The sequence below is a fragment of the Sminthopsis crassicaudata genome, chromosome 4 (assembly GCF_048593235.1).
Source record: "Sminthopsis crassicaudata isolate SCR6 chromosome 4, ASM4859323v1, whole genome shotgun sequence".
Lineage (NCBI taxonomy): Eukaryota > Metazoa > Chordata > Mammalia > Dasyuromorphia > Dasyuridae > Sminthopsis > Sminthopsis crassicaudata.
The window spans coordinates 302,889,975-302,962,063 of record NC_133620.1 but is presented as its reverse complement, the minus strand read 5'-3'; the positions used below and the strand labels follow the sequence as shown (position 1 = coordinate 302,962,063).

General features: G+C 34.5%; 1 protein-coding gene across 1 annotated transcript; it reads right to left on the bottom strand.

The window, feature by feature from the left end:
- Window positions 1-49,211: 49,211 nt before the first annotated feature.
- On the bottom strand, window positions 49,212-50,222 carry LOC141566876 (olfactory receptor 2W3-like). The gene has a single exon (XM_074312000.1). The coding sequence runs from the start codon at window positions 50,182-50,184 to the stop codon at window positions 49,234-49,236; it is 951 nt and encodes a 316-aa protein (XP_074168101.1). The 5' UTR covers window positions 50,185-50,222; the 3' UTR covers window positions 49,212-49,233.
- Window positions 50,223-72,089: the final 21,867 nt, after the last annotated feature.

The window sequence follows — 72,089 nt, the reverse complement described above, 5'->3', positions numbered from 1 at the left end:
ATAATGTTCCTTGGAGTTTTTATTTTGGAATTTCTTTCCTGAGATCATCAATGGAATTTTTCAATGCCTGTTTTGCCCTCTATTGCCAGAATATGGGGGCAGTTTTCTTTGGTAATGTCTTGAAGATGCTGTTCAGATCCTCATTTTAATTATTAATTTCAAGTAGTCCATTGATTCTGAGATTATCTCTCCTGGATCTATTTTCCAGTTTAATTGTTTTTCCCATGAGGCATTTTCTTTCATTCTTTTGAATTTGTTTTTTGATTCTTGATATTTCATTGATATGTGAGCTTCCACTTATACATATAGAGAATATATATGCATACTCATATATACTCTCTATATATATATGCATATTCATGTATATATATGTACATATATATATATATATGTAAAGAGAGAGAGAGAGAGACAGACAGACAGACAGACAGACAGACAATGAAATAGACAGACAGAGACAGAGAGATACACAAGGACAGTGGGAAAGACCCCAAACTCTGTAGATGAAGTAAAATTAATTTTTTGAACCTTATTACAATCTAGAAAATCAACTTTATAAAAATTATAAAATTCTAGACAACAAAAAGATATAGTCGAAGAAACAGGTATAAATTGGGCAGCCAATAATATTAATTAGGAAATTGTAGTTTGGGGCAGCTAGGTGGTGCAGTGGATAGAGCACCAGCCTTGAGTTCAGGAGGACCCGAGTTCAAATTTGGTCTCAGACACTTAACACTTCCTAGCTGTGTGACCCTGGGCAAGCCACTTAACCCCAGCCTAAAAAAAGAAAAAAAAAAAAAAAAGAAAAAGAAATTGCAGTTTTTTGACTTAATGGAAATATGAAAACATTGAGTTGAGCAATAATTGTGCTTTGCACTGATTTCAAAAATATTACACAGGCTAATAGACTAGCATATTAAAGTTTTTATTTCATTTCATAATTTCATATGAATTATCTTGGTTTTTATGTACACCTAGAATTTTCAATTAGGCTCAGCCACATTACTAAGGTGAATTAATTAATTCTTTTAGTTCAGTTTATTAATTCTTTCATATAATGGTTTATCATTCCAAACCATTTGTGTACTTTAGAATAATTTAGAAACATATAATATTCACAATGCAAGCAAACCTTGTTCAATTCTTCTGAGATTTTCTCATATCAACTTCATAAGAGTTTGTCCTACAAAGTATCAAACTAATGGTGGAATATTATTCATAAGATAAAGCATGTTTTCTCATAAATAAAGCAAGTCATTTTAGTCAGATATCTCAGAGGGACACAAAAGAATTGGAGTTTGAATATATTTCTTGGAATGTGTTTAACTTGGTATTTCAACAGTGTCAAAAGTTTCCAGGATCTTAGAGAGGACAGATTTTATTTAATTCATTCAGAAATGAAAAAGAAAATATTTCTGAAGGAGGCAAACTTAACTATATCCCAGAAAGTACTTAGTGTATTCATCTCTTTTTTTTTTTTTTCTTTCTTTTTCTTTTTTTTCCCCCTGAGGCTGGGGTTAAGTGACTTGCCCAGGGTCACACAGCTAGGAAGTGTTAAGTGTCCAAGACCAGATTTGAACTCTCGTCCCCCTGAATTCAGGGCTGGTGCTCTATCCACTGCTCCAACTAGCTGCCCCTGCATTCATCTCTTAAAGAAAAAGAAAAATACAAATATTTTCTCCTTAGAAAGCATGGCTAAAGAAATCTCACTGAAGGTAATTCGGTTGATGTTTTGACTTTACCTTTAGTAATTTGAATTTTTTTTTTAACTTTGTGACCCCCCAGCTTCCATAGGATATTTATCTGAAGTTTTTGTTTGTTTGTTTGTTTTATTTTTAACAAGATTCACTTGAGATGCTTCTGATTCACATATTAGATGTCCATTTTTTTTTGTCCTCAGTTTGTTTTGTTTTAAGTTTGACTCTTTACCTTCCTTTAATCAGTTTACTACTCTAGGGATTCCAGAAAAGATTGAAGGCCCAGAAAAGAATAAAGAAAAAGATTCCAGATATATTGTTTAATATATCAGAATTAATTAGTGAGTTTTTAGGAAATAGCATCATTCATCCTGTTTAAGTTCTTAGAACTGTTTTTCTCTGAAGATGGATATATATATGTATATATATATATATATATATATATATATATATATATATATATACAGTAATAACCATCACATTCTTTTCTATTCTTTGAGAATCAGAATCTCCTGAGAATCCTGAGAAATCAGATCTTATAACAATCATAAAATCCTTGAATACTAAAAGGGAATACCATTGAACCCAGAAACAATTTTCAGAATCCTTACTTTTGTGTCTTTGCTACCACATTTTATCAATGGGAATGTATTCAAGATTAGATTATATATAAGGCTTCTTAAGCTTTCCCATTCATGACCCTGGGTATATAGATATATAAAATAGATATATAAATCAAACATATACTAATTATAAATCATAATTTAATGACCCTCATATTCAGTTATGGGTCACCATATAAGATTGTGAACTACAGTTTAAAGTTAAAGTCCCAATTTAAAGAACTGGGAATTAGAAGAACCTCTAGGGTCCTTAGCTGAAATTCTGAAATATCCAATACCTTTTCCAATGTAAAAATAAAATAGCCTTTAAATTGGGACCATGGAATCCTTGTCTCTCCCTTTCTTGGCTACATGACAAATAAATTCCTGCAGATCTGGACAAATTCTTTTCCCTCTCTCTTCTCAAAATAGTTTATAGCTTAGAACACAAGAGCCCCATGACATGTACACCACCACCTGGATTGGGATAAGGGAATTTGTGGGGAAGAAAAGGAAGCAGAAGCTTTAGGAAAATTCTTTGTCATTTTGGCTCTACCCTCTTTAGAAGAATTCTCATGATATTGAGTCAACTGAAAAGTTCATGGGAGAGATCCCCATTCCTAGGAGTCTAGAGGAGATAGTAGGCCTCTTGAGATCCACCGACATCATACCCATTTCCCTTTTTTCACCCTTCCCTCCTTTCCTTTATTCCCATCCCCTCTTTTAACAAATCTTGAGGATCCAGGTAGGTGTGTGAAGGAGGAAAAAAGTCACCCCAACTGATGATGCATTCAGAAAAGATGAGCAATGTGCTTCTTACCTCCAAGAAGGAGTGAAAAAAAAATGTTGGCACAACTATATAGTGCTCAGAAAACAAGATATTTTCAGTTGGAGACAAAAGCTCTGAGAACATTCTGGTTCTCACAGCCTTTGTCTCTGAAAAAATATACCTCATTTCAGAATACTTCATTGACAAGAGACATGTGGCAACTGACAGTCTCTCTGAGAGCATTCCCATAACTTTGCTATATGTAAAAATGCTTCTAGTCTCAAGATGCTAAGAAGAAAAAATACTTGTACATAATATTTGATAACACTTCAATTTCTTCAAGCTTGGTCTCTGTAAAAGCTGATCTTATTTCTTGTCTTGGTTATGTTCCATGAGAAATAAAGGTAAACTGAGGCAGTCTAGGAAGAAGACAAGAAACAGTGGGGAAGAATTGATTTCATCCTTTTTTTTTTCCTCCTCTCTCCAAGTTTCTTAGGAAGGGCAGGGTAGGATTAGGGTTAGTTCTCTTTACTGCCCCAATCTTTTCCTCATAATATTTTAGCAACTATGAAAGTTTTTGTTTGCTGGTTGGCTATACCTGGGTTGGGTCAGTTACCCTCAATATGTGACTTACAATCTTAGTGTCTTTTTTCAAAAGTCATTGTAGATAAGTTCTAAAGGGTTATCAGAATTTATATTCTTCAAATATTCAACATGAGTTGGTTATGTTTTTCTTGGCAGACACTAGACATGTGCCTGACACTTTTTGTTGATACCTTATGACCATTGTGGACCAGTCACATTTATTTAGTGTCAGTCCTGAGACCCCAAATGAAACTGAGGGATAGGCATTATCCAACTTCTGTGTACAAAGGGGACAACTCTTCAGCAGGAGTCTCTAAGAGGAAATTTTTTTTTTATTATCCGTCTATTGTGGCTTCTACAAATGAAGAAATTCTGGCAGATGAGTCAAGGAATATTGACTTTGTTGGAATGAGAAGAGCTTTGGTACTAACAGATCTTCGAACATTTAAGAGACTTATGACTTCTTTACTTCAGGTGATTCTGAAGCACAGTGAAGAATTACAGTTACAAACAGGTTATCAGACATTGAATCTTGCCATCTCTCACAAATGCAACACTTTCAGATTTATGAACTCTGAAGTTCCTTAAGCTAATATTTCTCTAGCTTGAAATTCCAAAACTTACTGTTTATAAGCGCTGTGAACTTCATTACTTCCAATGCATAGTTCTTTACTATGCCAAAACTATATTGACTGTGTTCTATTTCTCGTCTCTTTCTTATACTGTCCTCTGGTGAACCAGTTCAACTCTGAACATTTTTTTTTTCATGACTCTGTTAAAGATCTTTGCCTGGCAAGACTCAATCTTGCTATTGGCTGCCATTAATCCCACTCACTTATTGGTGGACAAACTAGAGAAAATAATGGAATTATGCTGATTAGGTCTACTACAAATTTATATTTCATAATCTCACCTGGGTTCTTTCTTACTGACACAAAACAATTATTTTTTTTTTTTTGCCACATCTGCAATTGGTTCACTATTCCACTTGCCAAGCAGGCTTTCTAAACGTTTTCATCCTCCTCAAACTTTAATGATTTTCTCTCATTCACACCATTTCCACTGGGAAACTTTGCTTTAGATTTAACTGACAAAATTGAACTCATTTGTAAACAGTTGTCTCTTTTCTCCTCTACCTCATCTTACATCACTCAGATGCCTCCTGTCACTGTCTTCAACTTATCTCAGACTCACCTGAAGAGATGGTCTTTGTCCTTGGCAAGACAGGTTCCTCTCCTTGAAAAAAGAATCTAACTCCATCCCATCATGTCCAAAACTTTGTCTCTTCTATAATCTCTACTCTCTAATTAATCTCCTCTCCCCAAAAAACCCCATATTTCCACATTAGTCATGTTGCAAAAGAAAATAAAAACAAAATGAAACAATAAAAATAAACAAAAGTATACTGCATTCAGAATTCATCAGTTCTCCTGGAAATGAATAGCATTTTAAAAAACATGAGTCCTTTAGAATTATCCTGGATCACTGATTTGATCAGAGTAGCTAAATCTTTCACAGATGATCATACTTACAATATTGTTGCTACCATGTACAATGTTCTTGTGATTCTGTTCACTTCATTTTGCATGATAGTTTTCCTAATATTGAACCAGCCTGCATTATTGCTTTATAAATTCCACCTGGTCATACCGTATGATCTTTGTGATATAGTTGTGTAATCTCCTTGCTAGTATTTTATTTGAAATTTTTCTCACTGATCCTTAATCTCTCATATTTATCAGATACTCTAAAATATATATACTCTGCAAATCTTTCCATGTCTTCCTGCTGGAACTCTATCTTCCAGAAATCAGCAAGAGTCAGGATCATAAACGTCTTTATTCTAGATCTTTACTCGCCTCCAACGCCCGGTCACGAGTGCAAGTGAGCTTGAGTTCCACCACCCAAGTTTCTCTTGCTCCTCCCACACACGTCACTTCCCCCTCTTTGTCCCACCAATCAAGTCAGCACAGAACAGCTGGGGAGGGTCAACCTTAAACAAGTTAATAGGGAACCGTCCAATTGGCAATTAGTCTCACGTGCTTCACCATCCAAGTGCATTGCTCAGTTCTAGCCCTTTACATCTTCCCCTTCTTCAAAAAAGCTTACTTGATTCATCCATCCCTTCTAAGTTATTGTTCTTTAACTCTTTTCCTTTATGTGGTTAAATTCTTTGCAAATGCTGTCTATAACTTATATCTCTGCTTTCTTTTCTTTCCTTCACTTCTTAATTCTAAGTAATCTGACTTCTGATCTCATCATTCAACTGAAACTATTCTCTCCAGATTTCCCAGCAATCTCATAATCACTCAATAATGGTCTTTCTCATTACTCATCCTTATTGACCTTTCTATAGCTTTTAACATTATTGTTTACCCTTTTTTCCTATATACTTCTTTATATGTTTTTGGGACACTGCTTTCCTGGTTTTCTTCCTACTTTCCTCCTTCTCCTTAGTCTCCATTGTTAGATCTTCATCTAGGTTCTGCCTGTTAAATAGGAGTGTTCCATAAATTTCTGTCTTCTCCCTCTATGTTATTTCATTTGGTATTCTCATTAGTTCCAATGGATTCAACAATCATCTTTATTTAAATGATTCTTAATAACTAATTGTCCGGCTCTAATTTCTCTCGTGACTTCATCTTGCACTCCAACTGTCTACTAGACACCTTGATCTAGATGTCTCATAGTTTTCTCAAACTCAGCATGTCCAAAATTGAACTCATTAACTTTCCTCAAAATCCTCCTATCTTGGTTCACAACATACATGTCAACCCTTCACCATTTCTTACAATGCCATATCCAAATAGTTACCACATCCTTTGTAATGTCTCACATATACAGCCCCTTATTTCTTCTAATGTCTCCATCAACCTATTTCAAGCCCTCATCATCTTATACCTATATTGTTGCAATGCCATGCTGCTTGGTCTGCCTGCCATATACCCACTACTTAGTGATATATGGGGTGTTCAGGGAGAATTAACCCTTCTAGTGTGAGGGTTTACTGAGCCCTTTTTATAGTTAGTTGCTCATGCACTTTTGACATCCACTTGTCACCCAACTTTCAAATGTGGCTTTAAGAAGCTGTATCATGAGCAGCAACCACATGCCAATAAAACCATCTTAACAGACTAACTAAACCAGGTGAAGAGTAATTGACCATTTTCAAACCCATCAGTGAATTAGGAGGATGTCTAATACAAACATATGAAGATTTCCTCCGACAGACTGGGCAAATGACAAAAATTTATTTAAACAGACATTAAGGCAATGAAATGGGAGATTACAATATTTAAAGCTTAGTCTGATGTTTTAGATGCCCAGGTCTCCCACTGCATGCTAAATCATCACCATTTATCTCCTTTTTTGTCTTACCACTGCACTTGGATGATTGTAGAAGAGAAAATGAGGTTGATAATGTTATGTACTTCTGCTTCACTTAAATCCAATTCATAATTGAAGTCAATACATGTCATATCTTTGGTGATGTCATTTATTCTCTTCAAAAATGAAGGATAAACAACAATAATAGTTCAGCTTTAAAATGATCTTCCCAAAGCACAAATATGTCCATATTACTCCATCCACCTCCATTCATTAACTCTAGTAGTTTCTTAATCACATTTAGTATCAAGTATAGAATCCTTTGTCATTCAGTGTGTTCTCCCAGTTCTTTCTATTCTTCTTACATATTATATTCCCCAGCACATACTTTAAATAAATTCCTGGAGGAAGCAGAAAGAAATAGATACAAAAGCGAAGGAGATTACTAATCACTGCATTGATTAATAAACAAAACTCTTCTGTAAAAATGGGAAAGGAGAAAAAAGAATGATGCTGCTGATGTTTAAGCAATAAGCAACAGCAAATGGGAAATGTTTCAGATACTATCAGAGGATCTCAGTCTTCTTAGTAATACTAGGAGGCAAGTGTAAATTAAAGGAAGAAAAGATTTTTAAAAATTTAGAACCATTATTGAAGAAATGAGATAAAATTTTTATAATCATATGGTAAATGAATTATTAACCAACAACTTTAGACTAGGAAGAAACTTTAGAAACTATAATAGGAAACCTTTCATTATGTGAATGAAAAAACTGAGCCATAGAAATGTGAGATGATTTTTTCCAAGGCAACGAAGTAACAAGAATTAGAGCCAGGATCCAAAACTGTACTTCCAGATTCCAAATCTAGTTTTCCTTCCATTATCCTAGCACAGGGGTCAAATCAACCTCCCAGAATTTAAGTTTAAAATTACATATCAGCAACTTTTTCTCCATCACATAAGTTTAGAAAAGCAACAAAACAATAAATCAAGCTTTGATTGTAGTATTTGCTAATTTTCTGGGTTTACAGGCTTACATGTATTGACAATTTCATATTTGGCTCTTGTGAGATAATTTACAGAATGTATGTGTAGTATATGAAATCAACTTGATTTTATAAAATCCTCTAGGAATGGAGAAAGCTCAAGAAATATAATGAAGAAATTAGTATATCTAGACCTGAAAGGGACTTTAGAAATGAAAATTTTAATTTAGACTCATTTCACAGATGAAGAAGCTGAGATTCTGGGAGGTTAAATTATTCAATTAAGATTATAAAGATGCTAAATATAACTTACTAACATTATGGAGAGGAAAACAATTCATAAACAGAGGGAGAGAGAGCAAAGTGAGATATAAAATGGATAACTGAAATTACATTAAATTAAAAAGATTTTGCACAAATTAAATTATAGGTAAGATCAAAAGGAAAGTAGAAAATTGAGGGAAATTTTATATAGACTGTTTCTCAGATAAAGGTCTCATATATCAAATATATGAAGAACTTTATCAAATCTATAAGAATACAAGTCATTGCCCATTTGATAAATGGTCAAAGTATATGAACAGGAAGTTTTCCATTGAAAAAAATCAAAATAATTTAAAGTCATATGGAAAAATGCCCTAAATCATTATTGACTAGAAAAATGCAAATTAAAATGACCTTGAAATCTCATTTTCTATCTATCAGAATGGCTAAAATTTATCAAAGGAAAAAGCAACATATGTTGGAGATGATGTAGCAAAGTTGGGACACTAATTCATTATTGGTGCAATTGTGAACTGATCTAACCGTTTTGGAGAATAATTTGGAATTATATACAAAGAATTACTTAAATGCTCATACTCTTTGACCCAGCAATAACACTAAAGTCTATTTCCAAAAATGATTAGGAATAAAAAAAACTGTGTTTAAAAATACATATAATAATTCTCTTTGTGGTAGCAAAAAACTCGAAATTGTGTCAATTGGGAAATGATTGAATGAGTTATGATAAATGATTGTGATAGAAAACTACTATGCTATAAAAAAATGGACTCTATGATCTTAGAAAATATGTAAAGACTTTCATGCTAAAATAAAGAATGAATTAATCAGAACCAAGAGAACATATATATTCAGTAACAGCAATATTATTTTAAGAACAACTTTTATTGACTAAGCCATTTTGACTATTATAAATACTCAAATTAACTTCAAAGAGAATATAAAAAGACCATTTGCATCCACAGAAAGAATTAATAAATAGAAGTAAATATAGAGAAATTTTATGTATAGATAGATTTGTGTGAGTATATATGTGTGTTTGTGTGTGTATGCACACACATACATATTTATATCTAATGGAAACCATCTCTAGGATGGGGAGGGGGGCAAAGGGAAGAAAAAGAAAAAAAGATGTACTTGATAACTTTATTATATATTTAAGAGGAATAGCAAGTTGTACATAGTAGAGTTGCATTTTCGTGTGTAATTATCTTTTTTATCATGCAGTGTTTAGGAAATAAATGTTTTATTCTATAAATTAAAAATCAAATAAATTGAAAAAATAAAGATGCTAAGTGGTAGACTCAGGATTTTTTCCCAGATCCTCTAAATACAAATCCAGCGCTCTTTTAACAATAGTATACTACTTTTCATTTCATTTTGAGACAAGTAATTAATAATGGATTCACTAATTAGGCTAGCTAATAATCAACAAATTAATGGTCTGTAGTTTCTCTCAGTAACCAAAGACACATAATGGAGGCCCTGAATGACTCAATTTTTTTTTTTGAAAGAGAATGCCCCTTACAGTAATCCTTTTTGCTAAGTAATTAATGAGGAGCTAGGCATTTAAATGAGGAGATGGGCTAAAAATTTTTTGTTGAGAATGAAACTTGATCATGATACTCAGCCAAATCCAGCAATTTGGACAAATAAACCCATCTCAACCTAGACTACTCCAGTTTTTTTTTCCTTCATAAGTTGGGTCAATTTAAATTGTAATGGAAGAGTATAAGGGCATAGACAATGTTTTGGGAACTCTACTATGTACAACTTGATATTCCTTTTAAATATATAATAAAGTTATCAAGTACATCTTTGTTTTCTATTTCGTCCCTTTGCTCCCCCCACCCTAGAGATAGTTTCCATTAGATATAAATATGTATGTGTATGTATACACACACAAACACACATATATACTCACACAAATCTATCTATACATAAAATTGCTCTATACATACTTCTATTTATTATTATTATAGAATTCACCTAGATTAGATTGTCTCAATTTGTACCAAGATGTAAATGGTTCAAAGCTATTTAATCTTTAGAAAGGCAATAATAACTTAAGTGAATCCACATTTGATAACATTTGGTGTGGGCTAAAGGAACATATATAATAGGATGTGAGGGCATCTTGCTGCTTTGATGATCTACTTTGCTTAGATGTAAGGATAGTCTAGTTATAGCATCTTTCTAATTCTCAACAATTTGACTTCAGACCTCATCATTCAACTTGAAATTACTCTCTGCAAAGTTGCCAATGATTTCATAATTACCCAATCCAATGGCCTTTTCTCAACCCTCTTCCTTTTTTGACAATGTTGATCCTTCTCTTCTCCTTGATGTTCTCTTCTCTGTAGGTTTTCAGGACAGTACTCTCTTGATTCTCCTCTTACCTCTCTTATTTCTCTTTCTCAGCCTCCCTTAGTGGATCTTCAACAATGTCATACCCGCTAACTATAGGTGTTATAGATTAATTTTCATGGTTCATTTTGGCATTTTATAGACAATAATGAACACAACAGACAAAGATAAACTAATATGATATTGTTCCATCTCCTAGATAGGTTGAAAGAGAGTAGTATGGTAGCAAAACTGTTAGACTTGGAGTCAGATGAGATGTAGTGTGCACTGGTTTTGTCATATCCTAAGTATGAGATTGGGACAGTCATTTAATATCTCAATCTCAGTTTCTCAATTAGAAAATATGAAATAATGCTATTTTCACTACCTAGGTTACAGATTAACTGTTTATCATGTAAATTGAATACCAAATGTCATCACAGCTCAGACATAATCTGGGGAGAATAAGAATTAATCTATATGGATGCTGTGTTATTTACTTATTCACTCCAATATTTTCAGCTCCAAGAAGTTATGTCTTGTTAGAGTGGCATCTATCCTAAAAAGGCAGCAAAAAGATAGCATAGAAAAGTGGATAGAAACTTTCCTTTGGCTCCATGATCCTAGGCAGTTTACAACAATAGCAACAGCTAGCATTTTATTCATCACTTTGAAGCAAGTAAAGCATTTTACAAGTACTGTCTTCTTTGAGGTAGGTGCTGTTATTATCCCTATTTTTTTATAAAGGAGGAAATTGGGGTGGCAGAGGCTAAATGACTTGCTAAGAACTCAGGTCTTTTTTTTTTTTTTTTTTGACAAATCTCTGCTAGTCTATAAAAACAATCAGTATGATTATCAATACACAGAGGGAAATTTTCATTTTTTTTCCTGCCTCGAGATACTTGACACAAAGACAGTTAGGATAAATTGATATACTAATGTTGAAGAGCTCAGTAAATAAAATATCTCTATTGGTGTGAGTCAGCATTAGCCCGATACAACCAAGCATAATTAGCCTTGTATGTCTTTTTAAGTAGTAATAAGATAGATGCCTTGAAACATGAAGAACTTCATTTGCTATAATCCCATAAATTTGCAGATTCAGGAAGTTAGGACAAGAGAGGTGAAATGACTTGCTCAAAGTTACACAGATAGTCAATGATCATTATATGTGATGAATATGTAAATCACTTTAAGACAGATTCAAAGAAATGAATAGAAAATCCATGATGAATTATTTAAGGCATATTTGAAATATGTGAGCTTCAGTAATAAATTTGCATTCAAGGGGCAGCGAGATGGCACAGTGGATAGAGCACCAGCCCTGAAGTCAGGAGGACATGCATTCAAATCTGCTCTCAGACATTTAACATTTCCTAGCTGTGTGATTCTGAGCAAATCACTTAACCCCAACTGGCTCAGCAAAAAGAAAGAAAGAAAGAAAGAAAGAAAGAAAGAAAGAAAGAAAGAAAGAAAGAAAGAAAGAAAGAAAGAAAGAAAGAAAGAAAGAAAGAAAGAAAGAAAGAAAGAAAGAAAGAAAGAAAGAAAGAAAGAAAGAAAGAAAGAAAGAAAGAGAAAGAAAGAAAATTGCATTCAAATATTATCTTAAATTTCTCAAAATATTTTAATGACAACAATATGATAAAATGCAAACAACATTGGCTCTGGAATACAAACCCTAGGTTCACAACAACAACAACACTACTTTCACCAACATATTCAAATGCTGACTTTGATAATTAATATTTGTGTTACTACAAGGAAGTCATATAGCTTTCCCAAGCTTCATTTTCCTTTTCTTTAAAATGGGAGACTGAATATCGTGATCTTTGAAGTATAAATCAATTATCCTATAAGTCCTTGGTTTTTAGAATACTATTTGGACAACTTTCTTTTAAAATGTCTTTTAATGCAACACTTTGACATTGAATACTGAGTTGGTCTGACCCAAGATAATATTTATATTTCTTGTATTCATATTTTTCACCTGTATGGGACTGTGGAATATTAAGAAAGGTTATGAGAGCCTCATGGGTAAAGATTGCTAATAAGATTACATTTCATATTTCCACCAGGATTTAGTTTTTTTTTTTTTTTTTCCTGGATACCCAGATCTACTCGTCCAATCCCTTTAAGTTCTTTGATTTAAGTTCTGTAATAGCAATGAGTATGGCTAACAATACATACAAGTAAACTTTTTATTTTTTTTTTTTATTTCCAAGTATTTGACACAAAGATAATTGGGATAAACAAGTCATTAAGGGATAATTAAGTGATGTGTCTCTGATGATATGAGCAAACTTTTAACGAGCCTTTGGAGAGTTAAGAATCTGAATAGTTTTTACTAATTTGTATATTAATTAGAAAAGTATAAAACTTTAGTACATCCCTCTGTGTATAGAGAAGGTAATTATTTCCTGACTTCAGTAAATGAATGGTGAGAGAGTCTAAAAATCTATATGGATATTTCTAAGTTCTGCCTTGGTGATCTACCCAAGGGAGTTGAGATCTCAAAGCAATGAACTTACTAAATCATCTAGGTTAACCTAAGTGCCAAGACAAATCTCTTCAAAGCAACATACAATTTCCAATTGCTATGGTACATGAGTATTTTTTATTTTTACCAAAATAAAACTTTATTTTTATAATATATGAAAAATATGTATATATATATATGTGTGTGTGTGTGTTCATACTTATAGCTTATGTATCCATGAAATTACAAGGCAATCAAGGTTAAGTGAATTGCCAAGGTTCACAAAGCTAATAAATGTTAAATGTTTGAGGCTGGATTTCAATTCAGGTCCTTCTGATTCCAGGATCAGTACTCTATTTATTGTGTCACCTAGCTGACCCAATTCTCATATTTTAGTGAAAACAAATTCTGCTAATTTATATAAAAAATTTTCATGGTTCATTTTGGCATTTTATAGACAATATTGAACACAACAGACAAAGATAACTAATATGATATTGTTCCATCTCCTAGATGGGTTGAAAGCAAAACTAGGTATAAAAAAACTAGGTATAAAACATAGGTATGGTAGCAAAACTGTTAGACTTGGAGTCAGATGAGATGTAGTGTGCACTGGTTTTGTCATATCCTAAGTATGAGATTGGGACAGTCATTTAATATCTCAATCTCAGTTTCTCAATTAGAAAATATGAAATAATGCTATTTTCACTACCTAGGTTACAGATTAACTGTTTATCATGTAAATTGAATACCAAATGTCATCACAACTAAGACATAACCTGGGGAGAATAAGAACTAATCTATATGGATGCTGTGTTATTTACTTATTCACTCCAATATTTTCAGCTCCAAGAAGTTATGAAAAAGGCAGCAAAAAGATAGCATAGAAAAGTGGATAGAAACTTTCCTTTGGCTCCATGATCCTAGGCAGTTTACGATAGCAACAGCTAGCATTTTATTCATCACTTTGCAGCAAGTAAAGCACTTTACAAGAATTGTCTTCTTTGATGTTTACAATATCTTTGTGAAGTAGGTGCTAGTATTATCCCTATTTTACAAAGGAGGAAACTGGGGTGGCAGAGGCTAAATGACTTGCTAAGAACTCAGATCTTTTTTTTTTTTTGGATATATATGTTGTTTTCTAGTGTTTGTTTCAATAAAATTTCTTAACTTAATCTCTTAGTATCCCAAACAACTCTTGATGACTAAAAATTGCAGGAAGATGTGTACTAAAGGAAATTTTTTAGTTTTCAGTTTAGGAATTTTCTATTCTCATGTATAGTCCAATTCTGTCTACACTAGACTTTGAAAGGAATAATGGTATGATGAATAACCTCCATTATCTCATTTGGAGAAATTAGATAATAAATATACAAATTGCTATAATACAAGAAAGAACTTCATTGGTATTTTTAATGATCTAATCAAAGTGAAATTAGAATTTAGAAAAAGAAGAGAACACTTTCATGTGATAAACTTGTGAAAAATTCATTCTAGTACCATTTAAGGTCATCTTGGAGGGCTTATTAAAATTAAAAATGCATAAATGGTGGGAAAGCATTCCACATAAAGTGACTATTGTGAGCAAAAGTATAAAGATGGGGAAGTGCGTAGTATGCATAGAGACTAGTGAGTAATCAAGTTTTACTGGGTATATAATAAACATGAAGCAGAGTAGCAGTAGATAAAGGTACGAAGGAAAGTTAGAGAATATTGTTTTGTATGTCACAAATTTGTTCTGGACTGGTCTGGGCACACTTACTCTAGGCTGCCAGGGTTTTACATATCAGTCTTCGGGATACTCTTGGATAAACTCTGGAAACAAGCCAATTGGGAGGTGCAAACAGTCTGTGTTTATTCAGTCATTCTCTCAGTGGGGGTAGAAGGAAGCAAGAGAGCAAATTCTGCTCAGAACTATCTATTTATGCTTCCTCTCTGCTGGGATTATCCTGTGCCCAGCCTACTCAGTACTGCCTAGCTGGAGTCATAGAAGGGAGACTTCTGGATTTAGTGCTACATCTCAGGAGGAGATCCAGCAAGAGGACATACCCTTCACCACCTCAAGGATTGTATTGGCAGTCCCTTTAACTTCTGCAAGACACAACCTCTTGCCTCAGAGGCCAACACCCTTTTTATCTCCTGGGCCTGCCCTGCCAGCTGACATGGCATATAGGCTGCATGGCATATCTCAGAGAAAGCAATGCCTTATTGCCCCTAACACAAATACTGAGTTAAGAAGCTTGGAATCTATTTTATGGGGAACCACTAAATATTGTTGATAAAGGAAATGTTATAATGATATAAATGACATAAAGATTATATATATATAATTAAATTATATAATTTATTATATAAGATATAATTAAAACTGCATTAAAATGGTTTATCTATTTTTATTGTATGAATTACATGAGTGAGTGGGTAGACTTGTAGTGTTCTCTTCTCTAAAGTATAATGGTTCTCTGGGAACAGATCTCTTGGGGAGCTTCAGTTCAGTTTCAATAATCATCTCAAATGCAGCCAGGAGTTAAAGTCCAAAACCTTTATTTTCTCTTTCCAGTCTTGAATCTTTAGCTGGGCCTGGTTAACTTTAATAGAAGCCTGTCTCTCTCCTTGGTTCCCGAGAGCTCTTGTCCAGCACAAAGGTGGAAGTTGGAATGACTCTTGACTCCTCCTCCCAGAGAGTGGGCTTGTGGGTTTTTGCCTTGTGAATCTCCTGGAAGTCAATCCTAGTGGTAAATCTCCCAAAGTTCTTTTTTTTTTTTTTTAAATTTTTTATTTTATTTTATAATTATAACATTTTTTGACAGTACATATGCATGGGTAATTTTTTACAACATTATCCCTTGCACTTACTTCTATTCAGATTTTTTCCCTTCCTCCCCCAACCCCCTCCCCCAGATGGCAAGCAGTCCTATATATGTTAAATATATTACAGTATAATTTAGATACAATATATGTGTGTAGAACCGAATTTTTTTGTTGCACAGGAAGAATTGGATTCAGAAGGTAAAAATAACAGTTTACATTCATTTCCCAGTGTTCCTTTTCTGGATGTAGCTGGTTCTGTCCATCATTAATCAATTGGAATTGGATTAGCTCTTCTCTATGTTGAAGAAATCCACTTCCATCAGCATACATCCTCGTACAGTATCATTGTTGAAGTGTATAATGATCTTCTGGTTCTGCTCGTTTCACTCAGCATCAGTTGATGTAAGTCTCTCCAAGCCTCTCTGTATTTCTCCTGTTGGTCATTTCTTATAGAACAATAATATTCCATAACATTCATATACTATAGTTTACCCAACCATTCTCCAATTGATGGACATCCATTCATCTTCCAGCTTCTAGCCACTATGAAAAGGGCTGCCACAAACATTTTGGCACATAGAGGACCCTTTCCCTTCTCTAGTAGTTCCTTGGGGTATAAGCCCAGTAGTAGTATGGCTGGGTCAAAGGATATGCACATTTTGATAACTTTTTGGGCATAATTCCAGATTGCTCTCCAGAATGGTTGGATTCTTTCACAACTCCACCAACAATGCATCAGTGTCCCAGTTTTCCCACAGCCCCTCCAACATTCATCGTTATTTGTTCCTGTCATCTTAGCCAATCTGACAGGTGTGTAATGATACCTCAGAGTTGTCTTAATTTGCATTTCTCTGATCAATAGTGATTTGGAACACTCTTTCATATGAGTGGAAATAGTTTTAATTTCATCATCTGAAAATTGTCTGTTCATATCCTTTGACCATTTATCAATTGGAGAATTGCTTGATTTCTTATAAATTAAAGTCAATTCTCTGTATATTTTGGAGATGAGGCCTTTATCAGAACCTTTAACTGTAAAATTTTTTTCCCAATTTGTTACTTCCCTTCTAATCTTGTTTGCATTAGTTTTGTTTGTGCAGAAACTTTTTAATTTGGTGTAATCAAAATGTTCTATTTTGTGATCAATAATGGTCTCTAGTTCTCCCTTGGACACAAACTCCTTCCTCCTCCACAAGTCTGAGAGGTAAACCATCCCATGTTCCTCCAATTTATTTATGATTTCGTTCTTTATGCCTAAATCTTGGACCCATTTTGATCTAATCTTAGTATGTGGTGTTAAATGTGGGTCCATGCCTAGTTTCTGCCATACTAATTTCCAGTTTTCCCAGCAGTTTTTGTCAAATAATGAATTCTTATCCCCAAATTTGGGATCTTTGGGTTTGTCAAAGATTAGATTGCTATTTTTATTCACTATCTTGTCCTGTGAACCTAACCTATGCCACTGATCAACTAGTCTATTTCTTAGCCAATACCAAATGGTTTTGGTGACTGTTGCTTTATAATATAGCTTTAAATCAGGTACACTTAGACCACCTTCCTCTGACTTTTTTTTCATTAGTTCCCTTGCAATTCTCGACCTTTTATTCTTCCATATGAATTTTGTTGTTATTTTTTCTAGGTCATTAAAATAGTTTCTTGGGAGTCTGATTGGTATAGCACTAAATAAATAGATTAGTTTGGGGAGTATTGTCATCTTTATTATATTCGCTCGGCCTATCCAAGAACATTGAATGTCTTTCCAATTATTTAAATCTGACTTTATTTTTGTGGCAAGTGTTTTGTAATTTTGCTCATATAATTCCTGACTCTCCTTTGGTAGATATATTCCCAAATATTTGATACTATCGACTGTTATTTTGAATGGAATTTCTCTTTGTATCTCTTGCTGTTGGATTGTGTTGGTAATGTATAAAAATCCTGAGGATTTATGTGGATTTATTTTGTATCCTTTGCTAAAATTCTGAATTATTTCTAATCTCCCAAAGTTCTTAAGCAGGCTTTTCCTTTCCTCCCTATATATGCTCTCTAGTGTGAACTAAGTGCATTTTCTTGTCTCAAGTTCTGGTCCATAACATCTCCTTGTAGGATCAGATCAATCATACTGAACCATGCTAAATTAGATAATTATTGTTTCTATTCATTCCAGTGACTTAGCATCTTGTAAGAATCCTAACATCGCCCCCTTTCTTTTGATTTAGAACATAGGGTGGTCATGACCTCCCTGACTTCTCAAGGAGATGAGAACTTCAAAAAATAAGGTGATCACGCTTCCCCTACTGCTCAAAAAAGAAGTGAAAACATCATAAAAAGGAGGTGGTCACACCCTCCCTGACTTCTCAGGGAGATGAAAACATCAAAGGAAATGGGAAATAAAATCAGATTAGTGGGTTTCTGAAGGGGCTCACTGGAAACAGGTATACACAAATCCATGAATATAGGAGGTATTACACATAATTACATAAATTACATAAGAACATAGTAACAAACCACATGAGGAATTATACAAATCCATAAGTCCTAGAAAGAGTCCAAAAGGAATCCATTGTCCATTAGTTCATGTGACAGGAATCCAAAAATTCCCACAAATTTTGAAGTCCTGCAATAGTCTCATCAACAATTTTTCATCTCAAGGAATCCAATGATCACTGCTGATTTTCATGTCCTGCAACAGTCTCATCTTGTGTTAGGGAATCCAATGATTCCTGATGTTTTTCAAGTCCTGCAACAGTCTTTAGCATCAGCCATGCTCTTTCAGTGTCAGATGTTTCTTAGATCTTCTCCTTTGTTTTGAGGTTTTTCTCCTTTTCTGTCTCTCTCCAGGTGCTCATTGCCACCCAACTGTTTCCTTCTCCATCTGTTTCCTTCTCTGTCTGTAAAAATACAAGCAAACCCTCTCTCCAAGACAGTTAACCTATCTAACTCCCTTCTATTTACCACTTTCTAAATCTCTTCTCATCATCTGGCAAATACATTGGAGCTGTTTGCACTGGACACTGCCCTGTTGGTTAAAAACAAACAAACAAACAAACAAAAAAACTTGTATTCTCCCCAATTGCAATCCATTTCTGCTATCTGGTTGCTTTTTGGCTGACTGATCAGGTAATCCCTTTCTGCCACGTGATTGCTTTTCTGTTGGTTGATCACATCAGAGTCCTGACCTTCTAAAAACTCTCTGGGTATAAACTCAGCTGCCATCATGCCACACCTATCTTTTGATTGAGGTGTTGGAGTTGGGCCCCACCTCTCATTTCCCTGGGTCAATCTACATTCTGAGGCCCAGTGGAAGCCCTTGTGGCATTTTGGACATGGGGTTTTAGGTCTTCTCTCAGCCTGTCTTCTCACTCTATCTCCATATCTACCCAATGGCTCTTAGATGTCCAACTTTTCCATATTGAAAACATCGATGAGTTTCTCTAGAAGTCCCTTGCCAAGAGGAACCCTGTCTTTATATGTCCATCATAGTCTGAGTATAATAAGCATTTGTGCCCACTGTAACATAGCATCTAATGATCTTCTCTAAAGAAGCATCTTTGTGTAGTCCCCATATAATTCTTCTACAAACCTCATTGGCATTTTCCTTAGCCAAATGTCTGGTCATTATTTCTGTAGCTGCATTTTCTCCAATGGTTCTTAGGATAGTAGTTTGCAAACAGCAAACAAAATCTGCAATCTTACTCTATTTTTGTGAAGGCTTCACCTCCATCTTTCTGTCTGGGGAGGGAACCCCAAGTTTTTATTGCAGCCTTAGAAATTTGCTCATACACTGTTATGGGATAATTGATCTGTTCTGAATTCTCTCCATACTGACCTTCATCTGCTAGTGAATTGTCTGTTAACTCCTTTTTGCCTATTGTGCCTGACTTGAATCCTACATAATTCATGATACTCTGAAAATCACAACAAGTTTTGTCCAGGTTCTAAACATGTCCTTGCTATGGATTTCCAGTCAGTAGGGGTTAGGATTTTCATAGGACAAACTATGTAGTAACATATTAACAGAAGATGATGTAGCCCTATAAAGACTGCAAACTTTTTTCAAATCCTTAATTCTATCCAAATCAAAAGGAGTATATCTTCTCCTTTTTTGACCTGAAGATTCAAACTCTTCAATCACAGGGTATGCATCTGTAACATCAGATATATCCTCTTCTTCATTTTTTGTCTTAACCAATGCTTTTTCTAATCTTGCTGCTTAATAGGTGATTCTCTTTGTGTTTCTGCCTCTTCCCCTCCTCCTTCTCCATTCACCCATGAAGGGTTAATTGAGGGAGGAGGAGATGGGAAATGCTCCTGTTGTGAAGTGCCATACTCAGAATTATACTTAACTCCATTGTTATCTGATTCATCCTTTATATCTAGTTTAGTTGGATCCTCCCCCTCCTGCTCTTTCTTCTTTTTCCTTAGTCTAACACTTAAATAATTTCTTAAAGCCACTTGTATTAAATTGTATGTATGAAATGTATCTTTGGAAATTGAGTTTGGATTTAAATTGTAGTATTCACCTAGTTGCTCTCCTATAATTTCCATTCATCTGGATTAAATTATTTTTCCTTAGAGAACCAAGGAGATGTATACTCTAAAGTTTTTAAAAGTTCAGTGATCGCCTCCAAAATCATAATCAATCCTTGGCTTTTCATAACCTTGACAATGCTCTCTAAACATTTTCCTTGAAGAGAAATAGAAGGCTGTTTTCTAAAAATTTGCCCCATTTCGCTGAAATTCTACTTTAGCTCTTTAACAAAGTTTTCTTATTGTACTCACCCTAATTTCTGGGTAAGAGAGACTTTTCCACTGGATCAGGATCCTGTCTTTCTCATGTTCAGGTGCCAAAATGTAGTGTCCTCTTCTTTAAAGTATAAGGTTCTCTGGAAGCAGATCTCTTGGGGAGCTTCTTGAGGCAGCCTTGGCTTCAGTTCAGTTTCAATAATCACCTCAAATGCAGCCAAAAGTTAAAGTCCAAATCCTTTATTTTCTCTTTCCAGTTTTGAATCTTTTCCTGGGCCCAGTTAGCTTTAATAAAGGCCTATCTCTCTCCTTGGTTCCTGAGGCTCTTGTCTGAATGTCTCCAACGAGCACAAAAATGGAAGTTGTAATGACTCTTGACTCCTCCTTCCAGAGAGTGGGCTTGTGGATTTCTGCCTTGTGAATCTCCTGGAAGCCAATTCTAGTTGTGAACCTCCCAACATCCTTCAGCAGGACTTTCCTTTCCTCCTTATATATGCTCTCTAAAGGTGTGAAGTTTAATGTGTAAACCAATGGGTGAAATCCTTTAAAGTTTGAACTCCTTTAAAGGTGTGAACTAAGTACATTACCTTGTCTCAAGTTCTGATCCATAATATCTCCTTGTAGGATCAGAGCAATCATACTGAACCATGCTAAATTAGATAATTATTGTCTCTATTCATTCCAGTGACTTAGCACCTTGTAAGAATCCTAACATAGACTAAAGATAGGGACACCAGTTAGGAAGTTTTTGCAAGAATTCAGATGAGAATTAATGAGTAGCTGAAATAAATTCATTCAACAAATATAGGAAGGTGATGAGTTTGGTTTTGCATATAATGAGTTTGAGGGTGCAATCAGACAAAGATTCAAATAGAGAATTAGAAGCAAGAATCTAGAATTCAGATTAAGTTTAGATATAACAAATTTGAAAGTTACTACTATTGTGAAATAATTTAACAGTTTAACAAATATAACAAATAAATGTATAATGTAACAAATATAATTCACATATTCAGATATGTAATATAATTCACATATCACATACTAATTGAACCAATGATAATGGGTAATATCACAAAAGATTGTAGATAAATATCAGAAAAAATCAAAGAATACAATACTTTGCAAAGAATTATTTAAGAAAAACAAATGAAAGAAAAAGTAAAGGAATAGCCAAAATATTTAGGAGATTCACAAAATTCAAGTGTGCTGTTATGATGCTATGAGAGAAAGTCTTATAAAGGTGAGAATGGTAAATGTTGCCAAATCCTACAGACAGATAAAGAAGGAAAGGGTCTGATATAAGGCTATTGATTTATTACTAAGGAGGTCATTAATTAAATCAGAGCAAATATTATCAGTAAAGTGATGGAGAAGAAAGTCAGATTTCAAAGTTTTGAGATGTGAGTAGGAAGTGGAGAAAGGGAGACAGAGGTGTAGATTCCTTTTTGTTCTGGTAAAAATGCAAATAATGGGAATGATGGAAATAACTAGCTTCCCTTTGAGAATACAGAGACAATAATAACTTGTGCTACATAGTATTTTCAGTTTTACAAAGGATGTCATTTGATCCTCCAAATCTAATGGACTTGCTACTACTCTGAGCTCTTTCATTTAAATTACAATCAGTCCATGCAACACTTATGACAGAACTGATTTTTCTTCACCTAAATATGAAAAGTAAAACACAGGAAACAATAGTGATAAAAAAGTGTGTATTGCTTAAAAAAAATTCATGCTGGTAATTAGGCTAGATGTAAGTACATTGAATTGAGACTTCCTCTCCCTTGTATAAGGCATCGAAGACAAAACTTGGAAATATTCATAGGTTCCCAAAATTCCAATATCTCTGTGAGTTAAGTGTTATACTATTCATTTTTCAGAAAAGAGAACTGAATATGAAAGTCGTTACTTGTTTAGAGTCATATGATAGGTGTCTAATGGAAATTCAAGCTCAGATCTTGGCACAACAAGATAGAAGACTACTCATTTTCTCAAAATTTATGATGATAAATTCTTAAAGTTTCCAGAATAAGAAATATGCATGAGGTAAATTATTGCAACTGTCCCCACAGGTTAAAACACTCAGAATCATAACAAGGTAATAACCTGATGAATTCACAGCAGAAATGGCAAATCCCTAATCTCTAACATATTCAGTTAGCATGTCAAGAACCTCCATACTCTGGCAGTGCAGCACACTTTATACTTGGGATTGTGGTCTGATCACAAAGCAATTCCCTTAATGCTACTTAAGTCTGCCCTTATTTTTCCTCCCTTTCCTACACCCCTCTCCTTACTCTGTTTTCTGCTTCAATAAGCAAAAAACTCAATCTATCCCCTGTCCACATCCTACATCAACGAAGCACAAGTATAAGAAAGCTGAAGTTTGTTCTATTGTTCAACCAGAGAACTAAGAAAAGGCAAAAACTAGAGTAGGACTCAAGCATATGTGGGAACTCCAATTGGCAGAGAAAGGTCCACAAGTAGACCAGTCTTATCTCCACTCAAGTAACCAGCAATGCAGACCGAAGTCAATGAAAAGTAAATTCCCCAAGATGGAGAAGAGTCTGCAACAACTCTGAGGTACAGCTACTCTGCTATCAAAAGAAAAGAAGATATACAGTGAATAGTAGGGGAATATTATGGGAAAAAAAAAAAACAGAAATTACCAAAAATTTCATAAGAAAGGAAATTCAGGTAAAAATGTTGAGCACCGGCAGATAAAGCAACATGAGATATGCTAATATAAAAAAGAAATAGCATCCAAGATATCTGATAATCAGTACTAAATAAGATATTGGATTCTGGGGATCAGATTATTTAGTTTCCATTTAATTCTTGGTCTTTTTTCCCCAAGCCTTTTATTGAATGTAATTTTTATTGCATCATGATCTGAAAAAAATGCCTTTACTATTTCTGCCTTTCTGCATTTGATTTTTAGGTTTTTATGCCCTAATACATGGTCAGATTTGACCTCCAACTATACAACTCAAGAGAAGCATAAAAAAGGTAAAAAAGAGCTCTTGAGAACTATATCTCTTTTATGGGTATACTTAGAGAGTGGGGGTATAATTTGATTTTATTGTGATAATATGAAAAAGAAATTAGAGAAGAATTGTACTGGGGGAAAAAGAGAAAAATGAAGTTAAAATGAGGGAAATTGCATCTCATGAAGAGGTAAAGAGCTAATGTAATTGAGGGAAAGAGGAGAGGGGGATGAATACTGTGTGAATCCTACTCTCATCAGCTTTGCCTGAAAAAGAAAATATCAGACATATTTGGTTTCATAGGGAAATTTCTCTCACTTTATAGAGAAGTGGGAGAGGAAAGAGAAAAGGAAAGGGAGAAAGCAGAAGGCAGAAGGGAAAGCAGAATTAATAGAGAAAAGGTATAAGAAAGGGGGAGGGACTGTAAAGGCAAGGACTATTGAGGGAGATGGTGGTCAGAAGCAAAATACTAGAGAGGAGAGAAAGGGGGAAGGGAAAGAGAAAAGCATAACCTGGAGTAACTAAAATGGCAGACAAATACAGAATTAGTCATTTTAACTATGAATGTGAATGGGATGAATTCTCACATAAAACATAAGTGGATTGTAGATTGGATTAAAAACCGGAATCCCACACTATGTTGCTTACAAGAAACATTTTTAAAGCAGAGTGATACATTTAGAGTAAAGATAAAAAGCTGGAGTAGAATTTATTATGCATCAGGTGAAGTAAAAAAAGCAGGGGTAGCAATCCTGATCTCAGATCAAGCAAAAGCAAAAATAGATCAATTAAAAGAGATAAGGAAGGAAACTATATCTTGCTAAAGGATACCCTAGATAATGAAACAATATCAATACTAAACATATACACACCAAGTGGTATAGCATCCAAATTCCTAGTGGAGAAGTTAAGAGAGCTGCAAGAAATAAACAGAAAAACTATACTGGTGGGAACTCTCAACCTTGCTCTCTCAGAACTAGATAAGTTGAACCACAAAATAAATAAGAAAGAAGCTAAGGAGGTAAATAGAATTTTAGAAAAGTTAGGTGTGATTGATCTTTGGAGAACATTAAATGGAGACAGAAAGCAGTATACTTTTTTTCTTAGTGGTTCATAGAAGTCATATAAAAATTGACCATTTATTAGGGCATAAAAACCTCAAAATCAAATGCAGAAAGGCAGAAATAATAAATGCATTTTTTCAGATCATAATGCAATAAAAATTACATGTAATAAAAGGCCAAGGGCTTTTTAATTCCAAAAATTAATTGGAAACTAAATAATCTAATCCTAAAGGATGAATGGGTGAAACAACAAATCAAACATAATCAATAATTTTATCCAAGAGAATGACAATAATGAGACAACATACCAAAATTTGTGGGATGCAGCTGAAGTGGTTACTAGGGGAAATGTTATATTTCTAGATGTTTACTTGCATAAAATAGAGAAAGAAAAGATCAATGAATTGGGCTTAAAACAAAAAAAGCTAGGAAAGGAACAAATTAAAAACCTCCAATTAAATACCAAATTTGAAGTTCTGAAAATAAAAGGGGAGATTAATAAAACTGAAAGTAAAAATCAAGGAAATGAAGTACAAGAAAAACTGGGAAAAGAAATGAGAGTTATGGAAAAAAATCATAAAAAAAAGTCCAACAGCTTAGAAAAAAAGTACAAAAATCGACTGAAGAAAACAAGTTCTTAAAAAATAGAATTTACCAAATTGGGGGGGAGGGGAAGTCCACTGAAGAAAACAACTCCTTTAAAAGTAGAATTGGTCAAATGAAAAAGGAGGTACAAAAGCTAACTGAAGAAAATGATTCCTCAAAAATTAGAATTGGGCTAATGACTTTAAAAGACACAAAAATCAGTTCAACAAACTAAAAAATAAAAAAAAAAATTGAAGAAAAGTAAAATATCTCATTAGAAAAACAAGTGACCTCGAAAATAGATCCAGGACAGAGAATTTAAGAATTATTGGACTAGCTGTAAGTCATGATTTAAAAAAAAAAAAAAAAAAAAAAAAAGATTGGGCAGCATCTTTCAAAAAACCATTAAGAAAAAACTGGGTAAAATAGTTGAAAGAATCCATTGATCACCTCTTGAAAGATTCCCCCAAATGAAAATTCCAAGCAATATTATAGGCAAATTCCAGGATCATAAAGTCAAGGAGAGCCAGAAAACAAAAGCAGGCAGCCAGAAAACAAAATTCAAATGTGAAGGAACCACACTCTGGATTACACAGGATTCAGCAGCTTCTATATTAAAAGATCAGAGGTCTAAGAATGTTATATTCTGAAAGGCAAAGGAGCTTGGATTACAACAAAAAATTAGCTGCAACAAACTAAGCATAATCTTTCAGGGGAAAAGATGAATATTCAATAAAATATGAGACTTTCAAATTTTTATGATGAGAAGACCAGAGTTGAACAGAAAATTTGGTCTTCAAAAACAAGACTTGAGAGAAGCATAAAAAGGTAAAGAGAAAAAGGAAATTAAAAAAACAACAATAACATGATATTCAATGAGGTTAAAATGTTTACATACCTACATGGGAAGATAATACATGTAATTATTAAGAAATATATCTTTATTGGGGTAATAAGGAGTATAGAAGAAGGTGTGGGTATAAGCTGACTTTGATATGGTAATAAAAATAGTTAATTGATTGATTAAATGATTGTACTAGTAAAAAGAAAGACAAAATGGGGAAATTATATTACATAAAGAGGCATAAAATATCTATTACAATAGTGGGAAAGAAGGAAAAAGGTAAGCATTGTTCAATTCTTATTCTCATTGGATTTGGGTCCAAAAGGGAATAACATACACACTTAGTTGGGTAGATAAATCTATCTTATTTTATAGAAAAGAAAGAAAAGGAAGTGGGGCTGATAGAATGGAGGGTATATTAAAGGAGGCTGTGGTTAAAAATAAAATATTGGTGAGGAGGGACAGGTGATAGGAGAGAAAAAATATAAAAAAGGGAAAATAGGATGAAGGGAAAAACCAGTTAGTAATCATCACTGTGAATGCGAATGAAATGAACTCTCCCATAAAACGAAAGCAAATAGCAGAGTGGATTAATAAGCAGAATTCTACAGTATGTTGCTTACAAGAAACATATTTGGAGAAGAGAGCCACATGCAGAGAATGTCAAAAGGCTGAATCAAAATCTATTGTGCTTGCTGAAGTAAAAAGAAAAAAAAAAAGTCAGGGTTAGCAATTCTGATCTCAGAAAAAGCAAAAACAAAAGTAGATCTAATTAAAAGATAGAAGGAAGGAAACTATATCTTGCTAACAGGTACCATAGATAATGGTACTAAACAATCTGTACCAAGTGGTATATCACCCAAATTCTTTTTTAAAAAGGTAATATATTTAACACAAATACAAAATAAGAAAAAAATGAAATAGAAAAAACAACAAAAATAATTATTATGTGTCCAATAGAACATCAGAGAGGATTCAAAATATATAACAATAAATTTCCATTTCAAGAAAGTATATATAAAAAATAAGATATTATATTCATGCCTGACTGTTCATCTTTTCTTTGCTTCCTTGTAGGTTTTCTTTTGTTCCCTGTTATCTACTTTTTACTTTATTTTTTCCCCATTTAATCTCTGCTTCAGGCTAACCTCTATTCAAAAAACAAAGTGATTTTTATAAAGTACAACTCTACTCATGTTATCTATTTATCCAATAAAATCTAGTGATTCTCTATCACTCCCAGGATCATTGACAAAATCCTCTAGTGTTCAAAGATCTTTGTAACCTCCTACCTTTTTAGTCTTACACCTTACTTCCCAATATGTACCATTTAAGCTAATGACATTGGCATCTAGGATGATCCAAGATACTCCAATTTCTGCCTCTGGGAATTTTCTCTGGTTTTCCCCATGCCTGGAATACTCTCCTTTCTCAATAAATCAATAAATACTTATTAAGTTACTATTATGTACCAGACTTTGTGTTAAATGCTGAGGATAAAAAAAAAAAAGGCAAAAGACAGTTTCTGCTTTCAGAAAAGTCACAACCTAATAGAGGAGACAATAAGCAAATACATATATACAATCAAGCCATATTCAGAATAAATAGTTCTGAATAAATATAAACAATACAAGAGAGGTAATAAAATTAAAAGGAACTGGAAAACACTTCCATTAAAAAATAGCATTTTATGCTCCAAATCACTATTGATCAGAGACATGCAAATTAAGACAACTCTACACACTCTAAGACTGGCTAAGATGACAGGAAAAGATAATGATAAATTTTGGAAGGGCTGTGAGAAAACTGGGGCACAAATACATTGCTGGTGGAGTTGTGAATTGATTTAACAATTCTGGAGAGCAATATGGAACTATGGAACAAAGGACTATCAAATTGTGCATTCCCTTTGATCCATCAATGTCTTTACTGGGACTGTATCCCAAAGAGAGCATAAAAAAGGGAAAAGGACCTACATGTGCAAAAATTTTTGTAGTGGTCAGGAACTGAAAACTGAGGGGATGCCCATCAGTTGAGTAATAGCTAAATAAATTATGATATATAAATGTATTGGAATTATTATTGTTCTATAAGAAATAATCAGCAGGATGATTTCAGAAAGGCCTGGAGAGGCTTACAAGAACTGATGTTAAGTGAAGGGAGTAGAATCAAGAGAACAATGTACACAGCAATATAAAGTTATGCGACAAGCCCAATGGACTTGCCTCTTTTCAGCAATGTGGTGATTCAGGCCAATTCCAATAGGCTTATGATGAAGAGAGCTATCTGTATCCAGAAGAAGGGACTGAGTATAAACCCAATTTAAATTTAAAAGCTACTCAAAGGATCACAACATAGTATTTTCACTTTTTTGCTGTTATTTGCTTGCATTTTGTTTTATTTCTCATTTTTCCTTTTTGATTTGATTTTTCTTATGCAGCATGATAATTGTGGAAATATGTATAGGAGAATTGTATATGTTTACCATATATTAGATTAATTGTCATCTAAGGGAGGGGATGGGGAGAAGGGAAGGAAAACATTTGGAACACAAGGTTTTATAAGGATGAATGTTGAAAACTATCTTTGAATATATTTTGAAAATAAAAAGCTATCATTTAAAAAATAAAAAGTAACATTTTAAAAGTAGTACTCTACCTTAAGTCTTCTTTTCTTCTCCCTCTATATTATTTCAATTATTTCATCATTTCCCACAAATTAGATTATTGTTTCTATGCTGATGAGTCTTAAATCTAGTTTCCAGTCCTAAATTCTATGCTGCACTGAACTTCTGGACAGCAATCTACTCCGCTGCCTACAAACCTTTGTCTCTGTCTTCCTAAATTTCCCTGGGCTGGAAAAATAACTCAATGACTTTTTTCTTGGTTTTCCTGATTGGGATTTGATATAGTTCATTTTCTAGATTTTATGGAGGAGGTGTTTTTGGGTAAGATGAGAGAAATGCTGACTCTCACTCTACTATCTTGGCTTTACCAATCCTGGATGATTATTAAAGATAAGTTCATTTTATGGTTGCAATTAATAGTTTTAAGAGTAGGGAGTCACATAGAGAACCTTTGAAATCTGTAAGAATAGTTACACCTTGGTAAGCCAATATGAAATCCTTAAATGTGAGTTAGAGAGAGCATACTATATCTCTATTGTTAGGATTCTTACAAGGTGCTAAGTCACTGGAATGGATAAGAGACAATAATTATCTAATTTAGCATGGTTGATCTGATCCTACAAGGAGATGTTATGGGCCAGAACTTGAGACAAGGAGTTCAAACCTAAGGAGTAGTTAGCTCATTGGTCCACACATTAGACTTCACACCTTTAGAGAGCATATAAAAGCCTACACTCTGGGAGGAGGAGTCAAGACTTCATTCCCACTTCGACTTTCTTGCTGGCTGGTGACATTCTGACAAGAGCTCTCGAGAGCCAAGAAGAGAGAGATAGGCCTCTACTAAAGCTAAGCAGGCCCCAGGAAAAGATTCAGGATTTTGAAGGACACAATAAAGGATCTGGACTTTAACTCCCGGCTGCATTTTGGGATTATTGAACTGAACTGAAACGAAGGCTGCCTCCAGAAACTCTCCAAGAGATCTGCCCCTAAGAGAACGACTACAATCTAGAGAAACAGAACATCACACTCTATAATTAGCATATAAGTACATTCTATGGCCATGACCTTTTTAGGTCACAAACACACACACACACACACACACACACGCACACACACACACATACACATCCATTCCCTCTGTGAGGATAAAAGAAACAGAAAATTTTATACTTATTAGAAACCTTCTACTCTTGGTACACATAGAAAGAAAGCAATATCAGTTTTGTTTTCTATTTTTATGATAGTCCACACAAATTGGAAGTTGGACTGCCACCTAATTTGAATGACTATAAAAATCCTTTAATAGTCACAGATGATGGTTGTTTATATTATTTGGACCAGAATCCACTTGTGGCAGCTACTACTCACATCCATTCTGAATCATTGGGCAGGAGATATTACTTAGACCTTTCACAATTTCAAAGAAAATATTCCATCTGTGGCAATAACCTCCCCTACTCTGTGTGACTAGTGACATTTATTTGCCACTCTATAAGGGTCCCTGGAAAATCAATCCATTATTTGAACTAATTACCTCCCACAACTTCTAAGAGATGAGAAAAAGCATGCAAGTCTTCAAACACAGATATATTCGCTCATGTTAAACATATAGGTATTTGTTTTTAAGGAGAACTATGAAGTCATTAAAAAAAGGTCACAACATCCAAAACGAAATCTAGTCCTCTTTCTTCTTACCATTCAACTCTTGACCCTACTTCAATATAGAAATTCACTAGATGTTCAATATATATTACCATATGTACATATGTATATGTGTAAATTTATACACACACACATACTGATGCACTAGCTCTAGTCACTTACATGTCATAGTTAATGACAATAAATGTCCTTCATATGCTTTTCTTGCTTTTGTTAACAAGGCTAGACTTCCTTTAATTTTTATAAATACTCCAGGGCTTGATACAATCAACAACACTATCACTCACATATAAGAGTATGTAAAAGATATAATCATCTGTAAGGAATACTTCCACTTTGACTCTGTGCTATATATTATTTATGATAGCAAGAATCTTTAAACAAAACATTGTCTTGCTTTCTCCCTCATTTAATTTTAACATTCACTTATTACATTGTTGATGAAATTGTGAACTGATCCAACCATTCTAAAGAATTATTTGGAACTATGTCCAAAGGATTATCAAACTGTTCATTTCCTTTGATCCATAAATGTCTCTACTGAGTCTGTATCCCAAAGAGATCATAAAAAAAAAAAAAAATCCACATGTGCAAAAATATTTGTTGCAGTTCCTTTTGTAGTAGCAAAGAATTAGTTGAGGAATGACTGAATAATAAGTTGTGGTGTATGAATGCAATGGGATATTATTGTTCTGTAAGAAATGGTAGCAGAATGTTTTCAGAAAGGCTTGGAGAAATTTACATGAACTGATGCTAAATGAAGTGAGTAGAACCAAGAGAACATTGTACACAATAACAATAAGATTATGTGGTGATCAATTGTAATGGACTTGGTTCTTTTCAACAATGTATTGCTTCAGGCCAATTCCAACAGTCCTGTGATAGAGAAAGAGATAATCTGCATTCAGAGAGAAGACTATAGAGGTTGAATGTGAATCACAATATAGTATTTTCACTTATTTTATTCTTATTTGCTTGCTTATTTTCTTTTTTTCTCATTTTTTCCCTTTTGATAACTATGGAAATATGTTTAGAAGAATTGTACATGTTTAACCTGTATTGGATTACATGTTGTTTAGGGGAGGGGACAGAAGAGGAAAAAGGGAGAAAAATTTGGAACACAGGGTTTTGCAAGGGTGAATGTTGAAAATTATCTTTGCATATATTGAAAAGTAAAAAGTTATTATTATAAAAAAAATAAAATTTTGAGTTCCAAATTCTATCCTTCCTTCCCCCCCCCCCCACTTCCCACTGAGGGTAAACAGAGATAGTATTCAATCATTTGTAGCTTTTACAAATGGGATTGTGTAAGACATTTTCATATTAGTCATTTTGTTCAAGAAGATTTGATTAAAATTTTTTAAATGAAAGCAAGTGAAAATAGTTTGTATTTGAGCAATATATTGAGTCAAATAATATGCTTCATCTCTGATCATTGCTGAGAAGAGCTAAGTCATTCACAGTGTTGAACAATATTGCTATTACTGTGTACAACATTCTCCCTTCATTATGCTTCACTTCACTATGCTTCCATTCATATAAATGTTTCCACATTTTTCTGAAATCCACCTGCTTTTCATTTATTATAGCATAATAATATTCCATTATTAACACATACCACAGCTTGTTTAATCATTTCCCAATTGATGAGCATCCCTTTGATTTCCAATTTTTCACCACCACAAAAAGGAAGTATTATAAATGCTTTTGTACCCACAGGTCCTTTCCCATTCTAACTTTCTTGGATGTCTTTGGAATATAGACCTAGTAGTGCTATTTGTTGGATCAAACAATATGCACAGTTTTATAGCCCTTGGGCATAGTTCAAAATTGTTCTCCAGAAAGTTGCATCAATTCACAACTCCACTAAGAGTGCATTAGTGTCCTAGTTCTCCATCCTTTCCAATCTTTATTATTTTCCATTTTTTGTCATTTTAGCTAGTCTGAGAGATGTAAAATGATACTTTTGAGGTGTTTTAATTTACATATCTCTAATTAATAGTGATTTAAAGCATTTTTTCATGTGATTTGATTTCCTTGTCAGAAAGCTGCCTGTTTATATCCTTTGACTATTTATCTATTGAGATATGACTTGTATTTTTATAAATTTGAATCTGAATTTGTTTTCTATATATTTGAGAAATGGGACCTCTAGAGAAATGTTTTCTCTGGGTTTCTGCTTTCCTTATTATTTTGGTTGCACTGATTGTGCAAAAACTTTTGAATTTTATATAATAAAAATTACAAAACATAAAATAGATTTTGTAATGCTTTCTATGTCTTACTGGGTCCAAAATTCTTTTCTTATCCATAATTATGACAAACTATTTCATGTTCCCTCAATTTGTTTATGGTATCACCCTTTATATATAATTCAAGTACCTATTTTGACAGTATTTTGGTATATGCTGCTTTATAATATAGTTTGGAATCTGATATGGCAGATTAAAGAATTATGTGCTGAATTTATTATATTTTTTTCTTTTTTTATTAATTTTATACTTATAACTTTTTTGACAGTACATATGCATAGGTAATTTGTTTACAACATTATCTCTTGTAGTCCCTTCTGTTCCAAATTTTTCCCCTTCTTCCCTCCACTCCCTCCCCTAGATGGCAGGCATTCCCATACATATTAAATATGTTATAGTATATCCTAGGTACAATATATGTATGCAGAACCGAATTTTGTTGTTGTTGTTGTTGCAAAGGAAGAATTGGATTCAGAAAGTAAAAATAACAAAACAAAAAAGTGCTAACAGTTTACACTCATTTCCCAGTGTTCCTTCTCTGGGTGTAGATGATTCTGTCCATCATTGATCAATTGGAATTGGATTAGCTCTTCTCTATGTTGAAGATATCCACTTCCATCAGAATACATCCTCAGTATCCATCCAGAATACATAGTATTGTTGTTGAAGTGTATAATGATCTCCTAGTTCTGCTCATTTCACTCAGCATCAGTTGATGTAAGTCTCTCCAAGCCTCTCTGTATTCATCCTATTGGTCATTTCTTACAAAACAATAATATTCCATAATATTCATATACCATAATTTACCCAACCATTCTCCAATTGATGGGCATCTATTCATTTTCCAGTTTCTAGCCACTAAAAAAAGGGCTGCCACAAACATTTTGGTACATACAGGTCCCTTTCCCTTCTTTAGTATTTCCTTGGGATATAAGCCCAGTAGTAGCACTGCTGGATCAAAGGGTATGCACAGTTTGATAACTTTTTGGGCATAATTCCAGATTGCTCTCCAGAATAGCTGGATACTTTCACAATTCCACCAACAATGCATCAGTGTCCCAGTTTTCCCACATCCCCTCCAACATTCATCATTATTTATTCCTGTAATCTTAGCCAATCTGACAGGTGTGTAGTGGTATCTCAGAGTTGTCTTAATTTGCATTTCTCTGATCAGTAGTGATTTGGAACACTCTTTCATATGAGTGGATATAGTTTCAATATCATCATCTGAAAATTGTCTGTTCATATCCTTTGACCATTTATCAATTGGAGAATGGCTTGATTTCTTACAAATTAGAGTCAATTCTCTGTATATTTTGGAGATGAGGCCTTTATCAGAACCTTTAACTGTAAAAATGTTTTCCTAATTTGTTACTTCCTTTCTAATCTTGTTTGAATCAGTTTTCTTTGAACAAAAGCTTTTTAATTTGATGTAATTAAAATTTTCTATTTTGTGATCAATAATAATCTCTAGTTTTCCTTTGGTCACAAATTCCTTCCTCCTCCACCAGTCTGAGAGGTAAACTATCCTTTGTTCCTCTAATTTATTTATGATCTTGTTCTTTATGCCTAAATCATGGACCCATTTTGATCTCATCTTGGTATATGTGGTGGTAAGTGTGAGTCCATGACTAGTTTCTGCCATGCTAATTGCCAGTTTTCCCAGCAGTTTTTGTCAAATAAAGAATTCTTATCCCAAAAGTTGGGATCTTTGGGTTTGTCAAAAACTAGATTGCTATTTTTATTCACTATCTTGCCCTGTGAACCTAACCTATTCCACTGATCAACTAGTCTATTTCTTAGCCAATACCAAATGGTTTTGGTGACTGCTACTGTACAATATAGTTCTAGATCAGGTACAGCTGGGCCACCTTCATTTGATTTTTTTTTCATTACTTCCTTTGAAATTCTCGATCTTTTGTTCTTCCATATGAATTTTGTTATTATTTTTTCTAGGCCATTAAAATAGTTTTTTGGGAATCTGATTGGTATAGCACTAAAGAAATAGATTAGTTTAGGGTGTATTGTAATCTTGATTATAATTGCTCGGGCCTATCCAAGAGTACTTAATGTCTTTCCAATTATTTAAATCTGACTTTATTTTTGTGGCAAGTCTTTTGTAATTTTGTTCATATAATTCCTGACTTTCCTTTGGTAGATATATTCCCAAATATTTTATACTATCAACAGTTATTTTGAATGGAATTTATTTTTGTATCTCTTGCTATTGGATTGTGTTGGTAATGCATAAAAATGCTGAGGATTTATGTAGATTTATTTTGTATCCTGCAACTTTGCTAAAGTTCTGAATTATTTCTAATAGCTTTTTAGCAGAGTCTTTGGGGTTCTCTAAGTATACCATCATGTCATCTGCGAAAGAGTGACAATTTGATTTCCTCATTATCTACTCTATATCCTTGAATCTCTTTCTTGGCTCTTATTGCCGAGGCTAGCTTTTCTAGTACAATATTGAATAGTAAAAGTGATAGTAGACAACCTTGTTAACTCCTGATATTACTGGGAAAGGTTCTAGTTTATCGCCATTACATATGATGTTTACTTGTGGTTTTAAATATATGCTCCTTATTATTTTAAGGAATAGTCCATTTATTCCTATATTCTCAAGTGTTTTTAGTAGGAATGGATGTTGGATTTTATCAAATGCTTTTTCTGCATCTATTGAGATGATCATATGGTTTCTGTTAATTTGGTTATTGATATGGTCGATTATGCTAATAGTTTTCCTAATATTGAATCAGCCCTGCATTCCTGGTATAAATCCCACTTGATCACAGTGTATTATCCTGGGGATGATTTTCTGTAGTCTTTTTGCTAATATTTTATTTAAGATTTTAGCATCAATATTCATTAGGGAAATTGGTCTATAATTTTCTTTCTCTGTTTTCAGCCTACCTGATTTAGGTATCTATACCATGTCTGCATCATAAAAGGAATTTGGTAGGACTCCTTCAATCCCTATTTTTTCAAATAGTTTATATAGCATTGGAGTTAGTTGTTCTTTAAATGTTTGGTAGAATTCACATGTAAATCCATCTGGTCCTGGGGATTTTTTCTTAGGGAGTTGGTTAATAGCTTGTTCTATTTCTTTTTCTGAAATGGGACTATTTAGACTATTTACTACTTCCTCTGTTAATCTGACCAAGCTATATTTGTGAAGGTATTCTTCCATTTCATTTAAGTTATTGAATTTATGCATAAAGTTGGGCAAAGTAGCTCCTAACTATTGTTCTAATTTCCTCTTCATTAGTGGTGAGTTCTACCTTTTCATTTTTAAGACTATCAATTTGTTTTTCCTCTTTCCTTTTTTTAATCAGATTTAGTAAGGGTTTATCTATTTTGTTGTTTTTTTCATAGAATCAACTCTTAGTTTTATTAATTAATTCAATAGTTTTTTTACTTTCAATTTTATTAATCTCACCTTTTATTTTTAGAATTTCAAGTTTCATGTTTGTCTGGGGTTTTTAATTTGTTCCTTTTCTAAGTTGTAACCTCAATTCATTGACCTTCTTTTTCTCTATGTTATGCAAGTAGGCCTCTAGAGATATAAAACTTCCCCTTATTACTGTTTTGGCTGTATCCCACACATTTTGGTATGATGTCTCATTATTGTCATTTTCTTGGGTGAAGTTATTAATTATGTCTATGATTTGCTGTTTCACCCAATCATTCTTTAGTATGAGATTATTTAGTTTTTTAGTTTCCAATTATTTTTTGGTCTATCTTCCCCTGCCTTTTTATTGAATGTAATTTTCATTGCATTGTGGTCTGAAAAGGATGCATTTGCTATTTCTGCCTTACTGCATTTGATTTTGAGTCTTTTATGTCCTAGTATATGATCAATTTTTGTATAGGTTCCATAAACTGTTGAGAAGAAAGTGTACTCCTTTCTGTCTCCAATTAGCTTTCACCAAAGATCTATCACATCAAACTTTTCTCGTATTCTGTTTACTTCTTTGACTTCTTTCCTATTTATTTTATGGTTTGATTTATCTAATTCTGAGAGTGCAAGGTTGAGATCTCCCAATATTATAGTTTTGCTGTCTACTTCTTCTTGCAGTTCCCTTAAGAATTTAGATGCTGCACCACTTGGTGCATATATATTTAATATTGATACTGCTTCATTATCTATGCTACCCTTTAGCAAGATATAATGCCATTCCTTATCTCTTTTAATTAGATCAATTTTTGTTTTTGCTTGATCTGAGATGAGGATGGCTACCCCTGCTTTTTTGGCTTCACCTGAAGCATAGTAGATTCTGCTCCACCCTTTTGCTTTTATTCTGAATGTATCACCCTGTTTCAGGTGTGTTTCCTGTAAACAACATATTGTAGGATTCTGGCTTTTAATCCAGTCTGCTAACTGCTTCCTCTTTATGGGGGAGTTTACCCCATTCACATTTTATAGTTAGAATGACTAATTCTATATTGCTTGCCATCCTGTTAATCCCTGCTTTTACTTTTCTCCTTTCCGTCCTTCTTACCCCCCCTACCCAGTATTCAACTTGTGAGCACCACTTGCTTTTCACAGCCCTCCCTTTTTAGTATCCCTCCCCCACCTTAAACTTCTTCCCCCATTTTACCCCTTTTCCTCACAATTTCTGTATTCCTTCCCCTTAGCTTACTCTTTCCCTCCCACTTTTCAATGAAATGGAAGTTTTGCCATAAATCGAATATGTCAATTGATACACACTATGTTCATCCCCCTCCTTTCTTTCTCTCAGATATGATAGCTTACCTTTGCCTCTTCATGAGATGTAGTACCACCACTTTACACTTTTTTATGATACAATTTCCTTTCCACCTCTGGTTTCTACAACAAATTATACATGTGTTCTTTACATATCTTTATGGCAGAAATATAGTTCTCAAGCTTTCTTTTTACCTTTTTAGAAATCTTGAGTTCTGTATTTGAAGATCAAACATTTTGAGTAGATCTGGTTTTTGCATTGAGAATAGATGGAATTCATTTATTTTGTTAAATGTCCATCTTCTTCCCTGGAAAACGATGCTCATTTTTGCTGGGTAAGTTATTCTTGGCTGCATACCAAGTTCCTTAGCCTTTTGGAATATCATATTCCAGGCCCTTCTCTCCTTTAATGTGGAGATCCTGGGTTATCCTTATTGTGGATCCTCCATATCTGAATTGCTTATTTCTAGCAGCTTCCAATATTTTTTCCTTTGTCTGATGGTTCTTGAACTTGGCCACTATATTTCTTGGAATTTTGATTTTAGGGTCCCTTTCAGTAGGTGATGGATGAATTTTTTGAATGTCTATTTTACCCTTTGTTTCTAAAACATCTGGGCAGTTCTCTTTGACAATTTCCTGGAAAATATTGTGCAGGCTCTTTTTTTCCTCACATTTTTCAGGGAGTCCGATTATTCTGAAATTGTCTCTCCTGAATTTGTTTTCCAGGTCTGTTGACTTTCCAATAAGGTACTTGACATTCTTTTCAATTGTTTCATTTTTCTGGTTTTGCTTGACTGCTTCTTGGTTTCTCCTTGAGTCATTCATTTCTACTTGTTCGAGTCTAATTTTCAATGATGTATTTTCTTCACTCACTTTTTTTATATCTTTCTGTAATTGTCCAATTGAATTTTTACGTGAGTTTTTTTTTTTTCCCTGTGGAATTTTTTTTCCATTTCATCCATTTTACTTTTTAGAGAAAAGTTTTCTTTATCCACTCTGTCTTTAAATGCCTGGGATGACTTCTCCAGACTCTCTTGCCAAGTTTCCCTTTCATTTTCCCATTTCTCTTCTAGCTCTCTTGTGACAGCCTTTTTGATTTCCTCTATGAGAGTCTTGTGTATTGAGGAGCAGCTCATAACCCCCTTAGGGGATTCCTCTGGAGACAGTCTGCTTTTAGTCTCCTCAGGGTTTGAAGTCTGCTTTCTATCCATACAGAAGCCGTCAATGGTTAGAGCCCTTTTAAATTTTTTGTTCATTTTGTCAGAGCAGAATTGAAGAAAACAAATTAACAAGAGAAACAGTTGGTTTGTTTCTGGGGGGGATGGGACTGTATGGTGTTACCAGGCTTCCTCTACAGACTGTGGGAGACAGCAGCGAGGTACTAGCAGGACAGTGATGGCTGCACTGCTCTGCCCTCTGAGGCTCTAAGAATGAGCTGAGTCACTCTGGGTGGGGGTGGGGGTGGCCGGTCCAAGAGACACTAGCTTTGGGGGGTGGGGGTTATTCTTTACCTCCTATGTTTACACCTTCTCTGCTGCTCCTGGCTTGTTGCCAAGATGGGAGTATCCACACTGGGGTAAAGGTCATTTCGCAGAAGTGGAAGAGATGGCACACCTCACTCCTCGGATCTGTACAGTGTGAGCTATCTGCCTTGTTCTGGCTCCTGTCCTCAGTCTGTGCCCAGTCTGTTTGTCCTCTCCCCCGAGCAAACACAGACCTTTTCTGGCAAATTTCAAGAATGTCTTCTGTTGGTGATTATTTGTCGATTTCTTTTCTGATCAAACATTAATTCTGAGGCTTGTCATGAAATAAATTCTGAGAGAAAACGCGGAGCTCAAGCAGCTGTTTGCCTCCTCTCCTCCATCTTGACCGGAAGTCCTGGATTTATTATATTTTTAAAGGAAAAGCAAGCTACATAGATTCAGTTGCTGTCCTTCTATTTTTCATAGATTTATGTGGAAAAAATATGCTTTTGTGTTTTATTCCAAACTGTCAGAGATATATTTTCAATTAATTTATAGGCATATAATTTGAATAGTGAGATTTCTGAATTCCTCCTGCTAAATCAAAAAGCTACTTCTTTTAAAATAGTTTACATTTGGGACTTCCGGCCAAGATGGCGGTGTGGAGGCAGACAGCTGCTTGAGCTCCTCGTTTTCTCTCAGAACTTACTTCATGACAAGCCTCTGACTTAATGCTTGACCCAGAAAGAAATCGACAAATTATCACCAAGAGAAGACATCCTTGAAAGTCGCCAGAAAAGGTCTGTGTTTGCTCGGGGGAGGGTCAATCAGACTGGGCGCAGACTGAGGGCAGGCAGCCAGAGCAAGACAGGCAGCTCACACAGCTCAGACCAAAGGGGGAGGGCTTTTCTGCCGTTTCTGTGAAAGGGCTTTTGCCCCAGTGTGGATGCTCCGTCTTGGCAGCAAGCCAGGAGCGGTGGAGAGGGTGTAAACACCGGAGGTGAAGATTAAAACCCCAGAAAGCCAGCGTCTCTCAGAGCCCGGACACCCCCAACCCCCACCTGGACTGACTCGGTGCATTCTCGGAACCTCAGAGCGCAGACTCAGTACAGTCATTGCTGTTCTGTTAGTGGCTCTCTGCTGCCCTACCCCCAGTCTGTAGAGGAAGCCCATTAATACCATCCAGCCGCATCCCCCGCAAAACAGACCAATTGTTTCTCTTGTCAGTTTGTTTTCTTTGATTCCTACTCTGACAAAATGAACAAAAAATTCAAAAGGGCTCTAACCATTGACAGCTTCTGTGTGGAGAGGGAGCAGACTTCAAATGCTGAGGAGACTAGGAACAGACTGTCCCCAGATGTATCCCCTGGGAGGGATATAAGCTGCTCCTCAATACAAAAGAACCTCATAGAGGAAATCAAAAAGGCTCTCACAAGAGAGCTGGAAGAGAAATGGGAAAAGGAAAGGGAAGCTTGGCAAGAGAGCCTGGAGAAGTCATCCCATGCATTCAAAGACAGAGTGGATAAAGAAATCAAATCATTGAGAAACAAGATTAGTGAGCTGGAAAAGGTAAACAACTCCAAGGAAAACAGGATTAGTGAGCTGGAAAAGGTAAACAACTCCAAGGAAAACAGGATTAGTGAGCTGGAAAAAGAAATCAGCTCTCTAAAAAATAAAATGGATAAAATGGAAAAAAATTCCATAAAAGATAAAAACTCAATTGGACAATTACAAAGAGATATAAAAAAAGTGAGTGAAGAAAATACATCATTGAAAATTAGACTGGAACAAGTAGAAATGAATGACTCAAGGAGAAACCAAGAGGGAGTCAAGCAAAACCAGAGAAATGAAACAATTGAAAAGACTGTCAAGTACCTTACCAGAAAGATAACAGACCTGGAAAACAGATCCAGGAGAGACAATTTGAGAATAATCGGACTCCCTGAAAAATGGGAGGAAAAAAAGAGCTTGGACACCATTTTCGAGGAAATTATCAAAGAGAACTGCCCAGACGTTTTGGAAACAGAGGGTAAAATAGACACTGAAAAAATTCATCGATCACCTACTGAAAGGGACCCTAAAATCAAAACGCCAAGAAATATAGTGGCCAAGTTCAAGAACCATCAGACAAAGGAAAAGATATTGGAAGCTGCTAGAAAAAAACAATTCAGATATGGAGGATCCACAATAAGGATAACCCAGGATCTAGCAGTGTCCACTTTAAAAGAACGCAGGGCCTGGAACATGATATTCCGAAAGGCTAAGGAACTTGGTATGCAGCCAAGAATAACTTACCAGCAAGAATGAGCATCGTTTTCCAGGGAAGAAGATGGACATTTAATGAAATAAATGAATTCCATCTATTTTTGATGAAAAAACCAGACCTACATAAAAGGTTTGATCTTCAAATACAGAACTCAAGAGATTTCTAAAAAGGTAAAAAGAAATCTTGAGAACTATACTTCTGTCCAAAAAATATGTAAAGAACATATGTACAATTTGTCTTAGAAACTAGAGGCGGAAAGGAGATTATATCATAAAAAAGTATAAAGTGGTGGTACTACATCTCATGAAGAGGCAAAGGCAACCTATTATATCTGAGAGAAAGAAAGGAGGGAGATGAACATAGCGTGTATCAATAGACATATTTGATTTATGGTGAAACTTCTTCCACTTCATTGAAAAGTGAAAGGGAAGGAGTAAGCTAAGGGGTAGGGAATACAGTAATTTCGAGGAAAAGGGGTAAAATAAGGGGAGGATCTTTAAGGTGGGGGAGGGATCCTAAAAAGGGAGGGCTGTGAAAAGCAAGTGGTATTCACCAGTTTAATACTGGATAGGAGGGTAAAAGGGAAGGAAAGGGGAAAAGCATAAGCAGGGGTTAATAGGATGGCAAGCAATATAGAATTAGTCCTTCTAACCATAAATGTGAATGGGGCAAACTGCCTCATAAAGAGGAAGCAGTTAGCAGACTGGATTAAAAGTCAGAATCCTACTATATGTTGTTTACAGGAAACACACCTGAAACAGGATGAGACATTCAAACTAAAAGTAAAAGGGTGGAGCAGAATCTATTATGCTTCAGGCAAAACCAAAAAAGCAGGAGTAGCCATCCTCATCTCAGATCAAGCAAAAACAAAAATTGATCTAATTAAAAGAGATAAGGAAGGGCATTATATCCTGCTAAAGGGAAGCATCAATAGTGAAGCAGTATCAATATTAAACATGTATGCACCAAGTGGTGCAGCATCTAAATTCTTAAAAGAGAAATTAAGAGAGCTGCAAGAGGAAATAGATAGCAAAACTATAATAGCGGGAGATCTCAACCTTGAACTCTCAGAATTAGATAAATCAAACCACAAAATAAATAAGAAAGAAGTCAAAGAGGTAAATAGAATACTAGAAAAGTTTGATATGATAGATCTTTGGCGAAAGCTAAATGGAGACAGAAAGGAATATACTTTCTTCTCAGCAGTTCATGGAACCTATACAAAAATTGATCATATACTAGGGCATAAAAACCTCAAAATCAAATGCAGTAAGGCAGAAATAGTAAATGCATCCTTTTCAGACCATAATGCAATCAAAATAACATTTAATAAAAAGCCAGGGGAAAATAGACCAAAAAATAATTGGAAACTAAAAAACTAAATAATCTCATACTAAAGAATGATTGGGTGAAACAGCAAATCATAGACATAATTAATAACTTCACCCAAGAAAATGACAATAATGAGACATCATACCAAAATGTGTGGGATACAGCCAAAGCAGTAATAAGGGGAAGTTTTATATCTCTACAGGCATACTTGCATAAAATAGAGAAAGAGACGGCCAACGAATTGGGCTTACAACTAAAATTGCTAGAAAAGGAACAAATTAAAAACCCCCAGACAAACACAAAACTTGAAATTCAAAAAATAAAAGGTGAGATTAATAAAATTGAAAGTAAAAAAACTATTGAATTAATTAATAAAACTAAGAGTTGGTTTTATGAAAAAACCAACAAAATAGACAAACCCTTAGTAAACCTGATTAAAAAAAGGAAAGAGAAAAAGCAAATTGATAGTCTTGAAAATGAAAAGGGTGAACCCACCACTAATGAAGAGGAAATTAGAACAATAGTTAGGAGCTACTTTGCTCAACTTTATGCTGATAAATTCAATAACTTAAATGAAATGGAAGAATACCTTCAAAAATATAGCTTGCCCAGATTAACAGAGGAAGAAGTAAGTACTCTAAATAGTCCCATCTCAGAAAAAGAAATAGACCAAGCTATTAACCAACTTCCTAAGAAAAAGTCCCCAGGACCAGATGGATTTACAGGTGAATTCTACTAAACATTTAAAGAACAACTAACTCCAATGCTATGTAAACTATTTGAAAAAATAGGGATTGAAGGAGTCCTACCAAATTCCTTCTATGACACAGACATGGTACTGATACCTAAACCAGGTAGATCGAAAACTGAGAAAGAAAACTATAGACCAATTTCCTTAATGAATATTGATGCTAAAATCTTAAATAAGATATTAGCAAATAGACTTCAGAAAATCATCCCCAGGATAATACACTATGACCAAGTGGGATTTATACCAGGAATGCAGGGCTGGTTTAATATTAGGAAAACTATTAGTATAATTGACCATATTAATAATCAAATTAATAAAAACCATATGATCATCTCAATAGATGCAGAAAAGGCATTTGATAAAATCCAACATCCATTCCTAATAAAAACGCTTGAGAGTATAGGAATAAATGGACTATTCCTTAAAATAATAAGGAGCATATATTTAAAACCTTCAGTAAACATCATATGTAATGGTGATAAACTAGAACCTTTCCCAGTAAGATCAGGAGTGAAACAAGGTTGCCCACTATCACCATTACTATTCAATATAGTACTAGAAACTCTAGCCTTGGCAATAAGAGCCGAGAAAGAGACACAAGGAATTAGAGTAGGAAATGAAGAAATCAAATTGTCACTTTTCGCAGATGACATGATGGTATACTTAGAGAACCCCAAAGACTCTGCTAAAAAGCTATTAGAAATAATTCAGAATTTTAGCAAAGTCGCAGGATACAAAATAAATCCACATAAATCCTCAGGATTTTTATACATTACCAACACAATCCAACAGCAAGAGATACAAAGAGAAATTCCATTCAAAATAACAGTCGATAGTATAAAATATTTGGGAATATATCTACCAAAGGAGAGTCAGGAATTATATGAGCAAAATTACAAAACACTTGCCACAAAAATAAAGTCAGATTTAAATAATTGGAAAGACATTCAGTGTTCTTGGATAGGCCAAGCGAATATAATAAAGATGACAATACTCCCCAAACTAATCTATTTATTTAGTGCTATACCAATCAGACTCCCAAGAAACTATTTTAATGACCTAGAAAAAATAACAACAAAATTCATATGGAAGAATAAAAGGTCGAGAATTGCAAGGGAACTAATGAAAAAAAAAGTCAGAGGAAGGTAGTCTAAGTGTACCTGATTTAAAGCTATATTATAAAGCAACAGTCACCAAAAACATTTGGTACTGGCTAAGAAATAGACTAGTTGATCAGTGGCATAGGTTAGGTGCACAGGGCAAGATAGTGAATAAAAATAGCAATCTAGTGTTTGACAAACCCAAAGATCCCAAATTTTGGGATAAGAATTCATTATTTGACAAAAACTGCTGGGAAAACTGGAAATTAGTATGGCAGAAACTAGGCATGGACCCACATTTAACACCACATACTAAGATACGATCAAAATGGGTCCAAGATTTAGACATAAAGAATGAAATCATAAATAAATTGGAGGAACATGGGATGGTTTACCTCTCAGACTTGTGGAGGAGGAAGGAGTTTGTGTCCAAGGGAGAACTAGAGACCATTATTGATCACAAAATAGAACATTTTGATTACACCAAATTAAAAAGTTTCTGCACAAACAAAACTAATGCAAACAAGATTAGAAGGGAAGTAACAAATTGGGAAAAAAATTTTACAGTTAAAGGTTCTGATAAAGGCCTCATCTCCAAAATATACAGAGAATTGACTTTAATTTATAAGAAATCAAGCCATGCTCCAATTGATAAATGGTCAAAGGATATGAACAGACAATTTTCAGATGATGAAATTAAAACTATTTCCACTCATATGAAAGAGTGTTCCAAATCACTATTGATCAGAGAAATGCAAATTAAGATAACTCTGAGGTATCATTACACACCTGTCAGATTGGCTAAGATGACAGGAACAAATAACGATGAATGTTGGAGGGGCTGTGGGAAAACTGGGACACTGATGCATTGTTGGTGGAGTTGTGAAAGAATCCAACCATTCTGGAGAGCAATCTGGAATTATGCCCAAAAAGTTATCAAAATGTGCATACCCTTTGACCCAGCCATACTACTACTGGGCTTATACCCCAAGGAACTACTAAAGAAGGGAAAGGGACCTGTATGTGCCAAAATGTTTTTGGCAGCCCTTTTCATAGTGGCTAGAAGCTGGAAGATGAATGGATGTCCATCAATTGGAGAATGGTTGGGTAAACTATGGTATATGAATGTTATGGAATATTATTGTTCTATAAGAAATGACCAACAGGAGAAATACAGAGAGGCTTGGAGAGACTTACATCAACTGATGCTGAGTGAAACGAGCAGAACCAGAAGATCATTATACACTTCAACAATGATACTGTACGAGGATGTATGCTGATGGAAGTGGATTTCTTCAACATAGAGAAGAGCTAATCCAATTCCAATTGATTAATGATGGACAGAAACAGCTACATCCAGAAAAGGAACACTGGGAAATGAATGTAAACTGTTATTTTTACCTTCTGAATCCAATTCTTCCTTTGCAACAAAAAATTCGGTTCTACACACATATATTGTATCTAGAATATACTGTAATATATTTAACATACATAAGACTGCTTGCCATCTGGGGGAGGGGGTTAGGGGAGGAAGGGAAAAAATCTGAATAGAAGTAAGTGCAAGGGATAATGTTGTAAAAAATTACCCATGCATATGTACTGTCAAAAAAATGTTATAATTATAAAATAAAATAAAAATTAAAAAAAAAAGAAGAAATGATAAAAAAAAAAAAGAATAAGTCTTGGAAACTGTAAAAAAAATAGTTTACATTTTACAGAAATTCAACTGCAGCAATAAAAATGAAAACATGGCATCAGGATTATTAAGTAATATAATCAACATTAATATTGATATGAGAGCCTTCTCAGAGGGGCTTGGTAAGAATCTGACTTTTTCAATGAATATAGGAGCTAGCCAAGGGGCAGGAGAGGTGTGGAATTGGGTAAGGGTGTGGCAGAGAGACAGAAAGAGAGATAAAGACATGAGCAGAGACAGAAAGATAGAGACAGAAATGATGTATGATGTATACCTTTTCCAACAGTGATGAGAGCAAGAGGGCTATAAATGAGAAGCATCTGGGATATTTCTCTTCCCAGGCCCACAAAAAGTAAAGAAAGCCAAGAGGGCAAAAAAAAAAAAAAATATATATATATATACACATATATACATATATATATATATATATATATACAGTTATATAATGCTTTTGCTCTTAAATAATAGCTGCTTATATGTGTGTCTGGACCACTCATATAAATGTTTCATAAGTAATGTAAAGAATGAATTTCAATCCTTCTCCCCTTGCTCTACTTTGACTTGGACATAAAGAGCAACCATTTTCTGAGCTCATTCATTTATAGTTTTTATTTGTCCAATTTTACTTCTCATAAATATTTGTGCTATTTATAAATAAGTGCTTTTCCTTGTTACGTCTCTTTTTCCAGTCTGATTGTGCAGGGTCCTAACTATTCAGCCACACAGAATATTGATTGATTGGAAAGGTTTTTTAAATTAGTTTCTGGTTCTAATTTGGAATCCCTAATCTCATGTTCATTGTTAGAAAATCTATCTAACTGGGGATAAGTATAATGAGACATTTGCCTTTTTTCTGTTACAAGGTCCTTAGAGCAGAAATATCAAATGGTTTGGACCACTTATTTCTTAAATTTAGTGAAACTAAATTTCATTGTAGATTACTGAGTATCTTTTTTTGAAGGATAGTATCAGAATAGTCATGATTTCAGTTTCACTCCCATTCTGATCACCCAAACCCAGTGACTCTTGTGTTCTATGGAAAGACTTTTTTGGAGAAAAACTTCCATCCTTTAAAGTTAGGCAAGTTCCTTTTCTTGTTAAGATGGCAAATAAAAGTCACACTTCTCCTAATTTGGTCTCTAACAAACTCAAGCAAATGCCCTCTCTCAATTTGTTAGACAAAATAATATTACCTCTATTAAGATATTACTAATTCTGACTTTTGGGGGATTGAATACATCCTCTTTCTTGGCATGATTCTCTTTTTTAATTTTAATTTTAATTTTTTTATTATTATAGCTTTTTATTTACAAGATATATGCATGGGTAATTTTACAGCATTGACAATTGCCAAGCCTTTTGTTCTAATTTTTCCCCTTCTTCCCCCCACCCACTCCCCCAGATGGCAGGTTGACCAACACATGTTAAATATGTCAAAGTATAAGTTAAATACAATATAAGCATACATGTCCAAACAGTTATTTTGCTGTACAAAAAGAATCGGACTTTGAAAGAGTGCACAATTAGCTTGTGAAGGAAATAAAAAATGCAGGCAGAATAAAAAATAGGGGGATTATGTAGTGGTTCATAGTCATCTCCCAGAGTTCTTTTGCTGGGTGTAACTGGTTCAGTTCATTACTGCTCTAGTAGAACTGATTTGTTTCATCTCATTGTTGAAGATGGCCACATCCATCAGAATTAATCATCATGTAGTATTGTTGTTGAAGTACATAATGATCTCTTAGTTCTGCTCATTTCACTCAGCATCAGTTCATGTAAGTCTCTCCAGGTCTTTCTGAAATCATCCAGTTGGTCATTTCTTACAGAACAATAATATTCCATAATATTCATATACCACAATTTGTTAAGCCATTTTCCAATTGATGGGCATCCATTCTGTTTCCAGTTTCTGGCCACTACAAAGAGTAGTTTCTGGCCACAAACATTCTTGCACATATAGGTCCCTTTCCCGTCTTTAAGATCTCTTTGGGAAATAAGCCCAATAGTAACACTGCTGGATCAAAGACATATACATACTCCCATATAATTTTATTTGAATATAACATTCATGTTATTTTCATATATAACATTGAATATATATGTGAATACATATGTGCATACATATAACATATATACACATGTATGTAACTGTAATATATAAAATAATATACATATTTTATGTACATGTACATATAAATATTATATATAATTGATATATACATATAAACTTTACATAAATATATATAGAAAAGTTTTATATAATAAAAAACTATATAAAGTAGGACTTTATATGGATTAATATTTAAATATTACTTGTTAATATGATATATAAATAAAACTAGAGATTTATGCTATCTTGACTTCCTTTTTGGTTTTCAGCATCTCTAGTAACTAGTTTTCTCCCACTTTTCTTCTTATAACTTTTAAAAATGGCAACATCACAAAATGACTTTGGAACAATTTCAGATATTTTATTCACTTTAGCTTCTTAGGGATACTCCCAAACTCACATTTGTCATTATTTCTGTAACCTGAATGATCCATAAAACTGCAGAGGAAAACCAGTTTTTCAAAGCCAAGTTACACTAAAATCTAGGTAAACTGTAGCTATAACATTATACTTGTCTACTTAGCTTAATAATTCTTTCGAGAAAAGAAATGGTCATGATATAATCTAATTTTGATGAAGCCTTGGCTCTTTGTGATTACATTTTCTTTTTGCAGGATTCTTCTCCATCTTTTTAATTACTAGAATTTTGCCAAAACAGTAAAAGCTTACTGCCCTTTGGTTTGTAGGCTCCATTTTCTTGTCTTAAAAAACAAATAAGCAAAAAATCTTCTATTCCCTTCTCCAATCTTGTAGTGTCTTGGAGAACGGAAGAATACCTAGCACAAAGGAGAAAAGAAAGTAGAAAATCCTACTAAAGAGAAGGAAGCTAGCTGTAAAAAGCAGCTGTTTTTCCTATAAGTAATGGTGCATAAAAGCCATGATACCCATTTGGTAATGGTCAAAGGAACAAATGTTGAATTCCAGTCACCAAGTCTGGTAAGAAATGGTAAAAGAATCATCCAATTACATTCAGGTGATTTTTGTGCATATCAATAATATACCTAGAAAGAACCCAAAAGCACTGATAAAATATGAAGACCTAAACAAGAAATTGGGAGTACAATTGCTATTTTAATCACTAATTCCTAATTTTTTCAGAGTTGAGAAAGAGGAATGGGCTATGGAAGAAGTTGTTAGTGTCCAGCAAGTTTGTTTATCACCATTTTTCATTTGCCTCTTTATTTGCTCCCAGAAGCCTCCTCAGTGCCTCCTTTACTTCCTTGTTTCTCAGTGTGTAGATGACTGGGTTGAGGAGTGGAGTCACTATATTGTAGAAGAGGGTAAAGAACTTGCCTTGGTCCTGAGAAGCACTGTTCCCTGGTTGCATGTACATATAGATAATGTTGCCATAAAAGAGGGATACTATAATAAGATGGGAACTGCAGGTATTGATGGCTTTCCGTCTCCCTACTGTTGACTTGATCTGTAATACTGCCTTGGTGATATAGCCATAGGAGATCAGAATAAGGATTAAGGGTGTTAGTACAATAACCACTGCCAACACAAATACAGTGTTCTCAATGACAATAGTGTTTACACAAGCCACCCGAATCAGTGCTGGCATTTCACACAAGAAGTGGTTTATCTTGTTATTTCCACAACGAGGCAGTTTCAGAGTTATAGGAGACATAGTCAATGAGTTGATCACACCACCAAACCAAGCAATAGACGCTAGTCCCAAACAGAGTTTTGGATGCATAATCACTATGTAATGAAGGGGCTTGCAGACAGCAACAAAACGGTCATATGCCATAACAGCCAGTAAGAGACATTCAACACCACCCAGAGCCAGGAACAGGAAAAGTTGAAGAGCACAGCCTGTGTAGCTAATGGTTTTATCAGGCCCACTTAGGTTATAGAGCAGTTGTGGGATGGAGCTGGTGGTGAAACAGAGATCCAGGAAAGAGAGGTGGGTAAGAAAGAAATACATTGGTGTATGGAGACGAAAGTCTATTTGGGACACTAGAATGATGGTTGTGTTACCCACAACTGTCAGGAGATAGGCAATCAAGATTACCACAAAAAGGACTAATTCAAGCTGGGGCCTGTTGGAGAATCCTAGAAGGATAAAACCATCTTGAGTGCTTTCATTGGTCCCATCCATCATTTTGTACTATCCCTGAAGAGAAAAGGGAACAGAAATAATGAATAGATTACCGCAGTCCTTTGCACTTTATAGTTTAGTGCTTTAAAATCAACTTTCAAGATTCCTACTGAAATATCAATTAAATCTTTATTTTTCACATTCTCCAAAAAGAAATAAAACTAATTGTGAAACCTGAACTTTTATATCTAAGATTACTGACTACTATCATAAAGTTGGTTCATAGCATATTTAAGCATTCTCTTTATTCAAAGTGCCTTTTTCCTTTACTACTAATTCCTACTCTTAATCTCTATGACTGCTCCTCTTTTCTCTTTGTTGGCTCCTCTTCTTTCTAAGACAATGGTGGAGTGAATCTAGCTTGGCAAATTTAATAAAATCTGAATAAGACTAGATTTGGATATCTGTGATTTAATTCTGTGATCAAAAAATTATCTGTGGCTTTATGTTTCCTAGCAAATTTAAAATAAGTTCATTAGCCTAGCAATTTAGATGCAAGCAAATTTGGTTCCATTCTACCTTTCTGGTTTTTTTTCCCCACTATTTGCTCTAATTGGAATATCCTGCCACCATTATTTCTATGTTCTATCTCCATGATTCTGAAATTTACCTTCCATCCCTTCCTATGCATTCCTTTACATTTCCTAAATCTCATATTACTTAAATTCTCTCCCTGTTTCATCCATCAGTCTCTCCATTCATCCCTTCTTTCTCAAGCCATCACCTCTGCTCCTGTTTTCAATTTCCTTGTTTCATTCTCTTGATATTCTAACATTTTAACATTTAACATTCTAACATTTTAACTAGTTAAACTATATAATATATATCCTTTCTACCTTTGCACACCTTTCCATTTTGTCCCATTGTTGTTCAGTCATTTCAATTGTTCCTGGACTCTTTGTAACCCCATTGGGATTTTCTTGGCAAAGATACTGGAATGGTTTGCCATTTCCTTTTCCAGCTCATTTTCAGATAAGGGATCCAAGATAGAGTTAAATGACTTGTTCAGGACTTACAACTAGTAAGTGTTTAAGGCTGAATGTGAATTCATATCTTTCTATTACCCCTCCCTATACACACACACACACACACACATACACTAGCCACTTAACTGTATCCTTTTTTCCATAGTCATAAATTAATTCCAAACCTAAATTCTGGACTAAGTCCACCATATGCCTTCATAGTTGCTTCTGATGTAATAGATACCATTGGAAGAATTCATAAAATTGTATTCACCAGGTCTGTTACAAAAACATATATTATCTTTTCTAATCTAGAATTTCAGTGACATGAAACTTTTTTGTTTCATTCTCATTGACTCCCCCAAGTGCTTTTTTTAAATGAAATTTTCAAAATTTCCTGCAAGATACCTACACTATCTCTTATCCATTCACTCTCAGCAAAGTAATTTGAAGTTTCATGCTTTACTGAAAAATCTGAGGCATGATTCCTTACCTTTATTCTATTTCTAAGACTCAGATAACTTTATCATGATCCCTTTTCTTATCTCCTTTGCTGACACTTAGAAAGTGAAATGACTTTTCTCTTTGGATGGTGAAAATATGTATCTATCCATCCATCTCTCCCTCTCCTTCCCTTTCCCTCCCTCTTCTCTTCCTCTCTTTCTCTTTCCTCTCCCTTTCATTTCCTCTCCTTCCTCCTCTCCTTTTCCATCTTCTCTCTCTCTTCCTTCCTCCCCTTCTCTCTCTTTCCCTCCCTCCCACTTCTCTCTCTCTCTCTCTCTCTCTCTCTCTCTCTCTCTCTCTCTCTCTCTCTCTCTCTCTCTCTCTCTCTCTCTCTGTCCCTATTTTTCTTTTTATCTATCTCTTTTATCCCCTCCCATCTGACCTTCTCTAGAATAAACCCTTTCAATTTTCTCCATGAATAGCTTTTTAATTTTGTTGTCTGTGAAGGTCTGGTCTAGCTCCTCTTGTCAGGATAAGCAAAAGTCCTTGCCCCACGTGTGGACACCAAATGTAGCGAGCTGTTGTCTCCAGAAGCTGCCAGATCGCTCTCTGGGAAGAGATCTGCTGTGTCTACTCAAATCTTTCAGACAGATTCTTCTTCCTGTAGTGAACCGTTGTCTCCAGGCAGTTGCTGTTAACTCTTGTCCAGAGAAGTGACTTCCCTTCCTGCAGAGAGCCGACTTCCCTTCCTGCAGAGAGCTGCGTCAAGCCAGATGTAGTGCAGAGTCTTCTCTTCTTTAACTCTTGTCCTTCTCCAGTCCAATCCGCTCTCCAGGCCCAATGTTGTGTCTTTTATCCTCCCAGAGAATGGGCGTGGGATAATGCAAGGGCTTCTGGGAAGAACCACTTCAGCCAATGAGCTTGCTCCTTCTATCAAATCAACCTGAGTTCTCACCTTGTCACTGTCCAGACAACCTGAGTTCTCACCTAGTAATCCTAACAGTTGTCTTTTTTTTAAATTTTCAATATACAAAGAAATACAGAAAACATGATCATATATAAAATTGTTAATTTATTGGGTCAAAGTTATTTTAAGTGTAAGTTAACTTTAATACTGTCTTGTTTATGTACTCTTTTGAATTTTCTTTTGCTCTCTTCTATATATTTTTACTTTTTAAAATTTCCTTTTCTTTGGCATTGCTATCAATACTCACACACTCAAAATAAAAAATATTCCCATGTATCTAATAAGTATGCTTTAGCCAAAAAAAAAATAAAATTAGCTGCTGGCTATGTCTGAAAAAATCAAAAGGTGGGATGCTTGACTCACTATAGTCTTTTGGAATCATATTTAGCAATTACATTGATGAGAGTTTTAAAATTTTACAAAGTATTTTTCTTTAGATTATTTTAGTAATTGTGTAAATTGTACTTTTGGTTATGCCGAATTGAATAATTTCATACACATTTCTTTAAATTTCTATGAATTCATTCCTTTAATAATTACTTATATATTATATTTATTTAGATTTCTATGTCAAAATTTGTTCAACCACTTCTTATTTAATAGGCATACACTTGATTTCCTGCTACAACAAAATACAACTCTAAATGATTTTGTCCATATAAGGTCTAAAAGTATGAGTACTTTTTCCCCTTCTCTCTCTCTCTCTCTCTCTCTCTCTCTCTCTCTCTCTCTCTCTCTCTCTCTCTCTCTCTCTCTCTCTCTCTCTCTCTCTCTCTCTCTCTCTCTCTCTCTCTCTCTCTCTCTCTCTCTCTCTCTCTCTCTCTCTCTCTCTCTCTCTCTCTCTCTCTCTCTCTCTCTCTCTTTAACATCTTTGGATTATATGTTTCAGGGCCATTTTACTTTATATCAATAATTGGGCTTAAGAATATACAGTTTTACAACAATAACAAAATTTGGTTCTGCACATATATATTGTACCTAGGATATACTATAACATATTTAATATGTATGGGAATGCCTGCCATCTAGGGGAGGGGGTCAAGGGAAGGAGGGGAAAAATTTGGAATAGAAGGGAGTACAAGGGATAATATTGTAAAAAAATTACCTATACATATGTACTGTCAAAAAATGTTATAATTATAAAATTAATTTTAAAAATAAAAAAATTTTAAAAAGAATATACAGTTTTATTTGACTTCTTGGATGTAATTCCAAATTACTTAAAAAATTGATAGGCCAATTTATACACTTCCCCAACACTGTCTTCCCTTTCTAAAATTATGTTTTCCTTTCTTGTTATTTTTGATAATTTGATGGCTATAACCTCAGTGTACTTTTAACTGGCATTTCTCTTATGATTCTCTTACTGACTTGGAGTATTTTTTCCCATTGTTGTTAATAATGGAATTTTTTCTTTTGATAAATGCCTATTTAAATCTTCTGGATATCTGTTTTATTGGGGAATAGTTTTTGTACACATATATTTGTACAAATTCCCTACATATTACTATCAGAGAAATTTAGTAATAAAGCTCTCTATATACCCCATTCCCAGATAACTGTTTAAATTCTACTTCTAGCTCCACTGATATTGTTTGTTCAAAAATAGTATAATCTTGTCTAGTTTGAATTGCTCATTTTCTTCCTGTTTTTTACAGTTGTGAAGTGCCCATCTTTTCTTTTGTCTTTAATTTATTTAACTGACATGGCTATTTGGAACTTGTGTTACATTATTTGAAATGGAGAAGTGAAGTCAAAATGATAGAGTAATAGAAATCAGTACAAACAACTCTAAACAGATGTAGAAAATCCTGATGGGAAAAAAATCTAAGAAAAATTTATTGAGTGATTTGCCCATTCCAGATTGGAGAAAGACAAAGATGTCTATGGATAGAGAGGTAAAGATCTGTCCAGGTCATAAGAAGTCAAGACACTATGCACTGTAGCAAAAGGAAGTCTCAAGGGAGGGAGGGGAAAATTTGGGAAAATGAATACAAGGGATAATGTTGTAAAAAAAAAATTACTCATGCATATGTATCGTCAAAAAAAAATTATAATTATAAAATTAATTAAAAAAAAAAAAGGAAGTCTCACATAAATGGCACAACCTTGGTTGCAGTGTGCAAAGAGATGTCAAGTCTAATCAAGTTCCAGATCAAAAATCCAAAACAGACTTTGGAAGGGGATGTACCTAGGCATGGGATGAAGTTCAACTCCCAAGGTAGGGAAGCCATAAAGAAGCTAGCAGTAGCCATGTGGCTCAGATCCTGGGAACAAATAAGTCTCATTTCCAGCTTCTAATACAGTCTGAAGTCTGTAGAAAAATAACTACTGTAGGAATCACCAACCAAAGAAGTACCCACAAGTCAGTCACTTAGAACAAGTTAAGCTTCTCAAAGGTTTCACAATGAGTCTACTTTTGTTTATATCCAAAGCCATATAAAGAACATGCAGAATCCATACCAAAGGAGAAACAATAAAACTTTGCATGGAATCACTTTAACAGTCTAACTTTCCTTGTCCTTTTCCTGCTATCCACAGCCCCCCACCCCAATTACTTCCAAGGGAATTTAATCTTTTAAAGACAGAAATTATCCACCTTTATTGGAAAATATAGCATGAGGGGAAATTAATCACCTCTAGAGGGTAATTTGTTCACCTTTCCAACAGGATGATTTTTAGGAAGCTTATCTTGAAGTCTTACCTAAATAGTGAGAAAAGAGTAATTTAAAACAATTCTTACATTTCCTCTAAAGCTATGAAAATTGAAAAAAAATGAAAAAAGATACTAATAATAAGTTTTGGAGGCATTATGAGGAGACAAATACACAAAAATTCAATGTCTTTGGTGGAATAGGATAATGAGATCTTATCACTGCTTCCCATTCTTGCTTATCTCTTAGTATTACCTTTTGAAAATACCATGCAGGAATCATCAAGTTTTCAGATGAGTATGCCCAATTCTATAGGGTAAAGCATATGCTGGAAAATTTGCTTTATTCACATTGAGTCTCTCTTAGGGAGGCAGCTACAGTGAAAAAAATAATTGAAGGAATTTTGAAGATTTCTTTTGCAAAGATTATAAAGTTTAGTAATCAGTGATGAACTTCATTCTCCCTTATAGTATAAAATGCTAAAATTCAGGGGGAAGCCCCACAAGATTCAGGTATGGGAAGAGTATATCTCTTTGTTCCAAAAAATTTTTAATTTAAGAGTCCAACATCTTTCCTCAAAAAGATACTTTTGAAAGGGTACTCCCAAGCTGTAAAGTATCCTGTCATTGCCATTCTTCACATGATATAGTGTATACAGAACCAGTCTACAAACCAGGAAAACTTCTTGATCAGAAAGGTCAAGATTTGGTAACTAGTTGGCTGGATGACTTAACCTCTCAGGCCTTCTAGTCAACCCTCTAAGACTATGAATTGCACAGGTACTAATATGCATTGATGGTAAAAGTTTCTGAATCTGGGAGTTTCCCTTACTAAAGAAATCACAAGTTCAGTCTGAAAGTAGATAGAAAGCAGTTCAAGATCGATCTTGAACCCACATTTTCTGCCTCCAAATCCAGTGCTTCAGGCATTACACTACATTTCCTATACAACTTCATTTTCCTTGGGAGCATCTTCCAATTAAGTGCTGAGTGCATGGTTGTATTAAGAAATATTTTAATGAGTAGTTGTTAACAAACAAACAGATAGTTCAGACATGGAATTTTAGATGCACTTTTAAATGCCATATTTCAAATGAGACTTTGGTAAAATCACATCAAGGAAGGAGCTTTAAAGCTATTTCCTACATACTGTAGTTAAGGGAAATGGGTTAATTTAATATAAAGAAGCCAACCTAAAGAACTATCATGTAAAAGACAAAAGTCTGTCTCATTCTTAGAACAAAGTGCACAAGGAACACCAATGGTTAGAAGTTTTAGGAAGACTGCTTTCAGTTTAGCCTAAGAAAAAGTTTCTGAAAAATCAGATTGCCCAAAAAAGTAAGCAGATAATTAAGCACATGTTGTATAATTTACTTGCTGAAGGTATAAGATATTGAAATATATGTTGACTTTTTAAAGATTGCTAATTTTTAGTTAATAAGTAGTAATTGTATACCTTTTCTCAGACCTATATTGATGGGTCAGACTACTTACCATTTCTGGAGGTATCAACATAACTCCAGACTTCATAGTCATGAGGTCCAGGTAGACTAAGGGATCTATGAGAAGGACTTCAATAATTCTAGTCTTCAATTCCAGTTCAATTCAAGAACTCCCTAATTTCTCTGTCCAAGGAGTAGTTGCCATTTGGTGCTGGCAGGTCAGTTGCTTAGATAATTTAGGGACAGGGATCCTTTCTTCTCAGAAAACATGAAAGAAGTTGTGGTATAAAAGGCAGTGGAGGATGTCTCATCACTTATGCGACTCATATACAACTACAAAGGACCATCACTGACTGCTGTGTAAAAGCTTTACTTATGGAAGTGACATAGAATGGATTAGGATCTCATGAGCATAAGTCTGAAGGGATGATCAGAGAAAGAGGCCCTAGTTAATTAAGGACAAGGAAGCCTCTGGGACCTAACAGTCCTTAGTGAGGAAGTAGGGATGTCCTACACATGAGGATCCAAGGGGAAATCATTTCAGAACTTTTTGTTTTTAAAAGTATTGTAAAATAAAATATGGATCACCTCCTGGGAATTAGGATATTTGACATTCTTTCTCTTGCCAAATTGTAACAAATTCATTACTTCCAGGTAAAAATAATCACAATATAAGAATCACTAGGAATAGAGTAATCACTTAGTACCTTTTGCCTCTAGTAGGGAAAAACCAGAATAATCTTGCTGAGATTATCAATCCCACTTTCCTGAGGATGATGATGTTTTGTATATAGATCAAAGACAGAAACAAAGATATCTGGGGAAAAATGAGGAAAGAGGGAACCAATGTTGTAGTAGGACAAAGGATTCTTATTTTTATGCTGATTGAAACAGTAATGTTACCAATGTCGTTTCCAAATGACATTTTCTGAAGCAGTATATAGCAATAATACTTGACTGGAGAACAGAAAAGAATGTATTACCAGGACTGTAGGAGAAAACGATTAAAGACAATAGTTTATAAAAAGTTAGATGTTGAATTTAGTTTCTCTTTTACATTTAAAGGTTTGTATTGGCTTATATCCCAGTTTACAATATATCTTACTGCTCCATCTTGGCAAAGGCACAGAACAGAAATGCTTAAAAGTCCTCTATTTTAAGAAATATTCATTTTCTTCTTGAAGGATTATACTCATTTTTGCTGGATGAGTTCTTATTGGTTGTAATCCTAATTTCTTTGCCTTCCAGAATATTATATCGAAAGTTTTTTGATCATTTCTTGTCAAAGCTGCTAAATCTTGTATGATACTGATTGTGGTTCCTTGATATTGAATTATTTCTTTCTATTTGCACTATTTTCTCTTTCACTTGGATGCTCCAGAATAATAATTGCTTGGAGTTTTCTTTTGGGATCTTTTCCAGGAGGTAATTGGTAGATTCTTTCAAATTAAAAAAAAAAATCTTCTGCACCTAAGATATCTGGGCAATTTTCATGTCTAAAAGTTAGTTAGAAATGTGAGATTGGAAGCTAGCAGAAAGTTTGGAATGATTTGAGTTGATTTCCAGTAAACATCTTAAACTCAATTATGTCCAAAACAGAATTCATTATATTCTCTTCTAAATCTTCTCTATTACTGTTAAAGGTACATAATCCATCTAAGTCCCTCAGACAGTGAGAAATCAAATAACTTAGATCTGATCTTTGACTTCTTACTGTCTTTTATCACCCCCATATCCAAACTCTTGTCAAGGTCTGTCTATTTTGCCTTTTCAACATCTACTATGCCTTTTTTTTTTAGGTCCTCATCACCTCACATCTACAATATTGCAATTAACTTCCTGGTGGGTCTATCTGCCTCTCAAGTCTTTCCTCATTCCACTCCATCTTCTATTCAAGCACCAAAGTGATTTTCTTTTCTTGTCTTTTCTTTTTGCTTGAGGCAATTTGGGTTAAATGACTTGACCTGGGTCATATAACTAGGCAGTGTTAATTGTCTGAGACTAGATTTGAACTCAGGTCCTCCTGACTTCAGGTCTGGGGCTCTATCCACTGTGCCACCTAGCTGCCCCTACCAAAGTGATTTTAAAGCCAGCTTTTGCCCTCCTCAATAAACTTCAGTGGTTCCTTATAACTTAGAAGGATCAAATATAAAATCATTTATTTGGCATTCAAAGTTCTTCATAATTTAGTCTCCTACTTTTCCTTTAACCTGACATTTTACTCCCCAATATACAATTTTTGATTCAGTGATTCAGTGACACTGGTCTTTCTGCCTTTCCATGAACAAGATACTCTAAGGCATTTTCTCTGACAGTACCCCATCCATGCAATGTTCTTCATCTATGTCTATTGAGTTCCCTGGGTTCTTTTAAGTTCCAACTAAAACTCCTTCTTCTACAGGAAGCTTTCAGAATACCTTTTAATTCTAGTACTTTCCCTCTGTTAATTATTTTCTACTTATCTTATACATTGTATATATTAGTTTGTTGTTTCCTTCATTAAATTGTCACCTCTTTAAGGGCAAAGAGTGTTATTTGCCTTCTTTTTTGCATCCCAGAACTTAGCAGAATGCCTGACATAATAGGTACTTAATAAATGTTGATTGATCAAGTTAAACAAAATCATGGCATCTGACAGTGACATTAGACATAAGAAATCCCTCATTGAAGAGATGAAGGAATTTTTTTTTCTCTTATCTCTTCTCTGGAGCCAATATTGGTCACTGTAATTATTTAGTATTCAACTTAATTTTAATGTTCTTTTTATCTACACTATTTTAATCACTGTGGATTTTATTCTTTAGTTTTATTTATTTTTTCTATTATCATTTTATTCCAGCCTTCCTATATTTCTCTGAATTTCCCACATTCTTCACTTCTATATAGTACTATTCCATTTTGTCATATAGGACAATTTATTTCATCAATCTCAAATTGAAAGGCATATAATTTGTTCTCTCTCTTTCCTTCTCTTCCCTCCTCTCCCTCTCCTTCTCCTTCTCCTTCTCTCTGCCCCTTTTTTCTCTCTCCCACACTCTCTCTCTGTTTCTGTCACTCTCTTGCCCTATCTCTCTCTCTCTCCCTTCCTCCCTCCTCCCCCTCTCCTTGCTACAATTACTGCTATTAACATATCAGTATATTTAGAAATGTCCTAACTTTTACTTCCTTGTCTCATTTGTCCATAGGATTATCAGGGTAGAAAAAGTATGAAGTGAATGGTTGGACCAAATTACAGCTCCAACAATATTATATTTGTGCCCTATCTTATTATAACCTCTTCAACATTAATCATTTTCATCTTTTAACAATTTAGTCAATTTGCATGATATGAGGTAAAAATGTAATTGTTTCAATTTGTGTTTTTCATTATTATTGATTTAGGATAATCATTCATACAGTTGTTGATTGTTTAAATTCTTCATTTGAAAACTGTTCATGTCCTTTGATCACTTATTTATCAGGAGGCAGTGTATAACAAAAGAAAGACTGCTGACTCTAAAGGACATAGGTTCTGATTCTGACTTTGATGCTTTCTATCTGGGTGGCTTTGGGCAAATCATTTAGCCTTGATTTCAGTTCCTTCATCTGTAAAATGAATGTGTTGTATTTTGTTATTTCTGATATTCTTTCTTTCTCTATATTGATGGCCTTTGTGTAATATATTTGTATTGCTGTTCTATATTTCTTAGATATCAAACTCAAAACTGAGACAAATTAAGAAAATATCCCTTCACCCCCAATAGTTTCCTTTCTTGACCTGGCTGCACTAATACTATACATGCTAATTTTTTTGAAATTCTATTTTTCAAATATAAAATTGACCAACAAGATGGAGAACACTAGACCTTTTCTCTTATTCACATTACCTTTTAAAGTTTTCCATCATGAAAATTATACACAAAAGATGAAATAATGGTAGTTTTTCTCAAGGTTTAGGACCTCAGAAACACAAATAAGATAAAATCCCAATGAACTAACAGAAAAAGCTAATAGTCCCAATACCCAAACTTTCTTATTTGCTACACCTTCCTTTAATGTCCTGAATGTTCTTATGTTCTCTGAAATGTTATCTGAAAACCCAGAAGTTTTCAACAGAACTCAATTCCAACATCCCCTCCACCTCAAAATCCTCAGACTCCAAATATTGTTATGCCACAGTTCTCTTTTATTGTCCTGACTCAGTTTCTCCAATTATCCTGACTCAGTTTCTCTGCTTTTCAGTCTTGCAAAACCTCCCCTTCCTCTTCATCAGAATATTTGATAAGGATAAAAGATCTTATATTTTAGAATATCAGAATGCCTCTCCCCATCCCAAGTTATCGGAATTTCAGATATCGTCTTATCAAGATGCCTCTTCCCATGTCCAGGGTGCCTCCCCCTATTATGTCATCTCATGTGGTTCACTCCACCCTGACAGAGTCTCGTTCCCATTCTCAGCACCCTGACTCTGCCCTTGCCTCAGTCTACCCCCTGAGTCTGAGCCATGTGTGTATATAGGTCATTGTGAACTCTCATTGTTTGCTGGGATTCTTGGAGATGATAGTCTCATTTAACCATGGGACCAAATCATGGATCCATTTGGTCCCAGTAAATCTCTCCCATTTAATAAATTATTAAGAACTCTCTAATCTCTATCTTGCCTCAGTTTCTTCAGCATTACAATATAAAGAGTAAAAGCTTGTTTAGATTGAGACAATCTGCCTAAACACAGTCCATCCAGGAGGTTGTGAAACAATATGATGCAGTTTGAGTGGTCTAGATTCCTGGTGGTCTAGAGGTTAGTGGTTATAAAAGAGTTTTTAAGAATCCCCTTTAATAGGCCACAGGTTCTAGGAATGAAAGAATTCACTCATTCTTAAATTAATAGTTGCATGATGAAAGTTTATTGTTGGATAGAACTATTGGACAGATCTATGGGAAAATGCACTGAGAATTCAATTCTCAGGAGACAGAAGGATCCTGAAAGCTGAGTGAGCTATCTAGGTCTATCTGCAAAAGACCTTCGTTGAAGGAAACTGTTATATTGGATCTTAGCGGGGGCTGGGTCAGCCCAAGCAGATCAGACCCAGTGGGGGCTGGATCTCCTATTGGAATTAACAACATTTCAAAGGGTTGCTTTTTGACCAGGTTTTCTAATTGAATCAAAGGCCCTGGCATCCTGGAAAGATAATTTATCTGGGGAGGATATGCCTTTCCCAGGAATGGTTGAGATTCTGAAAGGGATTACAGATCAATAGGAAATAACAGTTTTTTAAAGGGACCCCAACCTGCTTCAAAAGGATCTTGAGGAAGTAAAAAGATTGCTATTTTGAGAATGGCTAAAGTAAATCCTTTCCAACTCTGTTCTCTGAACAATTTATATGAAGTGAACATACAACCTTGGATTATTAAAGAAAGTAATTGTAGGTACAGCTGAGAGGATTATAGGGCTAATTCAGGATAATTGAATTCAGATTTGTTTGGTTTAGAGAATTTGAGCTTACATGTTTATTTTTAAAACTCAATAAATTGGACCCTGTCTCTACAAATGTCTTAGATGCTGTGCCTATATAACTTACTGCCTGGAGTCATAATGATGGGATGAAGTCTAGTTTTCAGGGCTCTCGGTATGGGAAACAAAAATATGAAGTTTAGGTTTTGAGGTTGCCTTTAGTAAAGAATCAAATGATGAGGTCTAGATTTAGGGAACCAAAATGAGATTAGGGTTTCTAATGGTCAGCTGCTAAATGATAAGGTCTAGTGGCAGGTTTGGGGTTTAGGAGCCAAATGGAGAGGTTTAACTCCCTTGTACCTCCTCGGGATTCGGCACAAGGGTAGAGAGTTTTGGGGAAGCCCCTTCTGGTGGCGCAGGGATTTTCTGTAAAAGAATTTACAAACCAAACCCCCAAACCTAGACTGATAAAAGGTTTATTATAGGGATTGGAAAGTAAGGTTAGAAATCCTGACAGGCATAAAGTCTTGTTAGGGAAATAGATGAGGATAAAGAAAGGAAGCACTGGAAAAGAATATTATCCAGGGGGCAGAGGCCTCCTTGGCCTGGCATGGCATAGCATGGCATAGCATGGAATTTAAATAGAATTTAATGAGTTTCTTTATTTGAATAGCATTGGAATTCTTTTGCTCAGTACTGAACCAACTCCACCTAGATAACAGAATGAAACTATTTGTCTTGTTTCTATCCAGCCATGTCCCTCACTGAGGCAGAAGATTTTCTCCTTCAAGGAGTGTTAGAGTTTCGGGGTCCCTTCTTCAAGAATACCTAGATTTAAATGCTATCTCTAACACTTAATATCCATAATTTGGTCTCTTAACATCTATGGAACCAGGCTTTTTCATTTGTAAAAATAAAAAAAGAAAAGAAAAGAAAAAAAGAAAAAAGAAAAAAAAAAAGGCAGTTGGATCATATGGTCTCTAAGGTCTCTTCCAAAACTTCTATATAAGATTTTTGAAATTCAATTACTTAACTAGTCAATTCCAATGGAAGATTTATTTGTGTGACTGATCAATCAAGTCAATCAAAATAGTCTGGCTTTCAACTCTTGGTGGACACAATCAGGACTGGAGAGTTTCACTTTTGAATTCAAATGAAGCTGTGCTTTGAGAACTAAAGAAGAAAGATTTTCTAGAAATCTAAGCTACTTTATTTACCTTCTTTGTTTCTCTTTTACTGAGAACAATATGGAGAAACTACTCTAGTTTCTCCTCTGATACTCATAGTAACAGACATGAAACAAATTAATGACCCCTTGGAAATAGATACTGGGAAATGCAGCTAAATTTAATGAATCCCAGTGTTGCAAATTCCTTTGTCCCTTGTGGATACAATGAGTAAAAAACTTTATGATGAATACTTTGGCCAACTAATTAGAAACTTTATTAGCAGTTCAATCCCTATTACCTGCCATCTACTCTACAATAACATTCTACAAATACCTTTTTTAGGTCACATCCCTAAATCATTATGGCATTACATGACATAATCTAGTCTTTGCAATCAGATGAGTAATTACAAAAATTGTATTGATTCTTTTTACTTAACACTTCACAATTAGCCCTCTACCCTAAAACAACCTTCCTTTTTAATCAAGAAGTATAATTAAGAATAACAAATTGACCTATCTGAAAAAAACCTGGCATTCTTCATTCATATTCCACTCCTTTGCTAAAATTATCCATTCATCAACCTTCTGTAGTCTTTTGGTCATTACATTGGTCTAAATTCTAATATCTTTTAATCCTCTTTTCTTTTATATTGTTGTAGCCTTTGTGTGCTTTATCCCCTTAGCTCTCCTTACTACGTGCTAAATTACTTCAGTCTTCCTAATCTTCTCTGTGTTGGTCACATTTATAATTTTGTATGAAACAATAGTATTCTATTACTTTCAAATATGACCAATTTAATGAATATGAAATAAAAATTCAGAGTTGTTTAATTGTTTCTTTTTATTGGTGATCTGGAAAATCTTTCATGTGACTATAGGTGTTTTTCATTTTTTATTTTGAAAATTGCTTGGTTCTCTCTTGTAGTTTCATTTCCCACGTGTTCAATTATCACCTCTATAAGCATGCCTCCTACATATACAACAACCTCTAATTTTGAATTGCCAACTGCCTACTGAGTACTTGTCTTGAATGTCTGTCTCAGGTATCCTAAATTTGACATGCACAATAAAGAACTTCTTATCTTTCCCTTGAAGTGCTCCCTTTTTCTGAATATCTCTACTTCTGTTGAAGGCACTATAATTTTTTCAATCACTCAGATTCATGACTATAAGAGAATCCTTGTTTTGCCTTATTCCATAAACCCATATATGTAAGCACTTTTGATGATCTGTTTAATCTCTCTATATATCTCTTCCATCCTTTCCCTTCTCTTCAATCACTACACATTCAGATTCTTATACCTTTCCATATGAAATATTGTAAAAAATTTTAATTGTTCTACCTACACCATGTCTTTCCCTCTCTAATCTGTTCACATTTACCAGAATAATATCTCTAAAGCGTATTTCTAAGCACCTCACTCCTCAATCAATGAATTCCAGGGGCTCTCTATTACTTTTAAGGGCAAACACACAATTTCTTGTTTTCCATCCAAAACTGTTCATAACTTGACTCTAATATAACTTTAAATCCTTATTATTTAAGACTTCTTTTTATGCATTCTCTTGTACAGATAAACTAACATCCTTGACATCCCATTTCCAACTTTATGCCTTGTAAATACTATTACTCAAGTCTGGAATTCACTTTTTCATCTGCAACTCTTAGAATCTCTAATTTCCTTCAAAGTTTAATTCAAATACTACTTCCTTCAGGTCTCTCCTAGTCACAGCAATGACGGGTGCTTCTCTCCCCATTCCCCACTCCCAAATTTACCCTGTACATATTTTAATGTATATTTGGTTTATATTTATGCAATTACATGCTATTTCTTGTTATGGAATCTAGATTTCTTCAGGAAGGGAAGAAAGGAAGAAAGAATGGCAAAAAATAAGGAAGGGAAGAAGAAAGGAAGAGAAAAAAGAAAGAAAAGAAGGAAGAAAACTAGTATTTATTAAGTAAACTATGTGCTAGACATTGTGCCAAGCACTTTGTAAATATCTTTTAATTTTCACAAAAAACTTGGGAAGAAGGTACTACTATTCCCATCTTACAGCTAAGGACTCACACAGGATCATACAGGTAGGCCTAATTTGAACTCAAATCTTCTTGACTCCAGATCTTTTATTTTTTCTACTTATTGTTCCACCTAGTAACCTTTGAGTAAGAACCATTTTTTTATCTTTCTCTCCTCAGCATTGACCTTAGTGCCCAGAACTTTTTTCATACTTAATATGTACCTGGTTGATTCATTAATTGATTCATAATTGATGACTGATCATCTTTTCTTTTTAAAAAGTTTTATTGATGCCTTTAGTTTTTATATCACAGTCATTTCCAAACTATAACTTCATTCCCATTGAACCCTGCCTTACAATAAGACAAATAGTTCAGCAAAATGAGCCCACATACTGTTATTGTGATAGTTTGTATAAAATTTGATACTAGTAATTCATGACATCCCTACTGAAGCACTTAGCAAAGTACCACAATATAGTAATCACTTATTAAGTGTTTATTTATCATTGATTGATTGAAGGAAGGAATTAATATTTTCTTCCATTTCTTCTCTTAGTACCAAGATTAGTCATTTCAATTACTCAACATTCTACTTCATTTTATTGTTTATATTGCTATAGCAATCAGAGTGTAGTTTATTCTCTCAATTCTATTTATTTTAATCTATATTAGTTCATTCATTCTTTCCCATATTTATTTGAATTCTTTATATTTTAAAATCACAATAATAACACCATTCATCTGCGTCAATCTATTTGGTCACTCTCAAATCTATATATCTACTTTGTTTCTATATTTTTTGCTGTCACATACACCACTATTAATATTTTTGGTAGTTATAAGGCTTTTCTGTCTATTTTTGTACTCCTTGATGTTTACACTTAATAATGGTATCAGTATGTCAAAGACTATAGAACAAATTATAATAGCATTTCTTTCATATTCTAGAATTTGTTGAAACAAATTACAGTTACAATAACAATATAGGTTTGTCTGAGTTACTGTTGCTTCTCCCATATTCTCCAGTTCTATCTTTGGTAATTTTTGCTTATTTGCATTGAGTGAGACTAAATCATTTTAATTTATTTTTTATTATAGGTGATGTATAATAATAAAATTCATATAGTTATTTGCTAGTTTATAATTTTTCATTTGAAGGTTTTGTTCATGGACTAGAAAAAATGGTGGAGTAAGAAGAATAAAGTCTACCTTTTCCCAAAAGTATATCACCAAAAATTTAAATGGAACTCCAAAATAAATACTAATTGGAAAATCTAAACAGAAACCATAGTGGATCATTTTTCCATGTGAAGATCATGAATTTATACCATAGAAAGTGAACAAGACAGGAACTGTGGAGTAGGGACCAGTTATTATTAGTTCTTCCACTTTGAGGTAGAACAGAATGGGAGATCCAGTAACTTGACTAAGATCAGAGGGGCAAGTTTTCTCTTAGGGCTCAAAGTATGTTCTGTGATACATACCAAGGGCTGAATCCAGGGAAGTGCTATTATTCTAATCAAAAAGTAAAATTTTAAATTCAGCCTGAGGGCTTAAATCAGAGGGAGAACAATAGTGCTAATCCTCTAATTACATATTTAATATGTGTGTTGGATAGGGGTTCAATCCCCAGATTCAGACTTGTGGAGAGGTGAAATTGTGTTACTTAGACCCAAAATAAGGTCTGAAGACCCACAATAATCAGATTGTGTCCTCTATCAAACCACATGATGTCTACTGAAAATTTCCAGCTTCCTTGTCCAAGCCTTGTCTTTGATTCTTTAGGAACATAGCATTTGATAATCAGAGAATTGGGACAGGACCCCAGAAAACAGAGACCAGCACCACATAAAGGCACATTACTTCCAGAAGTAGACAGATCCTGGCCCCACACAAAGCCCTAGTGTTGAAAGTAAGGCTGGAAGACTATGTAATCCAAAAAAAAAAAAAAAAAAAAAAAAAAAATATATATATATATATATATATATATATATATATACATACACAAAATAATATTGTAATTCTATAATATTTTATCCCTCTTAATTATATTAAGAATATTCCTTATCCTAGTCATTTTGATGAGAGTTAGGAAAGGGGGAACCCCTTTTGGTTCGGCACAAGGATTGTCTAGTGACAGCACAGAGTCCCCTCTAAAGGAATTTACAGGCCAGAAAACCTAGATTGATTAAAAAAAAAAAAAAAAAAAAAAAGGTTTATTGTAAGAGTTTGGAAGTAAGGGTAAAGGTAGAAAGACACCAGGGCCTGATTTGATCGCTGGGCAGACAGGAATCTTTGGCATGGCTGATGTAAGAATGCCATGTTTGGGCTCCTGCAATGAGTGGACTCCAGAGTTTCCTTTTTATGATCTTGAAGGTGGGTGGAATCCTGGCTGGTTTCTGCCAGGGTTATAGAATTCAATGGGTTTTTAGATAAGGAAGAAGCTGTTTGTGGGCCTTGGGGAAACCTGAGCAGATAGTGGGAGGCTGGGAAAGCCCAAGTTAGCTCAGATCCGGTGGGGGTTGGGAAAACCCAGATATCATTGGAATTCAAAAGGATACTTTTGGACCAGGATTTGTGAATCAAAAGATCCTAGCTTCTTCAGCCATGGAGGTATTGGCAATCAGAAAGGAATATTAAAAGGACCTCAACCCCCATCAATTTCATCAGTTTTTCCACTGTTTTCCACACACCCACTGCTCCACTAGTATGGAGAACTTAACTTTTGATTTTCTCTCTATTATGAGCTGGAGAAAATTGGCAAAATCATTTCAATTCAATAACAAATATGTATTAAGTCCTTATTATGTATTAAGCATTGTGCTAGACAATGAAAATACTAATACAAAGAATGAATTGCTAAAAGTCCTTATGGAAGTTGCTTGGTTATTGCCTGCTCCATTTGAAGTGAATTTCAAACTTTTTTTTTTTTTTTTTTTTTTTTGCTCAGTAGCTGCTGTGCCACTACCATAATAACCCTGGAAAGTTAGGTCAGGGAAGGAATGAAGAGTGGGTGGAGCATGAATACAGTATCTGACACAGGTTATGAGTGTTCTATGAAGGTCCTTGAGGATCATCTACCTCACAACTAATTTGAAATTCTTTAATTCATAACTTTCATATATATTTCCCTATGGAGCCTGAAGCTTGAGGTCTAGAGTTGGGGTAAGGAATGAGATTAAATATACCATGATTCTCATACATGTGGCATACTCTGAAATGAGATTAGGAAGAAGGAAGACCATGGAATCAATGCTTGGACTTACCTGTAAGTAGGTTGTTGAAAGCCTTTGGTCACTCTCCTTCAACTAATTTAAAACATTCTGTATCTCAGTATTTATTGTTGGCTCTGCCCCATGGAAGCCAGTGAGTCTAAGATTGGTAAATTTTTTTCCCAATGAAATTCATTTTCTCAAATGAATTTCTGTCCTTTGATAGATTTAGAATCAAAAAGGTTCTTAGTGGTCAATTGGTCTAGTCCTTCAACTTTATAAATGAACACCTGAGGATGACAGTTTAAATGATCTGAGCAATTTTATAGTAAGTGAAAGATGCAGAATTCATACCCAGATCTTTTCTTTATTGTTCTTTGTTGTTCTGCTTCATTTTCTGAAATTCTTTCCACTTTTTAAAGTGTAATTGGGGAGAGCTGGATATGGTCAAAATTTCTCACTAAGTCATATTGATGAGGTGTAGAGTGGTCTAGATTCCAGGTGGTCTAAAGGTTAGTGGCTATAAGAGAGTTATAAGGATGCCCACTAAATTGACCGCAGGTTCTAGGAGTGAAAGAATTCACTCATTCCCAAATATTAGTTGCAAAATGAAATTATTGTTAGATAGAAATCAATTTAACCAGAGACTGACTTCTATAGTGGCAGATCTATGGAAAATAGAGTTTTGCACTGAGAATGCAATTCTCAGTGGACAGAAAGTCTTGGTATCTGCAAAGACTTTAGTTGTTAGAAGCTCATTATATTGGGTGCCTTGGTGGGGGCTGGGAGAGCCTAAATTGGCTCAGATCCAGTGGGGGCTGGGACAAGCCTGGGTCTTGAATTGAAATTCAAAGGGATACTTTTGACCAGGATTTGTAATTGAATCAAAGGCCCTGGCATTTGGGAAAGACAATGTTATCTGGGGAGGATATGCCTCAGTTGGAGGGGCTGGGAATCTGAAAGGAAGCACAGATCAATACGAAATACAGTTTCTTAAAGGGATTACAACCCGTTTCAATACTACCAAATGTCTCCTAGTCAATTAAGTGCACAAAACCAGTTTTGCTGGCTGTTTATATAAATTAGAAAGTTCTTTGGCAACGTGCAGATGACTATTGAGATCTGCATTAGAACCCCTTGACAAGGATTCTATATCAGGCTCTGAAAATTAGGGAAGTGGAAATGCTTGATACTTCAGGAAGACTGATTCCAATTAGACAAGAGAAGGAATGATCCAAACTTTACAGAATAAGAAATTGGGAAGTGTTTTTTATATTCTCAGTACAGTGTTTCAATTAGTCAAATGAGTTGTGTGTTTTTGAATGCCCACAGGAAAAATAAAAATATAATAATTCTCACAACATTCCTTTGTGATAGTTCAATTAGGATAATTGTCATTTTACAAACTAAAAAAACTGATGCTTAAATAAGTTAAACAAATTGTCCTGAAGAACAAAACTTATAAGTGGTGAACTCAGGACTTAAAGGACTTAGATTTAAGGTTACAACATTAATCTGCAATCTGCAATACAATTTTGGATTATGTTCTTGTCTTCAAGTAATTTAGAATTAATAAGAATTAATTAATTTAATTGGTTAATTTAGAATTAAGAAATAATAAAATAAAGATATAAAAGAAAAAGTAAAAGCAAATTAATTCAAAAATGAAGACAAGTTAATTAAAATAATATGTAGAGATAAAATGTCATTAAAGTTTAAAGAAGGGGAATAATCAGAATAAGAATTATTATTTGGATAGCACATTGTAGATTTCAAAGCTTTTCATGAACATAATCTCATCAGATACTCAAAATTTGCTCAGAAAGTAGAAATATGAATTTAGTAATTTCTTTAAGTCTCATCTCTGAAGGTACAAGGAAAAGGTTTATGTATTTAGTTTTACTAAGTTATTGAGAAAGAAAAACTGAATATATAGGGGAAACAACAGGCAACAGTAATAGAGAAGGGAAGAAATGGAGAGTGAGATAGGGAAAAGAAAAAAGGGAGAAGAGAAAGATGCAAAGGAAGAGGGATAGTGAAAGGAAAGGATGTGAGCTATAAGAGAAAAACACCAAACAAAAAGATTCAGGAATGATAAGTGTAATGTTCTTAGTCTGTTTTTTTTTGAGGTCTTGGAGCAGCCTTCGTTTCAGTTTCCTAATCACCACAAGAATAGCTAGGTGTTAAAATCCAAATCCTTTATTGTCTCCTTCAAGGTCTTGTCTCCTTGCTTGAGGTTTCAGCTAGCTTTTTTAGAGGCCTTCTGGAGTCTTGGTTTCAGTGGAGAAGTAAAGAAAGAGAGCTGACACCGAGGGGGTACGAGATGGGATGAATGAATCTGAGTCCAAGGGCTTGTCTTCTCTAGCTCTGAATGAATCTGGCTAAGGCTCCCAGTTTATATGCTCTACACTGAGTATAAACCAATCATCATATCATTAGGGAACCACTCTTTGTTGTAAGATTAAGTCAATCATACTGAACTTCGACTATTAAGTAACATGGTAAATTAGATAACCATTGTTTCATCAATTCCTCTGACTTAACATCTTGTAGGAATCCTTGTTTTAGAGTTCTGGCCCATAACATCTGCTGCTTTCTTTTGTTTTAGAACATAGATGGTCATACCTGTTAGGTTCTTACTAAGTGCTAATGAGATAATGAGATAGTAGGTTCTTACTAAGTGCTAAGTCAGTACTTAACAATTCTCTAGTTCCGGCCTTTACTGGGAGTTTTACTTGTGAACTCCTGGGGAGGAGCTTGCATGCTTAGGAGGAGCAAGTTCATTAGTTGAAGTCATTTTTCCCAGAAGCCCTTGCCTTATCCCACTCTCATTCTCTGGGAGGATAAAAGAGAGTCTTGTCTGGACCAGACTTGAGGCGGCTCTCTGGGGGAAAGAAGAGTCTCTTGTCTGGGCCAGACTTGAGGTGGCTCTCCAGAGGAAGAAGAAGTCACTCCTCTGGACCAGAGTTGGCGGCAACTGTCTGGAGACAAGGGCTCTCTACAGGAAGAAGAATCTGTCCGAGAGATTTGAGTTGACACAGCAGATCTCCTCCAGAGAGCTATTGGCAGTCTCTGGAGACAACAGAACTTTACACATACCCTCCCTGACTTCTCAAGGAGGTGAGAACCCCAAAAAAGGTGTGATCACGCCTTCCCTGACTCCTCAAAAAAGGGGTAAAAACACCAAAAAAGGAGGTGATCACGCTCTCCCTGACATCTCAGGAAGGGAGATGAAAACCAAAGGAAAATGGGGAATCAAATCAGATTAGCAGGTTTCTGAAGGATCTCACTTGAAACAGGTATACATAAATCCATCAATATGGGAGTTATTACATAAGCACATAGCAATATAACACAGGCTAATAGTGATGTAACAAACAGCATGAGTCAATATGAGGAATTATATACGTCCATAAGTCCTAGAGATACTCCAAAACCAATCTATTATCCATTAATTCATGTGTCAGAGAATCCAATAATTCCTGCAAGTTTTGAAGTCCTGTAGCCATCACTATCACCTGTGTCAATATAAGATTTGTGTCAGTGAGCCACTAACTTATATCCCACCAGAGATACTATGTCCTTCATATCAGAAATAACTCA

What these genes read in the sequence shown, in the direction of transcription:
- LOC141566876 (XM_074312000.1), bottom strand. Translation starts at nt 50,184, where the DNA reads ATGATGGATGGGACCAATGAAAGCACTCAAGATGGTTTTATCCTTCTA.